This window comes from Schistocerca gregaria, chromosome 8 (genome assembly GCF_023897955.1).
Source record: "Schistocerca gregaria isolate iqSchGreg1 chromosome 8, iqSchGreg1.2, whole genome shotgun sequence".
NCBI lineage: Eukaryota > Metazoa > Arthropoda > Insecta > Orthoptera > Acrididae > Schistocerca > Schistocerca gregaria.
In genome coordinates this window covers 384,609,450-384,681,538 of record NC_064927.1, presented here as the reverse complement: position 1 = coordinate 384,681,538, position 72,089 = coordinate 384,609,450, and the positions used below count along the sequence as shown (strand labels likewise).

The 72,089-nt window shown below is 43.0% G+C and overlaps 1 protein-coding gene across 1 annotated transcript; it reads left to right on the top strand.

The window, feature by feature from the left end:
* Positions 1-23,851: 23,851 nt before the first annotated feature.
* LOC126284675 (basic proline-rich protein-like) lies at positions 23,852-70,266 on the top strand. The gene is made up of 3 exons (XM_049983794.1): positions 23,852-23,896; positions 50,904-53,449; positions 69,962-70,266. The coding sequence occupies exons 1-3, from the start codon at positions 23,888-23,890 to the stop codon at positions 69,966-69,968; spliced, it is 2,562 nt and encodes an 853-aa protein (XP_049839751.1). The 5' UTR covers positions 23,852-23,887; the 3' UTR covers positions 69,969-70,266.
* Positions 70,267-72,089: the final 1,823 nt, after the last annotated feature.

Sequence of the window (72,089 nt, the reverse complement as noted above, 5' to 3'; positions counted from 1 at the left end):
CATCGGGGAGAGGCTACAACCCTGTCTCACTCCTTTCCCAACCACTGCTTCCCTTTCATGCCCCTCGACTCTTATGACTGCCATCTGGTTTCTGTACAAATTATAAATAGCCTTTCGCTCCCTGTATTTTACCCCTGCCACCTTTAGAATTTGAAAAAGAGTATTCCAGTCAACATTGTCAAAAGCTTTCTCTAAGTCTACAAATGCTAGAAACGTAGGTTTGCCTTTTCTTAATCTTTCTTCTAAGATAAGTCGTAAGGTCAGTATTGCCTCACGTGTTCCAACATTTCGACGGAATCCAAACTGATCCTCCCCGAGGTCTGCATCTACCAGTTTTTCCATTCGTCTGTAAAGAATTCGCGTTAGTATTTTGCAGCCGTGGCTTATTAAACTGATAGTTCGGTAATTTTCACATCTGTCAGCACCTGCTTTCTTTGGGATTGGAATTATTATATTCTTCTTGAAGTCTGAGGGTATTTCGCCTGTCTCATACATCTTGCTCACCAGATGGTAGAGTTTTGTCAGGACTGCATTTTTATATTTTCTCCTTTCATCAATTAAATTCAATATTTCTTCTGTTACCCAAGGATTTCTAGCAGCCCTCGTCTTTGTACCTACTTTATCCTCTGCTGCCTTCACTACTACATCCCTCAGAGCTACCCATTCTTCTTCTACTGTATTTCTTTCCCCTATTCCTGTCAATTGTTCCCTTATGCTCTCCCTGAAACTCTGTACAACCTCTGGTTCTTTCAGTTTATCCAGGTCCCATCTCCTTCATTTCTCACATTTTTGCAGTTTCTTCAGTTTTAATCTACAGGTCATAACCAATAGATTGTGGTCAGAGTCCACATCTGCCTCTGGAAATGTCTTACAACTTAAAACCTGGTTCCTAAATCTCTGTCTTACCATTATATAATCTACCTGATACCTTTTAGTATCTCCAGGGTTCTTCCACCTATACAACCTTCTTTCATGATTCTTAAACCAAGTGTTAGCTATGATTAAGTTGTGCTCTGTGCAAAATTCTACTAGGCGGCTTCCTCTTTCATTTCTTAGCCCCAATCCATATTCACCTACTATGTTTCCTTCTCTCCCTTTTCCTACACTCGAATTCCAGTCACCCATTACTATTAAATTTTCGTCTCCCTTCACTATCTGAATAATTTCTTTTATTTCATTGTACATTTCTTCAATTTCTTCGTCATCTGCAGAGCTAGTTGGCATATAAACTTGTACTGCTGTAGTAGGTGTGGGCTTCGTATCTATCTTGGCCACAATAATGCGTTCACTATGCTGTTTGTAGTAGCTTACCGCATTCCTATTTTCCTATTCATTATTAAACCTACTCGTGCATTACCCCTATTTGATTTTGTGTTTATAACCCTGTAGTCACCTGACCAGAAGTCTTGTTCCTCCTGCCACCGAACTTCACTAATTCCCACTATATCTAACTTTAACCTATCCATTTCCCTTTTTAAATTTTCTAACCTACCTGCCCGATTAAGGGATCTGACATTCCACGCTCCGATCCGTAGAACGCCAGTTTTCTTCCTCCTGATAACATTCTCTTACAGAAAGGAAAAAAATAGATTTGAAACACTGAATGCCAACATGCATTTGACAACTGGAAACAAAATTTTGTAGACGTCAAATGTCAAAATATTAGCATCAGAATATGGAAATGCCGCTATCTTTTCACGTAGCAGTATGGTTTAAAAAGGCCGATTGTGTTCTCGTCCGAAACAGTGACTATTTCCTAAAGAAATTACAGTCAAATTGAAAAGAAAGTTTTCTTTATTGCCTTTGCTGCCAAACATTTTCGTGAAAACATTTACTGTCGATGATTCGTTCTCCTTACGAGTCGCAAATGACTGTTGGATACATTTGTGTCAAATAACATTGTTTCTCCCAGAAAAGCACATCGTTTGTTGTAATGGGAACTGCTTTTGACAAACTATGATTATGAAATTGTTTTCTGGTCTACAGCTTAACACGCGAACGCAGACTTTGCTATCACGACAGCCAAAAGTCAGGATACAGATTTTTATTTTTCAGCTGATGTTTGTTTTGCTTTAGGTATCATTAGTCTTTGAGAACAACCTGATTGCAAAACTTGTGCGAAAAATTCAAGTCAAAATGGCTTTTAGATAAAAAGTTAATCAACTGGAAATTAAATAATAATAGCCCATAACACAGGATATAACTGTCTACAAAGGTGTCGTTCTCACACGTTCAGAACCGGAAAAGACAAGAATGGTGAATCCCAAAGTGGTCAAAATAAAGTGCTTCTGATATGGCATCAATGCCACAGGGATTCTTTAATATCAATTTGTAGTACTCTAATTCTTTGAGGATACAAAAGAGAACAGAACATTCAAAGGCGCTCAGAGTGGTGACGATGGACAATGATTCACTGAGCCACTCGTTTGATCTTTGGATCCATTGTTGCCTGCTGAAGTGAATTACATACAAGCACAAAAAGTTCCTGCATGTTGTCTGCGGTTATTAGCATTTCGCAGTAGACAACGTCTTTTATTCACCGCCAAAAGTCAGGAGATCGAGGTGACCAGTGCACTGTTCTTGCACAACCAGTCCTTCTGGCAGGATAATCTTGTTTCAAAACACGGCGTGCACATCGTATGCTCGATATCCACCGCGTTGATACCACACGAGTATCCTGTTCCTTAGCAGCACTTCATTAAGAAGAAGATGAAGAATTCGTGTGGTAGAGTTGGCATATGCCCTACCGTTCGGTTGCCACTTATGAAGTAAGAGTCAATAATTGTAGTACTAATCCTTTCACTCTAGACATTAGTTCTCGACTGATGGTGACGGTCCACCTGGCTAAGCAAATGTAGATTATCAACGGACCAATAACTCATATTGTTTGCATTTGTCTGTCGTTTGTTTGAGAAGAAACATTCGTCGGCGAAAGTAACGAGGAAGAAGTTTTAATTAGCGACGATTTACTGCTATGCGTACTGGCAGAACTATACACGGTTATGAAAACAATACCCGAGGAACTCTTTAGCGTAAGTGTACATGGTAACGATGGAACTGATGACATGTTAGAATACGACGTACACTGCCTTTGAAATGCCAATATCGTGTTCAGTCATGCGCTCACTTTCGAACGCGCACAAGAGAGACCAGTATGTAGGCTGGACTGATATTTGCGACTCCTACGACAATTGGATTGCCTGGGGTTGAAACTTCCAGTTTCCTGAAGCTTGACATCAAGTCGAGAAAACATGCGCCAGGTAGGTGATTTCTGCTCATAGGTTCTCTGCTTGTGCAGCACTATGCCTATCTTCAGTCGCCGTGAAATGAAAGTAATGATGATGCAGTTTTTAACCAAAGATTGCACGACATATCATTTAAAAGTGTTACACTGCTGTGTTAGATGTACCTGTTGTGTTTACCAAATACCTTGGCGACCAATACGATGGCGGCAGCAAGAGAACGCCCTGCCCCCGAAAGTAGTTGCTGTACTCAGGTGGGTTCAAATGGCTCTGAGCACTATGGGACTTCTCAGGTCATCAGTCCCCTAGAACTTGAAACGACTTAAACCTAACTAACGTAAGGACATTACACACATCCATGCCCAAGGCAGGATTCGAACCTGCGACCGTAGCGGAAGCGCGGTTCCAGACTGTAGCCCCTAGAACCGCTCGGTCACCGCGACAGGCGGCTCAGGTGGGTTTGCTAAGGATTAATCAGCACCGTCATGGGGAAAACCAGATACACAGAGAATGGCGATACAGATTGAGGTAAATAAAAATAATTTATTGAAAGATTATGTACACTACTCCCCTTTAAACTTCCTACACCAAAAAGAAATGCAGATGATAAACGGGTATTCATTGGATAAATATATTATACTAGAACTGACATGTGAATACATTTTCACGCAATTTGGGTGCATAGATCCCGAGAAATCAGTACCCAGAAAAACCACCTCTGGCCGTAATAACAGCCTTGATACGAATGGGCATTGAGTCAAACAGAGCTTCAATGGCGTGTACAGGTACAACTGCCCGTGCAGATTCAACACGATACCACAGTTCATCAAGAGTAGAGACTGGCGTATTGTGAAGAGCCATTTGCTCGGCCACCATTGACCAGACGTTTTCAATTGGTGAAAGATCTGGAGAATATGCTGGCCAGGGCAGCAGTCGGACATTTTCTGTATCCAGAAAGGTCCGTACATGACCTTCAACATGCGGTCGTGCATTATCCTCTGAAATGTAGGGTTTCCCAGGGATCGAACGAAGGGTAGAGCCACGGCTCGTAACACATCTGAAATATAACGTCCACTGTTCAAAGTGCCGTCAATGCGAACAAGAGGAGACCGAGACGTGTAAACAATGGCACCCCATACCATCACGCCGGGTGATACGCCAGTATGGCGATGACGAATCACGCTTCCAATGTGCGTTCACCGCGATGTCGCCAAACATGGATGCGACCATCATGATGCTGTAAACAGGACTTGGATTCATCCGAAAAAATGAGGGTTTGCCATTCGTGCACCCATGTTCGTCGTTGAGTACACCATTGCAGGCGCTCCTGTCTGTGATGCAGCGTCAAGGGTAACCGCAGCCACGGTCTCCGAGCTGATAGTCCATGCTGCTGCAAACGTCGTCGAACTGTTCGCGCAGATGGTTGTTGTCTTGCAAACGTCCCCATCTGTCGACTCAGGGATCGAGACGTGGCTGCACGATCCGTTACAGCCGTGCGGATAAGATGCCTGTCATCTCGACTGCTAGTAATACGAGACCGTTGGGATCCAGCACGGCGTTCCGTATTACCCTCCTGAACCTAACGATTCCATATTCTGCTAACAGTCATTGGATCTCGACCAACGCGAGCAGCAATGTCGGAATACGATAAACGGCAATCTCGATAGGCTACAATCCGACCTTTATCAAAATCGGAAACGTGATGGTACGCATTTCTCCTTCTTACACGAGGCATCACAACAACGTTTCACCAGGCAACGCCGGTCAACTGCTGTTTGTGTATGAGAAATCGGTTGGAAACTTTCCTCATGTCAGCACGTTGTAGGTGTCGCCATCATCGCCAACCTTGTGTGAATGCACTGAAAAGTTAATCATCTGCATATCGCAGCATCTTCTTTCTGTCGGTTAAATTTCGCGTCTGTAGCACGTCATCTTCGTGGTGTAGCAATTTTAATGGCCAGTAGTGTAGCTTCTGGTGTACCGAAACTTAAGCCAGGACAGCGAGCCACAAACCCAACGACCCAATCTTCTCCAGCCATTTCCATTTCGTTGTTGTATGGATGCGGGCATCCGTTTCGTTCTGCGAACTGATACGCTAATCTGCACAGTTCTTTTATAGTCGCTTTTACAAATCTATAAGATATTTAACAAAAACATATGCGTGGTGTCTGTTCTTTTGGACATGGTTCAAACTTCCGAAAAAGCAGAGACAACATATATAACTAAGGCGGGGTTGATTCCTTCAGTGCAGATGCACACCACGATCGAACTCTTATGGGGATCGGCGAAACGCCGCGAGTAATGAGGCTAACGGGCAGGGACTCTACACTTGTAGTGGGTGGATAAGTTGAGAATTTGGGTCTGACGGTAGGCGTGCTCGCGTAGGCCGTCCAGCGGTGATAACCAGCGTGTCCGGGTGGCTTTGTGGTCGGAGTATCTGCCTGGTGGGCAAGAGACCCGGGTTCGAATCCTAGTCCGGCAGAAATTTTCAAGTTCCACCATTGATGAAAATCAGTGGCCACTACGCAGCTAAATGTAGGTCATGCCTCTGTGTGTTTTATTTAACAAGTTCTTCACTCTTGCTCCTTACCGGAAAAAAAACATTGATATTTTCCGCTGATTTTATTCAGTTGTTGAAAGGGATTGTAATTTTTCTATTTTACATATGGCTTTAAAGTTGTCAAAGGTATTATCCATTTTCGTGGGTCAACGTTTTATTAATTACCGATTCAACAGCTTGTTGTGTCTCTTTGTTTCCCGTATATAACGACGTACCAACCGCAAACTTGAAAGACAAAACATGCTCTAGAATTCGTCAAATGAAGAATAAAAGGCGACTGGGGCGGAAATGTCCATACCAGTAGACCACTGCGCCTCTTGTACCTATCTACTGAGACAATATTCAGTAACAACCGTGAACAAATCTTCTAGAAATAGCTACGAATATGCTGATTTAGTGGACTAAACGTTGACTGTGAAGAAAAGAACTATGACAGACTGCCTTATTTGGAAGCAAATGCGAATTCGCTCGCTTTTATAGGAAGACCACGTAAGAGGCCAGCGACAGATGTTGCATCCTTACTAAACCGTAACAGACATTTGTTTGATCAAAACTTGTCAGGCTTAAGCGCACTCTAGAACCTCTAGACGAAATAGACCACCGAGACCGTTCTGCCCCTGTAGCTCATTCCGTCCAGCCCCTCTTCAACAACAGTCACAGCAGTTAATTTAATTAATATCGTGTTTTAAATTTGCTTGCAGTATAAGAAACACAATTAAATAATATTTACAAAAAACTTCAACTTAATATAGAATCGTAACGACTGTAAACTACAATTTACTAGAATGAGATTGTCACTCTGCCGCGGAGTGTGCGCTGATATGAAACTTCCTGGCACATTAAAACTGTGTGCCGGACCGAGCCTCGAACTCGGGACCTTTGCCTTTCGCAGGCAAATGTTCTATAATATTTTTTTCGTGGCATTTTTTCAGTGCGGATGTACGAGGACACCCGTTCAAGTCCAGTGTTCAGCCATTGACTCAGTTTTTAATTACAGAGGGCAGCCAACCCTCCTTTTTTTCTAGTTCGCGACTCAGTTTTTTTATTACAGAGAGCACGCAGCCCTCTGACCGAACACGCTGAGCGACCGTTCCGGCTGTTATTAAACAATGTCTGACCGAACACACTGAGCTACCTTGCCGGCATCATCTGAGCTACCCAAGCATGACTCAAGCCCTGTCCTCACAGCTTTACTTCTGTCAATACCACGTCTCCAACCTTCCGAACTTCACAGAAGCTCTCCTGCGAACCCGGCAGAAGTAAAGCGTGAGGACGGGGCGTGAGTCGTGCTTGGGTAGCTCAGATGGTGCCGGCAAGGTAGCTCAGCTTGTTCGGTCAGAGGGTCAGCTGCCCTCTGTAATAAAAAAACTGAATGAGCGGATGAACGATGAACTAGAATAGCTGACATGGAACGTTCGCACAGAACATACCCAACGAACAATTACGAACAAAATACTTAGATCGAAAGTTGCAAAAAAGAAAAATCTCATCTCTAGAAAGCTTCAAGGATCAAACCTCTAACACAACATACCCGTCTCTCCCCCCAAAAAAGCTGTCAACTGAAGATGCAGGAAAGACACTGGATTCACATCTTTGACCCACGCACACAGTCAATCCCCCCCCCCCTTTCCCTAACCTTATAAACACTAGAGAGCGTTGGACACATGGACTCATGTGTCCATTGTGAATTTGGACCCCTTGAGTAAGTGGAGACTGAACCCTCCATATTATAGTTTAAGTAGAGTAAGGAATAACGATGTGAAATTGGCAGGGACAGTGGAGTTACTTTTTCAGATGGGAACAAAACCATTCACAGAGAGTTCTGCGCAACGTGGGGTTAGATTTCTTAACTAAACGTCAGGAAATACTGATCTTCTGCAGAGCACTGTGAAACTCTGTCGAACGTTGTTCTGGATGTGGGATCCGGCCGCTAGTGACGCACGGTGGCAAGGTACTCCTGTCATGAGGCAGGAACCAACTAAAATGGGTACAACGTCATTAAACCTCGATTCGCGTGATGTGCCACAGGACACGAGGAACTGGCTTTGGGTGAGCTACCGACTAATATCTTTTGTATGTTAGACTCATTAGTAATAATGATGTATTAGATGCACCGCGTTGTCTTATAAGGAGGAGTATTGTACGCGTACAGGATATGGATGGCGGCAAATGCTTTCTATCTGTGTGGGTAATTTCGGCGCCAATGATGTGACTTTGGCAGAAGGGTTGTTAGTTGCCAGATTGGACTTCTGTATGTGAACTATTAAGACCGGTCAAGTGTGTACCTTAGCCATAAGCAAACCTTTGATACAGTTGCATCAGTGCAAAAGCGACGAGCCCGTATCGCAGCTCTCACTCATATCTGTTTTGTACTACCTCGAACAGTGTGACAACAGTGGCGTCAAAAATGATTCAAATGGCTCTGAGCACTATAGGACTTAACATCTGAGGTCATCAGTCCCCTAGAACTTAGAATTACTTAAACCTAACTAACCTAAGGACATCACACACATCCATGCCCGAGGCAGGATTCGGACCTGCGACCGTAACGGTAGCTTGGTTCCAGACTCAAGCGCCTAGGACCGCTCGGCCACAGCGTCAGGCAGGTTTTTCGTTATTTCTCTAAATCATTGCAGGCACATGCATCAGTATTTTATTTGGATAAGTCATATTCGGCTTCCTTCTCTGACCTTATGCGATTGAGTTAATCTTCCGCTTCTAATGACATACACGTGAACGAAATGAGAAGTTATATCTCCTAAACAATTCATAGACTGAAGTTCCCCACCGTCTACCTCAGTCTGTATTTGAAGCATCAACTCAGGGCCTACTGTACGCATTTTGATACGCGTTTCACTAATACGAGCAGAGGGAAGTTAGTGTATAATTCACCAGCGGAAAAAATGTTCGTATCGGTATACAAAAAAGGCTAATATGCTTCTGTTTTAAAAGACTGACTGAAAAGTAGAGCACCAGCTGTCTCACTTCATCTTCCTCAGGACCTATAAAAACTTTCCCCTGTCCCACACTGACAGTCCCTTCTTTCCGTTCTATGACTGTCTCTTCTCACTGTCATTGTCTCCCTCTTACTTCTCTCACTGCTGCTATCTCATTCATTGCTTCCAACTTCCTTTGTCTCCTCCTACTATCTCTCTCTCTCTCTCTCTCTCTCTCTCTCTCTCTCTCTCTCTCTCTCTCTCTCTCTCTCCCTCTTACTCTGTCTCTCATTATCACTGTCTCTCACTTTTACTTTTTCTTCGTCTCTCACTGGTACTGTCTCATTTAATCTCTCTTTATCACTGGCTCTCCCCTACTTCTACTTTCTCTTTCTTCTTCTCTCACTGGCATTGTCTCATTTATTCTTTTTCTACCACTGTTCTGCCACTGTCAACTATGTTCCACTGCCACTGTGTCCCCCTCTTTCTCTCACATTGCCATTGCCTCCTTCGTTCTTTCTATATCACAACCACTGTCTACTGACTTCCTCTCTCAGTATGAAAAAGGCACATATATTCGCACGCCATAATTGTTAAAGATTTCGAGGAAGGTAGAATAAGGCAGATGGTACCGCACATTTTAGTCGGAGTCTTTCAAAAGAGGAATCTATTAGCTTTCCTGTGCTCCGCTAGCAGCATTTTTGCGCTGGTTCTCTCCTTTTCCCTGCTACCGTGGGGCATATCACTCATGTGAAACCGGCCGGCATGGCCGTGCTGTTCTAGGGTCTTCAGTCTGGAACCGCGTGACCGCTACGGTCGCAGGTTCGAATCCTGCCTCGGGCATGGATGTGTGTGACATCCTTAGGTTAGTTAGGTTTAAGTAGTTCTAAGTTCTAGGGGACTGATAACCACAGATGTTAAGTCCCATAGTGCTCAGAGCCATTTGAACCATTTTGAACTCATGTAAAAGAATTTTATGGGCCAGTAAAATTTTGATAGTTTACTTATGTGAAGCAGAAATAACATAGAATTAATTTTAGACTTTAGGTACACAAAAATTTTGCCTTTGCTTCTGTAATACGTGGAGTCCCCAAAATACTAATTTTAACGTACATTATTACAGCATATTCCTCCACTCTTGGACACATTGTACAGTACGTTTTCGCCTCACACCGGATATTACGCGCATATTTTACGTGTGCAAATAGAGTCACTTTGAACATCCATATCATGAAACTGGATAAAGCCATTACGAAAATTTCCAAGATTCTTTGAGATGGGGATTTTAGAAGCATATCGAAAAAATTTCAACCATTTGCTGTGCACACCCGTATTGAAATCCGAGGCTCGTTTTTAGTACCCGAAAATCATGTTTTTCGGGTTTTCACAGGAACCACCCATGAACTAAATTGTGCCTCCATGAGCCCCTAAAGGTGCACTATACACCATATATAATACAAAAGAGCCAACTGATTTGCTGCATTTGCCTAAGCTGGAGGAATTGTGTATATTCAAATTTTGACCATGCATTGGGGGATAGTTACAATAAGACGATACTTCTGTTGGGTATAAAAATGGTCCGTAGCCCAATGACTATACAAAACACTTAATCATATCTTTCTATCACCAATAGAATGCGAGTTATGAGCCGCTGAAAATTCCCGTTTTTATGAGCGGCGTTTTGGAACACATCGGTATTGCTTCCAGCCGCATGCGCCAGACAAGCGGTTCGGCCCTAGATGCTTAGCGCTCCCCGTGGATCAAATGATTCAAATGGCTCTGAGCACTAAGGGACTTAACTGCTGAGGTCATCAGTCCGCTAGAACTTAGAACTACGTAAACCTAACTAACCTAAGGACATCACACACATCCATGACCGAGGCAGTATTGGAACCTGCGACCGTAGCGGTAGCGCGGTTCCAGACTGTAGCGCCTAGAACCGCACGGCCACCCGTGCTGGCCCCGTGGGTCACTAACTGTTAATAGCTACAGCCTTCTTCCTCAGTTGCTATTTCCAGTGTTGTTTATCTTGTAGATAAGAATAGGTATTACTCGTATTTTTCAAGCGAATTGTTATTGTTTTTACCATACAGGTTTAACCTAATTTCTTATGTGAAAGGAATCGCTTGAATCCGATGACACAATGACATGGACGTAATTTAATGAGACACTGATAGCGTTGTCAGTAGAGAAAAGAGCTTTGTGTATGTTCTTGGTAAAAATATCTTTTCATAACTGCGTAAAAGTGATATGTCCAAAAATATAACCCATTTTCTAAACGATTATGTAATAGAGGTGTCGCTTATAAAAAGCAAGACACTGCACAATATGCTTGACATGATCATATTTCTATGCCCTGAAAGTGAGTGAACTTTCCTCGTTTTGTAACACCTTCTGTGTTACCTTTCAAAAGATCCCTTCTATATTATTAAGCGGGACATTACAGAAAAGAAGCCCTTTAAGCCTGTATTCAAGAGAAAATATCGTTGCGGTATTATGGTATGTTGCTAATTATTACTTTGGGACCGTCTAATAGTAACTGAATGTAACAGAGTTTTTGTGCCGTACGCGATTCGCCTCCATTCTTTGCAAAGTATCTTCAATGTATGAAAAAAGTACATATTTTTGTTTCTACTATTTAGTTTACGTTTAGGACATTCTATATATGCGTTATACACAGTTATGTCCCTTTTATATGATGAAGTAATATATTATTTACGTATATATACTCGTATTTACTTTTATAGTAATTACTATATAAACTTAATTCCCAGTGCATAGTAAAATATTAACAACTGTAATCAATATTTGGCAGCCAGGAGAAGCCGTATACCACTATATTAATTCCCTCTTTTACCTGTGGAAGTTCTGCAAGTAATTTCCTCTGTGGCTCAGTAGAGAGCATGGTGAGCCAAGCTGGACCATCCAGGCCACTGACCCTGTATTAGGGATGGCTCCCCCCTCCCCCCCCCCCCCCCCAACGGTGAGCTGCAGGTCTCAAAGCAATAATAATCAAAATACCGTTATATTATACGCAAATGAGCACAACAGGACTACAAAAGTTGAAGATGTTATCTTTGTGGTTTGTGATGTCATGCCTAAGAAACAGGCAAGTAAATTAAATTTACTAAGACAGTGGATAAAAGGAAGCACAGCTTCAACAGCGACAAAGTTAAAGCTCTATATGAAAGAAGCGTGGCCATCCTTTTCTCTCCTGCTTGCCTCCGTTTGCATTTCGTGGTTGGCTCAAGTGAGGTGATACTTCCGATCATATTGGGCCATCTCGCTACGTACTATCATAGGGCGTGTTGTCTACTTTCTACATCCACATTTATATACACACTCTGCAAATCACTGTAAAGCTACGATTTTATTGTGTTTCTAAAGCGTGAGGAGCGCAGTAAGAGTGAAAGCTTTAATACCTCAGTGCGTGTCAAATTAGTTGTCTCTTCTTCAGGCCCTACGGGAGATGCACTTTTCGAGGCCAGAATGGAGAAAAAAAAATTTAGCATGTGGAATTTTTATGCGTTGAGGATTAAGATGAGCTGATGATTATTATATCACATAACAAAAAGCAGATTTTTTTTTTTTACTTTAACAATTCCGGATCACACTTACTGCGTAGCGACGTGAAGTTTAGTTCTTCGCGTGTAGTTGCTTTCTGTTTACCTGCAGATGACTGAAACACTCATGTAAGGATAACGTACAGCTGAGTCACTGCTGTTTCGTTTGATTGGTTACTGTTGAAACCTGCTGCATACTTATTCTCGTTCGTTTACTTCCTTTTAGAATAACATTACAGCTAACAAAGAAATAAAAGAAGATAAAAAAGCATAAAAGATACAAATATAACCAAAACATTACAGTCTATTTTAATCCTCAGTATTCTACAGCTGTTTCTATGCTAGATTAAGCAATTTCAAACGCAAACACCAGGTGCAATATGTGTATCAGCGTTTTTTACATATTTTTGAAACGTTTCCGTTCATTTTTAGTTTCTGGAAATTCTGAACGTCCTGTTTGAAGCTACTGCTAGACTCAGCAATACGTGAGGAGTAGAGCTCGCTTCTTTAATAGAAATGGCTAAATACACTGTGGCAGTCAACATCAGAGCAGCTCCGCGATGGGAGCGATATTGTGGGCGCCTGTTGGTTGGACATGTTTTCCCTGTACAGAGCTTTAGGATACAGTATCTCTGCTTTGCCAGACTTCGAACAGATTAATAAATATATAAATCAACTGGTAATTTTTGCATTTGGTAGTGAAATATTTGGTGATCGGTTTCGGTCATATCATATGACCATCATCAGACCCATAGCACCCTTCGAAGATGGTAGGTGGATGTGACATCACAGCAGCTGAGAAGAGTGCTCCACCTACCATCTTCGAAGGGTGCTATGAGTCTGATGATAGTTATGTGATACGATCGAAACCAGTCACCTATGTTCTTGTAACATTCGTGGTGTGATTAAGACTGAATTTCAAAAACAATTTCTTTTTCAATTTAATCACTGTTCCAAAAATGTTTATTAAAATAGAAATATTTGGCATTTCCGGTTTTCATTAACAGCAGCTTCCACCTCAATTACAGACAGCTTGGAAAAAATCGTTGCAGATTACACAGAGTTGCATGATAAAAACGTTGTATGATTTTCCAGTCGCCTGGTAACTTTACAAGTAAGATATGTACTGGAAGGAAGAATGAAGTTTAGTGTTTAACGTCTTGTCGACAACGAGATCATCAGGGACGGAAGGATGGCAAAGGAAATTGGCCGCTCCCTTGTAAAGGAACCGTACTGGCATTTGCTTTAAGCGATTTAGGAAAGTTCAAATGGTTCAAATGGCTCTGAGCACTATGCGACTAAACTTCTGAGGTCATCAGTCGCCTAGAACTTAGAATTAATTAAACCTAACTAACCTAAGGACATCACACACATCCATGCCCGAGGCAGGATGCGAACCTGCGACCGTAGCAGTCGCTCGGTTCCAGACTGTAGCTCCTAGAACCGCACGGCCACTCCGGCCGGCTTTAGGAAAGTCACGGGAAGTACAAATCCGGATGGCCGGATGCGGGTTTGAACCGTCGTCCTCCCGAATGAGAGTCGAGAGCGTTGAATACCGGAAGTGCTGCAGGAAACGGTAGTCAGGGCATTACAACGTACCACAGTGGCGTAGGGAACGTCCAAACAAACAGTTTGATAGAAGGCATATTTTTGGTCTGTCAAGCCTGGAAATATTCTCAAAGTGGCCAGCAGAAGTTACAGTGTGATGTCTTGAATATCCTCTCGCCCTTTTACACCGTCGGCTTTCGTTAACGTTAGTAAGTTAACCTTTCCTGCGAGGATAATAAAAGATAACAAACTTTTAGATAAGTTATACAAAAACTAATTACTTTTCCAATTCGATCTAAATTTAAGCCTTACAAGCACACTTGTCCCGTATATATCCGACCCCGCGGATGGCGTGGATCAGCTAAGTGTCAGGAGGCTGTGTGGCCGAAGAGTGAGACTTTGAAAAGCGAGTTACACATGTCCATAGTGCGATAGGAGTGGCTCATTGTCAGAACAGATTCCCAGCAGCCACAGATTTGGTGCGTTACAGATAACAGGTGAACCGTAGTGTGTGACTGAAATGACGCGATAATTGGAAATGTACTCCAAAGTACGCGAGACAGTATGATTCTTATGATCAAAACGTCTAAACAGTACAAAGATTTACCGTGAAACTCTGGCTGCATATGGGTCAAATGAAAGCGCACGTCCAGTCGCAGTGAATTTATGCCAACAGTTTGAGCAAGACCGCACAGACGTTTGTGATGCTGACTGGGAAGGTAATCGGGGAACTAATTTGCAGCAATCTCAGCTTTTCCGAAGATTAGGACCTCCATCCATCTGTCCTAGAATAGTGAATTTTTATCGTCGAGAGATTGAACGATTGGTAGAAGGTTCTGTCCATTGTTTACAGACATTTGGTGACTGTTGAAAAATAGTTCAAATGGTTCAGATGGCTCTGAACACTATGGAACTTAACTTCTAAGGTCATCAGTCCCCTAGAACTTAGAACTAATTAAACCTAACTAACCTAAGGACATCACACACATCCATGCCAGAGGCAGGATACGAACCGGCGACCGTAGAGGTCGCGCGGTTCCAGAGTGTAGCGCCTAGAACCGCCCGTCCATACCGGTCGACTGAAAAATGCTATCATATATCTGTGTCACTATGAAGTGTAGCATAGTATTGAATAAGAGTGACTTGTTGTGCTGTAATAGCTTGTAATTTATTTTCTGAAGTTCCGTCATACACTGATAAGCCAAAACATGACCTCTGCCCACCGCGACATTGAACGTCGTCTTGTGGCGTTGCGAGCACGTGACCCTGTGACAAAAGTATGTGAGCGAAGCAGACACGGTCGGAGGATCACCCTAACGAAGATGTGGGCTGCAAATGGGGAAATCCATAGAGATAAGCGACTTTGACAAAGGACAGATTATTATTATGCAGAGCCTGTAAAAATCTCGAAAACGGCGAAGCTGGTCGAATGTTCACGTGCTACTGTCGTGAGCATCTACGGAATGAGGTAGAAGGACAGTGAAACTACCAGTAGGCGCTAATTGGTTGATCTTCCACGACTGTTCACAGATCGTGGTGTTCGGAGGCTTGTCTGCTCTGTAGAGTAGGACAGATTGTGATTTGTGGCATCTCGGAGACCATGGCTGCAGCTACCCTCGACGCTGCATCACAGACAGGAGCGCCTGCGATGGTGTACTCAACGACGAACCTGGGTGCACTAATGGCAAAACGTCATTTTTTCGGATGAATCCAGGTTCTGTGTACAGCATCATGATGGTGGCATCCGTGTTTGGCGACATCGCGGTGAACGCACAGTGGAAGCGTGTATTCGTCATCGCCACACTGGCGTATCACCCTGCGTGACGGTAGGGGGTGCCATTGGTTACACGTGTCAGTCACCTCTTGTTAGCATTGACGGCACTTTGAACAGTGGACTTTACATTTCAGATGTGTTACGACCCGTGGCTCTACTCTTCATTCGATCCCTGCGAAACACTACATTTCAGCAGGGTATTGCACGACCGCTTGTTGTAGGTCCTGTACGGGCCTTTCTGGATACAGAAAATGATCGACTGCTGCCCTGGCCAGCACATTCTCCAGATCTCTCACCAATTTAAAACGTCTGGTCAATGGTGGCCGAGCAACTGGCTCGTCACAATACGCCAGTCACTGCTCTTGATGAACTGTGGTATCGTGTTGAAGCTGCATGAGCAGCTGTACCTGTACACTCCATCCAAGCTCTGTTTGACTCAATGCCCAGGCGTATCAAGGCCGTTATTACGGCCAGAGGTGGTTGTTCTGGATACTGATTTCTCAGGATCCATGCTCCCAAATTGCGTGAAAATGTAATCACATGTCAGTTCTAGTATAATATATTTGTCCAATGAATACCAATTTATCATCTGCATTTCTTCTTGGTGTAGCAGTGTACTCAGAGACATTCTCCTGCTCTTGCATGAGACCAGTAGTAGCAATCTAAGACATGCTGACAGTTGCGAACCACCCGCATTTCTTCGTGCTTCATGTCTTCCCCGACGGCGTAGTCATCTTATTGCAGTGTGATTGTCATTGTTTCACAGAGGAAGACTGCACTGTGCTTCCTTCTCTAGATTGTCGCACAGTTGACAAAATGGTAGATATCGAAGTAGACGACAGAGGGATAGAGAAACAATTAAAATCGCTCAAAAGAGGAAAGGCCGCTGGTCCTGATGGAATACCAGTTCGATTTTACACAGAGTACGCGAAGGAACTTGCCCCCCTTCTTGCAGCGGTGTACCGTAGGTCTCTAGAAGAGCGAAGCGTTCCAAAGGATTGGAAAAGGGCACAGGTCATCCCCGTTTTCAAGAAGGGACGTTGAACAGATGTGCAGAACTATAGACCTATATCTCTAACGTCGATCAGTTGTAGAATTTTGGAACACGTATTATGTTCGAGTATAATGTCTTTTCTGGAGACTAGAAATCTACTCTGTAGGAATCGCCATGGGTTTCGAAAAAGACGGTCGTGTGAAACCCAGCTCGCGCTATTCGTCCACGAGACTCAGAGGGCCTTAGACACGGGTTCACAGGTAGATGCCGTGTTTCTTGACTTCCGCAAGGCGTTTGACACAGTTCCCCACAGTCGTTTAATGAATAAAGTAAGAGCATACGGACTATCAGATAAATTGTGTGATTGGATTGAGGAGTTCCTAGATAACAGAACGCAGCATGTCATTCTCAATGGAGAGAAGTCTTCCGAAGTAAGAGTGATTTCAGGTGTGCCGCAGGGGAGTGTCATAGGACCGTTGCTATTCACAATATACATAAATGACCTGGTGGATGACATCGGAAGTTCACTGAGGCTTTTTGCAGATGATGCTGTGGTGTATCGAGAGGTTGCAACAATGGAAAATTGTACTGAAATGCAGGAGGATCTGCAGCGAATTGACGCATGGTGCACGGAATGGCAATTGAATCTCAATGTAGACAAGTGTAATGTGATGCGAATACATAGAAAGATAGGTCCCTTATCATTTAGCTACAAAATAGCAAGTCAGCAACTGGAAGCAGTTAATTTCATAAATTATCTGGGAGTACTCATTAGGAGTGATTTAAAATGGAATGATCATATAAAGTTGATCGTCGGTAGAGCAGATGCCAGACTGAGATTCATTGGAAGAATCCTAAGGAAATGCAATCCGACAACAAAGGAAGTAGGTTACAGTACGCTTGTTCGCCCAATGCTTGAATACTGCTCAGCAGTGTGGGATCCGCACCAGGTAGGGTTGATAGAAGAGATAGAGAAGATCCAACGGAGAGCAGCGCGCTTCGTTACAGGATCATTTAGTGATTGCGAAAGCGTTACGGAGATGATAGATAAAATCCAGTGGAAGACTCTGCAGGAGAGACGCTCAGTAGCTCGGTACGGGCTTTTGTTAAAGTTTCGAGAACATACCTTCACCGAAGAGTCAAGCAGTATATTGCTCCCTCCTACGTATATCTCGCGAAGAGACCATGAGGATAAAATCAGAGAGATTAGAGCCCACACAGAAGCATACCGACAATCCTTCTTTCCACGTACAATACGAGACTGGAATAGAAGGGAGAACCGATAGAGTTACTCAGGATTCCTTCCGCCACACACCGTCAGGTGGCTTGCGAAGTATGGATATAGATGTAGATGTAGATTGTCTCGGAGCCAGAACTGTGATACAATGGTTTAAAGAGCATTATAGTGAATTCACGTGGATGTCTCGGACACCAAATTCGACTTACGTAAATCCTATGGAACCTACCTGGGGCCATCACCACGTACGAAATTCAGTGGTTCGTTATTTATGCGAATTACATAACCTGTGCGTAGATATCTAATGCCACAAACCTACCAACAGCTGTCGGATCCCTGATTCGCAGAATCAGTGATGTATTTCGTTCCAAAGGTACACAAACAAACTATTACGTAGGTCATCATAATGTTTTGGCTCATCGGTATATATTGCGATTATAAGTACACCGATACTATTGTGGTATTCAACACTTATTGTTATGACAGCGGATAGAGGTAATGTAAGGGTAATCTGCGTAACAAAGTAAAGGGCTTATTTTGTAGCAGAGAGCTGTTAAATGAATGTCCGTACGGCTTAATATGAGAAATAATTTTCCCTAGGAAGACCAAGAACATTTTGCAGTTTATCTGTATTGGGGATGATTTTAAGTGTGGGTCTGTGCAATTCCAGATTGATGTGCCCTCCTGACATTTTTTGTTGTTTCGATTTGTATTAATTAATGATGTGCACAAATGTTGTATGCGGCGTACTAGCCATGTTGCACTCACAATTTCAAATCGTCATAGCCACATTGTTTGTTGATTTTAACTGCCTTAAGCGTTTCGATTACACGTTATTTTCAGAGGAACATAAAAAGCCTTCACATTAAAAACATTGCATATACTGAAGATATGGGTACGTAGTTCTTAGTCATCTATTGTGAGCAACAGGCAAGTGTAAACTTAAAAATCATGTATAATCGAAACGGTTAAGGAAATTCCAATCAGTCAACATTGTGGCTAGGACACTTTAAAATTCTGAATTTGTAAGAAACTGAAGCTTTTAATTGAAAGTCATCATTTATAACTAAAACTTTCCCTTTCCATTATTTAAAAATATTAACGAGCAAACTGTGATAATGTACGTGATTAGATCTGGGAAAGGAGCTCTCTTTAAAACATAAGAAATCTTTTTTTACTACTATAGTTTACGAAAAGAAATACAAAGTATTATGCTGATGAAATAAGTGCTGATGAAGTGCGTGTGCTGTGAAGTTAAGAATGGTTAGTGTTCGTCTCTCTATGGTTCCTTTCTACGCGGAATAGCGTCGTATTTTGCATATAAAAAGTAAAATATTTGGTGTTAGATAGGTAGTACTTGAAATTTTTAGAACAGTTTCACTTGATTGCAGCTACCATTTGATTTAGCTTTGGATTTTTTAGGATCGTCTGTTACATAGACGAAAGGTTACAATGTTACAGTTTTACAATTTTTTACTGTGTATGTGTGGCACTTGGCTAAAATTTTTGCTGAGACTTACAAAGCTCGAGCTACTACAGATAATTGTTTCTTTTTTCGTTATTGTGATGTGTTTGATCTTTGTGTCCAGGTTTATATGCGAACTTCAGAACATCATGACCAAATTGTAGAGGAAACGTACAATGTAATAGAGAGAATAATGGACGAAAATAAAAAATGCTGCAAAATAGTAATGGGAGACTGGAACGCCATTGTGGGAGAAGGGAAAGAGGTAAACACAGTAGGCAGTCATGGTCTTGGAAATAGAAATGACAGAGGTGAATGGTTAATTGACTTCTGAAGGGAAAGCCAGCTGATAGCGGCAAACACATGGTTCAAGAACCACAAGAGGAGGCTCTACACTTGGAAATCACCAGGGGATAAATACAGAAACCAAATCGATTTTATACTGGTAGAAGAAAGATACAGGAATGGAATCAAGAAGGTGCACACATTACCAGGTGCAGATATTAATAGTGACGACAACTTACTTATGGCAGAAATAGAAATAAGAACGAAAAAACTGAGGAAGGCGACCATGGTGAAGAAGTGGGATCTAGAGAAGATAAGATCCAACAAAGAACAAATTACAGAAATGCTGTCTCGGGAGTTTCTAAATACATTACGAGATAAAGAAACACATGATAATGCCAACGAGTACTGGAATATGCTGAAAGAAGGAATCATTAAAGCACAACAGCAAAATATAGGATATGTAAAAGGGAAAAGGTCAAAAAAACATGAGTCACACAAGAAATGATTTCCAAGATGAAGGAGAGAAGAAAATTGAAAAACAAGAACACTGAAGATACAAGAAAGTTATACCGAAGGTTAAAGAATGAACTGCGAAGAAAAACAGAGCAGACTATGAAAAAATGGCTAAAAGAGGAATGTGATGAAATTGACGAACTGGACAGGAAGGGAAGATACGACTTACTATACAACAGAGTAAAGACTATGACATGGTCGAGGAAAACAAAGCAGGAAGTGCTCCTATGGAAATTTTGAGTAAAGACGAAGAGGTAGTGTACAAAGATCGTGACGATGTCCTCCAGAGATGGGAAGAATATCTAAAAGAGCTATATGACACAAATAGGAAAGCAGAAACTCTGAAATTTGAATCACACAACAGTGTAAGTGATGACGAGAAAAGACCAACCATCATAATGGAAGAAGTAAAGTCTGCCATAGCTGCAATGAAAAATGGCAAAGCGGTAGGTACAGATACAATACCGGGAGAAATACAAAAATGCTTGAACCAAGCTGGAATAAGAGAAATATTGAGATTAGATTAGATTAATACTTGTTCCATAGATCATGAATACGACACTTCGTAATGATGTGGAACGTGTCAGGTTAATAAAAGATGTCTGTACAAGAAATTACATTACACAAAATATTGCATGACACTAATGACTAAGTTTTTCTTTTTACTTAGTTTATAACTAAAAATTCAGCCAATGAGTAGAAGGAGTTGTCATCTAGAAATTCTTTTAATTTATTTTTAAATGTTAGTTGGCTATCTGTCTGGCTTTTGATGCTGTTTGGTAGGTGCCCAAAGACTTTTGTGGCAGCATAATTTACCCCTTTCTGTGCCAAAGTCAGATTTAACCCTGCATAGTGAAGATCATCCTTTCTCCTGGTGTTATAGGTATGCACACTGCTATTACTTTTGAATTGGGTTGGATTATTATCAACAAATTTCATAAGGGAATATATATACTGTGAGGTTACTGTGAGGATACCTAGATCCTTAAATAGATGTCTGCAGGATGACCGTGGGTGGGCTCCAGCTATTATTCTGATTACACGTTTTTGTGCAATGAATACTTTTCTACTCAACGATGAATTACCCCAGAATATGATGCCATACGAAAGCAGTGAATGAAAGTAGGCATAGTAAGCTAATTTACTGAGATTCTTATCACCAAAATTTGCAATAACCCTAATAGCATACGTAGCTGAACTCAGACGTTTCAGCAGACCATCAATGTGTTGCTTCCAGTTTAACCTCTCATCAATGGACACACCTAAAAATTTTGAAAATTCTACCTTAGCTACAGACTTCTGTTCAAATTCTATATTTATTACTGGAGTTGTGCCATTTACTGTACGGAACTGTATATACTGTGTTTTATCAAAATTTAAAGAGAGTCCGTTTGCTGAGAACCACTTAATAATTTTGTGAAAAACATCATTAACAATTACATCACTTAGTTCTTGGTTTTTGGATGTTATTACTATATTTGTATCATCAGCAAAAAGAATTAACTTTGCATCTTCATCAATGTGGAATGTTAAGTCATTAATGTATATCAAGAACAGTAAAGGGCCTATGACCGAACCCTGTGGGACCCTGTGCTTGATAGCACCCCAGTTTGAGGAATCAGCTGTTGTTTTAACATTACACGAACCACTTATTTCAACTTTCTGCATTCTTCCAGTTAAGTATGAATTAAACAATTTGTGCACTGCCCCACTCAAACCATAATGATTTAGCTTATCTAAAAGAATTCCATGATTTACACAATCAAAGGCCTTTGAGAGATCACAAAAAATACCAATGGGTGATGTCCGGTTATTCAGAGCATTTAATATTTGATCAGTGAAAGCATATATAGCATTTTCTGTTGAAAAGCCTTTCTGAAAACCAAACTGACATTTTGTTAGTACTTTATTTTTACAAATATGGGAGGCTACTCTTGAATACATTACTTTCTCAAAAATTTTTGATAGAGCTGTTATGTAATAAAATATATGACAGTGGTGAATGGCCTGAGGACTTTCTGACAACAGTAATGATTCCATTACCGAAAAAAACAAGGAACCAAGAAATGCAGCGAGCACAGGACAATCAGCCTCATTTCACATGCAGCCAAAGTGATGTTAAGAATAATTAATAAAAGACTTGAAAAAGTAATGTAGGAGAATCTTGGCGAGGATCAGTTTGGCTTTAGACGGAATACGGGCACCAGAGATGCAATAGGGCTCCTATGAATCTTGGGAGAAAGGTTTATTGAAAAAGGAAGAGACCTATATATGTGCTTCATCGATGTAGAAAAGGCATTTGACAATGTGGTTTTGGAGAAGCTGGCGACTATAATGAGGGGAAAGAGATTGGACTGGAAAACCAGAAGACTTATAAACTCATTATATCTTAATCAAAAGTTTCAGTTAAAGTGAGATGAGAAAGTACAAACTGGATCAGACAAGGAAAAGAAGTCAGACAAGCATGCTGTCTATCACCTACTCTTTTCAATCTCTACTTGGAAAATAGAGTAGGGTGTTTGAGGTTTGTTGATGACATGGTATTTCTAGCCACAGGGGAAAAAGAATTACAGGATTTGGTGGACACCATTGCAACTAACGGAAAAAATATGGAATGAAAATTAACGCAAATAAAACAAAAGTATTGACACCAGGAGGAAATAAGGAAATAAAAATTATGCTGAATGGAGAAATACTAGAACAGGTGCAAAACTGTAAGTATCTTGGAAGCAGGATAGACAGGATAGACACCGACTGGAAGTGCACCATAGAAATTAAAACAAGGATAGCAATGGCAAAAGAGGCGTTTTATAAGAAAAGGAGAATTTTCTGCAGCGGTCTGGACAGAGAACTCAGGAAGAGACTAATAAAATGTCTTGTATGGAGTGTTCTTCTATATGGCGCTGAAACATGGACAATGAGGAAAAAAGACAGAGAAAGGCTGAAGGTGTCTGAGATCTGGACATGGCGGAGGATGGACAGAGTAAAAAATGAGGAGGTACTGAGAAGAGTGGGGGAAAAAAGACAGTTACTAGATGTAATAAAGAGAAGAAAAATTGGGTTGGGCATATATTAAGAAAGAATGACGGACTGATAAAAACAGTTTCAGAAGGTTATGTAGTAGGGAAAAGGAAGCGAGGAAGAAAGAGATTCCAGATACTGGATGACATGATGGACGGTACAACATACAGCAGCCTTAAGAAGGAAGTAATGGATTGCAGAAAATGGAGAGGCAAAGGACCTGCTAATATAGCAGATAACTGATGATGATGATGTGTGGCATTTGGCTAAAATTTTTGCTGAGACTCACAAAGCTCGAGCTACTACAGATAATTGTTTCTTTTTTCGTTATTGTGGTGTGTTTGATGTTTGTGTATGTGAGTGCAAGGCTTTAACTAACAAATTACTACTGCTGTAAAGCTGATTCCGACATTCCTGCATTTTCGTATACAAATCATCAATTAAGAAGCACCTACGATAAGTTATCAATCTGGCAAGCATCTCGTTCTTTACCTAATAATTCAGGGTTTTTTAAGGTGAAGAGCGAGTACGTGCTCGAAGAGAAGCTCCGTGGAGGTGGGTGGACCTCTCTCCGTAGCGTGTCGGTGCGCCGCCTGGGTGTTTGTCCGGTGTTATTTCGTGGCTGCTCAATCGGTAACCCAAAGGGTGGTATGTGTCGCAACGGCCGCCGCTGATGGACTGCGTGTGCCTTTATAAGCACGGTGGCCTCAGGCTCCCGCACTCACACGTCACTGCGCTCAGCCGACATGCGGCTGGTAAGTACATGGGACTCGCTACTTCTCTCACAGTAGTTCAGTTCGTTCTTGTTTCCTCACATAGCTACGTGCATGTTGTCTAGCGATGTGAATACATAGTTACAGTTACAAGTACACTACAACACCAGCTGAAGCTCAACTTTTGGGGAAAAAAATCACAGCACCAGTGGGCCCCGCTTGTTACTGCTGAAAGATTATTACGGATACAACTGCGCTCTATCTTTCCTCGCTTTAATCCCTTTTTTCGGACCTGCGTATGACAGAATGTCGACAGTTTGGATTTGCCAATTACTGTGTCTCCGTACCTGGCTGCTGTTTCTCTTAACAGAGTGTCATTTATTGTAAGATCACAAGGGAACTCTTGTACGCAACCTAACAATAGCGTACATTCAGCTGTAAGGGAAAACTTTAGTAATCGTAGCGTAAGTTTCATTTAGAATTGTTGCGGTGTACTAGCTGTGGGTGGCTGTGCGTTTGTGTTTGTATGTATATGTGTTTGTCTGTTTGTATGTCAGTGGGGATTTGGAAGAATCATGACCTGTCCCAGCAAAGCTATTACTATTATTGAAAAAGTAGGGCCATTACTACACCTTATTGTTTTTGTTTCATGTTTCTTTCTTTGTGACTAGTTTGGGGTCGTTACCCCACGCTCAAACGCACATTCGTGTAATCACGCAAACGTTCAAGTAAACTTGGCATCATCATCTACATTTATACTCCGCCAGCCACCTAATGGTGTGTGGCGGAGGGCACTTTACGTGGCACTGTCATTACATCCCTTTCCTGTTCCAGTTGCGTATGCTTCGCGGGAAGAACGACTGCCGGAAAGCCTCCGTGCGCGCTCGAATCTCTCTAATTTTACATTCGTGATCTCCTCGGGAGGTATAAGTAGGGGGAAGCAATATATTCGATACCTCATTCAGAAACACACCCTCTCGAAACCTCGACAGCAAGCTACACCGCGATGCAGAGCGCCTCTCTTGCAGAATCTGCCACTTGAGTTTGCTAAACATCTCCGTAACGCCATCACGTTTTCCAAATAACGCTGTAACGAAACACGCCGCTCTTCTTTGGATCTTCTCTACCTCCTCCGTCAACCTGACGTACGGATTCCACACTGACGAGCAAAACTCAAGTATAGGTCGAACGAGTGTTTTGTAAGCCACCTCCTTTGTTGATGGACTACATTTTCTAAGGACTCTCCCAATGAATCTCAACCTGGCACCCGCCTTACCAATAATTAATTTTACATGATCATTCCACTTCAAATCTTTCCGTACGCATACTCCCAGATATTTTACAGAAGTAACTGCTGCCAGTGTTTGTTCCGCTATCATATAATCATACAGTAAAAGATCCTTCTTTCCATGTATTCGCAATACATTACATTTGTCTATGTTAAGGGTCACTTGCCACTCCCTGCACCAAGTGCCCATACGCTGCAGATCTTCCTGCATTTCCCTGCAATACACAGTGTTAGCTATGGACCGATAGTGTGAGCAGCAATTTGCGACTGTTTTCCGATGTCGTGTCGTCGTTGAGTGATTGTATGAGGATACAGGGTGGCTTAGACAGAATTTCTATTTTGTGTGATATATGGCAGCTTGCTCTAAATGTAGAGAAATGTAAGCTACTGCAGATGAGTGGCAAAACAACCCTGTAATGTTCGAGTACAGTATTGGTGGTGTACTCTGTGACATACCGTGATTAAATACCTGGCTGTATCGTCGCAAAGCGATATGAAATGGAACGAGCACGTAAGGTCGGTAATAGAGAAGGTGGATGGTCGACTCCGGTGTATTGGGAAAATTCTGTGAAAGTGGAGCTCATCTATAAAGCACACCGCGTATGAAACACCAATACGTCCCCTTCCTCAGCACTGCTGGAATGTTTTCGACCATCCGCCAGGATGTATTATTAGATTTGTTATCAGTGGTTCTGATCAACAGGCATGTGTTTCTGAAATACTCTGTGAACTCAAATGAGAATAACTGGAAGGAAGACGATCTTCTTTTCACAAAATATTTCAGACAAAATTTAGTAAACCGGTGTTTACGACTGACTGCGGAACGATTCTACGGCTGCTAATGCACATTTCGCATAAGGACCGCGAGGACATGATAAAAGAAATTAGGGCTCGTACAGAGGCATATAGACAGCCGTTTTTCCCTCACTCCTTTTGCGAGTGGGACCGGAAAGGGCGTGACTAGTAACGGTAGAACGTACGCTCCGCCCTAAACCTTGTAGTGGCTTTCGGAGTATGTGTGTAGGTGTACATGTCGACCCCACAATAAAAAATACCCTTTCTAAAACTATGGAGAAGACTATGACTGTTAAGCTGCAATTGTGGAAGTTGCCATCTTCTCATGCATGGGAAATCACTAAAGATTCACCACAGTGGGAGATGTTGTTGTTGTTGTATTCAGTCCTGAGACTGGTTTGATGCAGCTCTCCATGCTACTCTATCCTGCGCAAGCTGCTTCATCTCCCAGTACCTACTGCAACATACATCCTTCTGAATCTGCTTAGTGTACTCATCTCTCGGTCTCCCTCTACGATTTTTACCCTCCACGCTGCCCTCCAATGCTAAATTTGTGATCCCTTGATGCCTCAAAACATGTCCTACCAACCGATCCCTTCTTCTAGTCAAGTTGTGCCACAAACTTCTCTTCTCCCCAATCCTATTCAATACCTCCTCATTAGATACGTGATCTATCCACCTTATCTTCAGTATTCTTCTGTAGCACCACATTTCGAAAGCTTCTATTCTCTTCTTGTCCAAACTAGTTATCGTCCATGTTTCACTTCCATACATGGCTACACTCCAAACAAATACTTTCAGAAACGACTTCCTGATACATAAATCTATATTCGATGTTAACAAATTTCTTTTCTTCAGAAACGCTTTCCTTGCCATTGCCAGTCTACATTTTATATCCTCTCTACTTCGACCATCATCAGTTATTTTACTTCCTAAATAGCAAAACTCCTTTACTACTTTAAGTGTCTCATTTCCTAATCTAATTCCCTCAGCATCACCCGATTTAATTTGACTACATTCCATTATCCTCGTTTTGCTTTTGTTAATGTTCATCTTATATCCTCCTTTCAAGACACTATCCATTCCGTTCAACTGCTCTTCCAAGTCCTTTGCCATCTCTGACAGAATTACAATGTCATCGGCGAACCTCAAAGTTTTTACTTCGTCTCCATGAATTTTAATACCTACTCCAAATTTTTCTTTTGTTTCCTTTACTGCTTGCTCAATATACAGATTGAATAACATCGGGGAGAGGCTACAACCCTGTCTCACTCCTTTCCCAACCACTGCTTCCCTTTCATGCCCCTCGACTCTTATTACTGCCATCTGGTTTCTGTACAAATTATAAATAGCCTTTCGCTCCCTGTATTTTACCCCTGCCACCTTTAGAATTTGAAAAAGAGTATTCCAGTCAACATTGTCAAAAGCTTTCTCTAAGTCTACAAATGCTAGAAACGTAGGTTTGCCTTTTCTTAATCTTTCTTCTAAGATAAGTCGTAAGGTCAGTATTGCCTCACGTGTTCCAACATTTCGACGGAATCCAAACTGATCCTCCCCGAGGTCTGCATCTACCAGTTTTTCCATTCGTCTGTAAAGAATTCGCGTTAGTATTTTGCAGCCGTGGCTTATTAAACTGATAGTTCGGTAATTTTCACATCTGTCAGCACCTGCTTTCTTTGGGATTGGAATTATTATATTCTTCTTGAAGTCTGAGGGTATTTCGCCTGTCTGATACATCTTGCTCACCAGCTGGTAGAGTTTTGTCATGACTGGCTCTCCCAAGGCCGTCAGTAGTTCTAATGGAATGTTGTCTACTCCGGGGGCCTTGTTTCGACTCAGGTCTTTCAGTGCTCTGTCAAACTCTTCACGCAGTATCATATCTCCCATTTCGTCTTCATCTACATCCTCTTCTATTTCCATAATATTGTCCTCAAGTACATCGCCCTTGTATAAGCCTTCTATATACTCCTTCCACCTTTCTGCCTTCCCTTCTTTGCTTAGAACTGGGCTGCCATCTGAGCTCTTGATATTCATACACGTGGTTCTCTTCTCTCCAAAGGTCTCTTTAATTTTCCTGTAGGCAGTATCTATCTTACCCCTAGTGACATAAGCCTCTACATCCTTACATTTGTCCTCCAGCCATCCCTGCTTAGCCATTTTGCACTTCCTGTCGATCTCATTTTTGAGACGTTTGTATTCCTTTTTGCCTGCTTCATTTACTGCATTTTTATATTTTCTCCTTTCATCAATTAAATTCAATATTTCTTCTGTTACCCAAGGATTTCTAGCAGCCCTCGTCTTTGTACCTACTTTATCCTCTGCTGCCTTCACTACTACATCCCTCAGAGCTACCCATTCTTCTTCTACTGTACTTCTTTCCCCTATTCCTGTCAATTGTTCCCTTATGCTCTCTCTGAAACTCTGTACAACCTCTGGTTCTTTCAGTTTATCCAGGTCCCATCTCCTTAATTTCCCACATTTTTGCAGTTTCTTCAGTTTTAATCTACAGGTCATAACCAATAGATTGTGGTCAGAGTCCACATCTGCCCCTGGAAATGTCTTACAACTTAAAACCTGGTTCCTAAATCTCTGTCTTACCATTATATAATCTATCTGATACCTTTTAGTATCTCCAGGGTTCTTCCACGTATACAACCTTCTTTCATCATTCTTAAACCAAGTGTTAGCTATGATTAAGTTGTGCTCCGTGCAAAATTCTACTAGGCGGCTTCCTCTTTCATTTCTTAGCCCCAATCCATATTCACCTACTATGTTTCCTTCTCTCCCTTTTCCTACACTCGAATTCCAGTCACCCATTACTATTAAATTTTCGTCTCCCTTCACTATCTGAATAATTTCTTTTATTTCATCGTACATTTCTTCAATTTCTTCATCATCTGCAGAGCTAGTTGGCATATAAACTTGTACTACTGTAGTAGGTGTGGGCTTCGTATCTATCTTGGCCACAATAATGCGTTCACTATGCTGTTTGTAGTAGCTTACCCGCATTCCTATTTTCCTATTCATTATTAAACCTACTCCTGCATTACCCCTATTTGATTTTGTGTTTATAACCCTGTAGTCACCTGACCAGAAGTCTTGTTCCTCCTGCCACCGAACTTCACTAATTCCCACTATATCTAACTTTAACCTATCCATTTCCCTTTTTAAATTTTCTAACCTACCTGCCCGATTAAGGGATCTGACATTCCACGCTCCGATCCGTAGAACGCCAGTTTTCTTTCTCCTGATAACGACATCCTCCTGAGTAGTCCCCGCCCGGAGATCCGAATGGGGGACTATTTTACCTCCGGAATATTTTACCCAAGAGGATGCCATCATCATTTAATCATACAGTAAAGCTGCATTATTTTTTGTCATTCTGTCAGAGTTGCACTGACAATTCGGGTTTTTGGTGACTAGTTCGATCGTCAGTGCCTACACTACGCTTTCCCATCCTCTACTAAAGTACTGCTGTAGAGTATGGGGCCCTTACCAGATTGGATTGACAGAAGCATCGAAAAAGTTCAACGGAGTGCAGCTCGTTTTGTATTATCGCGAAGTAGGGAAGACAGTGTCACGGATATGATACGCGAGTTGGGGTGGCAATCATTAAAACCAAGGCGTTTTTCGTTGCTGAGAGATCTTTTCTCGAAATTTCCATATCCAACGTTCTCCTCAGAACGAAAATATTTTTTTGGAACCACCTACACAGGGAGAAATAATCATTCCAATGAAATAAATCGCTGCTCACACGGCGAAGTTCAAAAGTTTGTTTTTCCCGAGCGCTACTAGAGAGTGGAACGGTAGAGAAACAATCTCAAAGTGGTTCGATGAATCCTCCGCTAAGCAGTTAATTGTGAATTACAGAAGAGTCATGTGGATGCAAGAGTAGATGTGTCAGTTCATTATCGATCGAACCATTTTCTGATTGGTTCTAAAATCATTAATGAAATAATACCTTTACATTTTAAGCTATTCACAACTGTTCATCTTCGAGCATTTTCTGTCCTCAATGTAAGAGTCTACTATACATACTACTTCATTAACTATTTCAGAATCACTCAGATAATGGTTCGATAACTAACATACATGTTCGAAACTTGTTACCAGTATGCCAAACTGTCAGTGGGCCTGAGACAGACAAAATAAAGAATTAATAAGCTTGAACACATTTGCGGATCATTTTGCCGATGCAATGTTGAAATTCCACAAAAACAGTAGCTGATGAAATGCGGACGTAAGTTTCGATAAGAGAAAAGGAGATGATAGAACTCAGCGTTCCGTCAACGTCTAGCTTGCTCTGTGTTATGAACCATTCCGGCACTGCCAGAATTACAGAAATAACAGAAAAGTTAAATCAGGGTAGAGATACTAAGAATCGAGTCCTGCTCCTTACAAATAACCACCGCATATCAATGAGTGGAGTATTTTTAATTAGTAAAAGTAGCACAGTTACTGAGTTTGCAGTGGTAGATAACCGTGTGGATTGATTTGCCTGCATTAAAGTCCTCGCACATTGACTTGAGTTGAAACTCAGAAGGATTATGGAGGTAACAGTTTACTGCTTTCATTTAAATGGCTTCCTGGTAGTGACCGTGAACATTTTATTACTCATTAAGGATGGAAAAGTGACGGAACGAACAGAGTTTAGCGTCATACTGATGTCGAGCTCATTAGAGAAGGATAGGAGGATGTGGCAACAAAACGACTATTCACGTTGGTGTGTAGAATATATAAGTCTGGCGACATACCATCTGACTTTCGGAAAAGCATCATCCACACAATTCCGAAGACGGCAAGAGCTGACAAGTGCGAGAATTATCGCACAATCAGCTTAACAGCTCATGCATCGAAGCTGCTTACAAGAATAATATACAGAAGAATGGAAAAGAAAATTGAGAATTCGCTAGGTGACGATCAGTTTGGCTTTAGGAAAAGTAAAGGCACGAGAGAGGCAATTCTGACGTTACGGCAAATAATGGAAGCAAGGATCAAGAAAAATCAAGACACGTTCATAGGGTTTGTCGACCTGGAAAAAGTGTTCGACAATATAAATTGGTGCAAGCTGTTCGAGATTCTGAAAAAAAATAGGGGTAAGCTATAGGGAGAGACGGGTCATACACAATATGTACAACAACCAAGACGGAATAATAAGAGTGGACGATCAAGAACGAAGTGCTCGTATTAAGAAGAGTGTAAGACAAGGCTGTAGCCTTTCGCCCCTACTCTTCAATCTGTACATCGAGGAAGCAATGATGGAAATAAAAGAAAGGTTCAGGAGTGGAATTAAAATACAAGGTGAAAGGATATCAATGATACGATTCGCTGATGACATTGCTATCCTGAGTGAAAGTGAAGAAGAATTAAATGCTCTGTTGAACGGAATGAACAGTATGGTTTGAGAGTAAATCGGAGAAAGACGAAAGTAATGAGAAGTAGTAGAAATGAGAACAGCGAGAAGCTTAACATCAAGATTGATGGTCACCAAGTCAATGAAGTTAAGGAATTCTGCTACCTAGGCAGTAAAATAACCATTGACGGACGGAGCAAGAAGGACATCAAAAGCAGACTCGCTATGGCAAGAAAGCCATTTCTGGCCAAGAGAAGTCTACTAATATCAAATACCGGCCTTAATTTGAGGAAGAAATTTCTGAGGATGTACGTCTGGAGTACAGCATTGTATGGTAGTGAAACATGGACTGTGGGAAAACCGGAACACAAGAAAATAGAAGCATTTGAGATGTGGTGCTATAGACGAATGTTGATAATTAGGTGGACTGATAAGATAAGGAATGAGGAGGTTCTACGCAGAATCGGAGAGGAAAGGAATATGTGGAAAACACTGATAAGGAGAAGGGACAGGATGATAGGACATCTGCTAAGACATGAGGGAATGACTTCCATGGTACTAGAGGGAGCTGAGAGGGCAAAAACTGTAGAGGAACACAAAGATTGGAATACATCCAGCAAATAATTGAGGACGTAGGTTGCAAGTGCTACTCTGAGATGAAGAGGTTAGCACAGGAAAGGAATTCGTGGCGGGCCGCATCAAACCAGTCAGTAGACTGATGATCAATAAAAAAGGAGGAAGAAAGCGGCCGCAGCGGCATTGGCTCAAAGTGGTTTAGGAAGACCATGGAAAATACAAATCTGAATAACTTCTAGTCGAACACATGCCCAGTGCCTTGACGACTGTTTCATCTCGTCATACAAATAGTTTGGTGTAAAACGTACTACAAAGACGCAGCAGACAAAACGAACACATTATAAAGTAGCTTTTCTTTCTGGAAGATAAAAGTAAGTGATTTACTTAAATCTTGCCAAAATTATGCAATGCATGAATAAAGTTTTGTTTCGGAAAAAGACATGCCACAAATGCGGTGGCACACTGTGATTTCAATACGACACACATCAAGATACAAACAAATTTTCTACTGTATTGAATCACTGTCATTAAATAGTATACCATCGCTCATCATGATCTTTCCGTGTATCAGGCGCTAGTAGCTATTGAACATCATCGTTGTTTGATGGTTCGTTGATTGTGAAAATATTATATGGAGCCGGCCGCGGTGGTCTCGCGGTTCTAGGCGCGCAGTCCGGAGCCGTGCGACTACTACGGTCGCAGGTTCGAATCCTGCCTCGGGCATGGATGTGTGTGATGTCGTTAGGTTTAAGTAGTTCTAAGTTCTAGGGGACTATTGACTACAGCAGTTGAGTCCCATAGTGCTCAGAGCCATTTATTATATGGACTTGAATGTAAAAAGTGGTAATGATTATTAATTCAGAATTCGTAAAAATAAATCTACAGGTTGAGATTACAATCTTTAAACAGCGCGTTGCGATATGCAGACGGTCGTTCTGCCTTCAAACGTTGTGCACAATTTCCTGATACATCTCCAACAACACATAAAATCGTAATAATAAAATTAATAAAATAATGACAGAGCTCAAAAATTATGGATAAAACGATTATTATCCAATAAATCAGATATTACTTGCAGAAAACAACACGTACCTCCTAATACCTCGGAATCTGAAACAAGATTAAGTAGCCAGAAGAGGGAATCCTCCCTTCTTAAACCGTTGTTTGTTTTACAGAAAAATGAATGCAACGCAAAGGCTGTTTATTATGTCTTATGCATGCTGTCTGTGAGCTATAACCGACATCGGTTATTCAATCTTTGATAGAAAATACACATGTTCTGACATAAAAGTTCTTACAGGATGGTGATTTCTTCGTAAAAATATTAAAGAATAATACATCTTTTATAGAATAAGTTTCAACGTCACACTTGATAGTAGGAATGGCGAGTCAAAAATTTGTTGAAAAATTATGTGAAAGGATGTTAAGGATGTCGTGTATTAGATTCTTCTACATTCTACATTACTCCTCCAGTGTTTGTGATTTTATCGAGTAGGCCTGACAAAAGAAGTTGAAGATATTCAAAGACGCGCTATTAGGGCCGAAGCAGTTCGATTCAGCATAATTACACGAACATTTGAAAACGATGATCAACGAACTTTAATAAAAATCTTTGATATAAGAGCAACGTTGTGCTTTCGACACTGTCAGCTAATTTAAAAGAACAGTAATCGTGGAAGACTGTACGACCATTAGACTGCCACCATAGGAACATTGTCCGCCTCTGGTAGCTGAGTGGTCAGCGAGACGGAATATAATAACTAGCGGCCCGGGTTCGATTCCCGGCTGGGTCGGAGATTTTCTCCGCTCGGGATCTGGGTATTGTGTTATGCTTATCATCATATCATCACCATCGACACGCAAGTCGCCGAAGTAGCGTCAACTCGAAAGACTTGCACCAGGCGAACGGTCTACCCGACTTGAGGCCCCAGCCACATGGCATTTCCATTTTCATTGCTTTGAAGACCGGTTAAGGTACTTTGTTTGTAACTCTTGTTCCCTATATTTTCAGAGAACATTCACCGAACTTTTCAGGCGCATCTTGTATAAACATGGCTATGAGTGATATTTATCCCAATCTGAGCTTGTGCTCATCGTCGACGGCAAGTTGGTCCTTAAATTTCTATTCCTCTTTCAAAGATTTGAGCAACGACGAAGTTCACTCGGCCAACTGGCCGCTTAAAGGTTCTCTGTGGGGAACACACTTTGAAGATGACGAGAGTGTCACTCGTGCAGTGAAAACATGGCTGCCCCTACAGGACAAAAGCTTTTACCAGCAGGGAATACATGCCCTTCCACAACATCGGCGTACGGCCATAGAACATCATGGAGACTATGTAGAAAAATAGGACATGGACAAGACATGTTGATGTATATTGTGACCAAATTCTGACTCTTAACAATAAATATGTTCTGAGAGAAAAATGTGGGGCATTACTTATTGAACGACCCTCGTAAGTCATTAAGTAAAAAGTACTCTTTGAAAAACTTCTAGTGTAAAACTATTTGTATTTTATGACCTTAGTTCGATAGTGTCCGACATACGTATTTCATCTATCTCTCCGTCTCTTCCGGAATAAGAATTCTTTCCAGAAGGCGTCTAGCACACTTCTCTTTTTTCTCTTGAGCACATAAAAATCCACGCGTCAGAGTAGTTAATAGCCCCCTTCCAACCAATCTTCCAGAACGACGCATTAAAGGTTTAAGCGGTTCACCGGTGGCCTTATTTTTTTATCTGTACTCTTCGCAAGAGAAACCGGAACACGCATAATGGCTGTCAAACGGTAGCTAAAACCAGTTTTGTTGCATAGTTCCTGCAAGTTATAGTCTGATAACTTATCTCATTCAGTATACGTTTCAAATATTTCACTTACTGGTACAAAATAGCCGGATGTTCATTCATTACTCATTTTGCTGCGGTGACTGTTAGAGTCTTGTTTCTAGGCTTTTCATGGTTTTCGGCTTCAGTTAAACTTGCTCTGCTTTAACTCCTTCGGTATTCTTTCTAGGTATTATCTACAGTTCCTGTTACTTGTCTGTGTGCTCCGTATGTCATTGAGCAATGGGTTTACGTCAACAGTTGTGGAAGTGGCAGCATGCCATTTATTATCCATGATTAATTTCCTCCGCCTTTACGACGCAAATATGGGAACAGCATAGTTCCGAAATTCACGTACAGTGGAATTTTATAAAATTGTGTAAAGGTTTCTGAATTCATCACGCCATTGAGCATAGATTAAATAGACCAGCATGATGGAAGCAAGATTAGGATTACACGCCGTCGACGTTGAGGTGATTAGAGAAGAGGCACGATTTCGACCGATGTGGAATAAAATTGGCTTTATCCTTTCCAATCATCACGACATCCGCCTCAGCCACTTTAAGGAAAAGAACAGAAAATCTTAATCAATATTGCCGAACGGCGATTTGAACTCGCTCCTTTTGAATGGGAGTCAAATAGCTTTACTCTGGAACACATCGCCCCGTAGTAAACGAGCCATGTTTCGATTGATTTGCCCAACTTCAGTCAACATTATTTCGGAGTGCATAATGGGATAACCCACAGCAAGATTTGTTCTCAGGTAAAGTTTCTTAACGCACAAAACATGTTGCCCATCGAAATTCACTGTTGTGTACGGGCCGAAGCTAATGAGCAAACAAATGGTGAGTCGCTGGTGAAGTCAATTTTCCGAAGGTCGTCGAAGTGTCCACGTTGAAAGAGGGGCCGTGGGCGACCGCCTCTCATCAATGACGACCTTGTGGAGCTGCTGTAGCAGCACATTCTGAAGGAACGCAGCTCCGCGATTACGTATCGCAACAGTCGTTTTCCGCAGACATTGCGATCTTTGTTGCACGAAACTGTCACAAAGCACCTGCTGTTCGAGAATACGTGTGCCAGATGGGGGATGAAAAACCCGACATCCGACCACAAAATGGGTCGCTTGCTCCCAGCATTTACATTTCTGAAGCGGAATCGCGGTGACGGCGACGAGTTTCTCGACAGGTTCGTCATGGGCCACGAGACGTGGATTGCCCACTTTACCACAGAAACCAAGCACCACTCAATACACTGGCGTCACAGTGGATCTTTGATCAAGATGAGGGAAAGTAATGGGCATGATGCTGTGGGACAGGAACAGCATTCTGCTTATTGACTTCCTGCCCAGAGGTTAAGCAGTGACCGCTGACCTTTATTAGAATTATGTTAATACCTGCAGCTGCTAATGGGCGTTGATGTTGTTGTTGTTGTCTTCAGTCCTGAGACTGGTTTGATGCAGCTCTCCATGCTACTCTATCCTGTGCAAGCTTCTTCATCTCCCAGTACCTACTGCAACCTACATCCTTCTGAATCTGCTTAGTGTATTCATCTCTTGGTCTCCCTCTACGACTTTTACCCTCCACGCTGCCCTCCAATGCTAAATTTGTGATCCCTTGATGCCTCAAAACATGTCCTACCAACAGATCCCTTCTTCTAGTCAAGTTGTGCCACAAACTTCTTTTCTCCCCAATCCTATTCCATACCTCCTCATTAGTTACGTGATCTATCCACCTTATCTTCAGCATTCTTCTGTAGCACCACATTTCGAAAGCTTCTATTCTCTTCTTGTCCAAACTAGTTATCGTCCATGTTTCACTTTCATACATGGCTACACTCCATACAAATACTTTCAGAAACGACTTCCTGATACATAAATCTATATTCGATGTTAACAAATTTCTCTTCTTCAGAAACGCTTTCCTTGCTATTGGCAGTCTACATTTTATATCCTCTCTACTTCGACCATCATCAGTTATTTTACTTCCTAAATAGCAGAACTCTTTTACTACTTTTAGTGTCTCGTTTCCTAATCTAATTCCCTCAGCATCACCCGATTTAATTTAACTACATTCCATTATCCTCGTTTTGCTTTTGTTGACGTTCATCTTATATCCTCCTTTCAAGACACTGTCCATTCCGTATATCTGAAAATGTCCGAAAGAACGGACACCATATCTATATAAGTATATAGTTCTGGCAACACCGGCCATGACCTTCTTCTTCTGTGCGGATGCATACATATTCCCCGAACTCTTACGGGACTTGGTAAGAATGTCTTCCACGAGTATTGAGTGTGTTGGGATGGGACAGTACGAATGTAGTGTATGGACATACAGGGTGAGAATGTGGATCTCACGGGAGGCGTGCACGAGATAGTCCCTGCAGTCGCGTTTTCCTCTATGTCCTCGGTGGCTCAGATGGATAGAGCGTCTGCCATGTACGCAAGAGACCCCGAGTTCGAGTCCTGGTCCGGGCACACATTTTCGCCTGTCCCCGTTGATATATATATATATATATATACGCCCATTAGCAGCTGAAAGTATAAATATAATTCTAATTTCGGACATGTCCGAAAGAACAGACATCATATCCATATAAGTATACTGACCGTTCTTGTGAAAAACTGCGGAAACTGCGACGGGTCATTCAAAGCAATGGGTGTGCAATGCTTAGTGCAGGTGTTGTGGTAATTCATGATAATGATCGCCCGCATGCTGCTCGGCGCACAAGTGTTCTGAATAAGTTCGGCGAGGAGCTGTTTGAACATACACTAGGATTTCCTTTCTTCCTTGTACCCAGCGCCATTTCGAGAACATTTTTTCACACAAGCGACAGCACTTGGTACCCCATCCCCCACCTGCCCCTCCGCGACTCCTCCTTCTTGCGCTCTTGGTAAGCTCTTTAAAATATCTGCATTTGGACGTCTCTGGCACCCCAAGCGGCCGCTTGTGTGTTAAACTGGCCTTGCTTGCACCTCCAGAACTTCCTATCCTCTAGTCAGCACTTCCACAATGACGAAGAGCTGAAGACGATTGCACTGGTGGATTCTGTTCCCAGATGAAAGCGTTCTACGCCACAGAACTGTGCTTGTGACCGTTTTGCGACACGACTGGTTGCTAATTTCACTCCATGACACCCGAGCGAAAGTACCTTCTCTCGCGATTTCTTATTAAGCGCAGTTTATAGTCGCTCCCAAATGTAACATCCACAGGATTATGTTGAAGTTCACGTTTCTTGATTCAGTAACCTTCACAGCATGGCTGACTGTACCTCGGCGAGGCGACTCACTAATATGGAAGGTACACTTATACATAATAATTTATAAACAGTTCTAGTCAAGAAGCATTGATACGAGAAATGAACAAATACTATTGTTGAATTTCTACCAGTTTTTGGAAACACAGCTATTGGTGTTCTGGTAGTGCTACAACACCCGTCCCATCCACGACGAAAAACCACGCATCACTCTAACAACCACTCTGCCCGCTCTCGAAAGAAACAACTGTCGATTCTTGGGCCGTCCGAACACGGAACGATTGAAAAAGAACGCAATGGGCAGCCGATCTAGACGGGCAATTAGTTGCCATCTGGTTGGCAACATAGTTCCGATTACGGTGCAACTCTGAAATGAGAAACTGTAGCTACGGTTCGCGATCGTGAAGGAGAGGGAGTTTTCTTTGTGGCACCGAAGCATGTTTTGGTTACACTCGGCATTTCGACGACAGAGTCAAGCTCAGAGGAAGATGTGGTTCTCGATTATTATTATACACAAATGAGAGAGCTAGGAAAACTCTGTATTCATCGGTACCTTCAAAGAAACGTAAACTGAAGGCTGTATAGCGTATCCAAGCAGCGGTGTCGAAATTCACTAGCGTTTTTTAGAGCGACTAAACACTGCTTTGAAATTACAATTAAATCCAGACCTTGAGCTGTTCACAGGCGTTGATAAATATCGACGGGAGCAGTTGAAAATGTGTGCCCAGACCGGGACTCGAACGCGGGATCTCCTGCTTACATGGCATCGATTTGTCCATGGCACGCTCCCCATAAGACCCACATTTCCAACTTAATGTCCACACACTACATTCTTAGTGCTCCCGCCAACTACTTCAGTGCGGATGCACTCACATTGCCTGAACTCTTAAGGGAATCAGTGGATTGACTGCCGCGAGTAATGAGTACAGTGGACAGGGGAACTACAAATGTTTTAGTGTGTGGTCAGAAAGTTGGAAAGTGTGGGACTCATGGGGAGCGTGCCAGAGATAATTCCGTGCACACGCACTATCCTCTGTGTCCTCGGTGGCTCAGATGGATAGAGTGTCTGCGCTGTATTCAGGAGATCCTGGGTTCGACTCCCACGCCGGCACGATAGCTCAGATTGTTCCGTCAGAGGGTTAGCTGCCCTCTATAATAGAAAACTGAGCCAACGGCTCAACACTGAACTTGAACATGGTACATCCGCACCGAACAAATGCAACAAACAATATGGAACAAAATGAGAACAAAAAAAGTCCCAGTTGGGGAACACATTTTCAACTGTCACCGTTGATATTTATAAACGCCTTTAAGCAGCTAAAGGTCTGAATTTCAGTGTAATTTCATTCTTCATAGATTCAGACATTACTTTAGTGATTCGGTACAGTTAATTTCTTTCGCCATAACACAAAGTTACTGTTTTTTTCGAAAGTCAAAACTTCTTGTTATTTACATATACGGAAATGTGGTGACGGTAGTTTGCACGTCAAATCATCTGTATGTGAACGCTATTTGCGTTTACACGTATCGGAAATTTGTGGCCTTGTTTGTCAAATCCCTTCTGTACTAGAGTGGGAGCTAGTTGTTGTGAGAAATGCGATGTTACCGTACAAAGCTAATGTTTACAACCTGCTCGTCCATGCTGGAGTTAAACCAATACAGAGCTCCATTCTAGGACAACATGGACCTGAGATCGCTTGGCAACGCGGACGCCGAGTCGCTGGCAACTGGTTGGTAACGCCTTGCGAGGGATTTAGCTGTGAGTCACTGAAGTCGCATCATCTGCGGAGCCCTATTTAACCACACCGAAAGTCAATCGCGAACGACCGGTTACCAACTCACGTCACCAAAGGGTTTCATTTGAGTCGCTTCGTATGCGAAGGGCCTTGGATGGGCAGCTATATTACATCTACGCTTACAACCCATACTATAAGGTGTGAAAGGAAGTGAGCCACTCTGCCTTACGTGTGTGCAACAGTAAAGTAATGAGAGAAGAATGATGAAGTAATCGGTAGACTGCTGTATTCGCGTTGTTTTCATTTCTCACAACAGTTTGGTGACAGAAAGCAAGACTTACAAGAATCTTTCCGACTAATTATACACTTTTCACTCGATGAGAAGGCCACTGATCGGTTTTGTATCGCTGTCTGATCAGACAGTCGTTTCAATTGCACTGCTATACAGGAATGTGAAATCTGGACGATTTGAACAAACAGAGTCCACTTAGACGTCCAGTATTCTAAATGGAGAGAAGCAAGTTGGCGGAGACTTTTGAGATTCCATATATGCTTTCTATATCCAAACGTAGTACGTGGAATTTGAGAAATAACTTTGTTGATTGGAGTTAGCTTAGTCCACTGCCTGTTATCGTCTGAAGTCTGGTGGTGCTATGTTAGACAACTTATCAAGCCAGAGAGCTAGTGCTGATTTTGTCATGGTTGGAAGAAAGCTCATTGCCTCATTACGCTCGGCTTCGATCTTGATGACATGACTGCTTCTAGCCCACACAGGAGGTTTTAGACAAGATAATATACAATCGTTTGTGTGCTGTGTGTAAGGTGTCTGGTTGCGCTTGTCTGCGACGTGTAGAAACTACTAAGACGTTACATTCCATTCAAAGTCCTGCTGAAACAGAGCACAAATGGTGACCTAACTGGATACCAAGTCTCTTTCAGCTAGAGAAAACTGCAGAAACAGAAGACAGGAAGTTAATCGAAGAGTTAGAGAACATGTTTTATGCTCACATTTTGTAGAACTCATTTGAAACGGAGTCTCTAGGACTCAGCATGGATCCCACAAACAGCTGTCTCTGCCCGTTCATTTTGTGCAGGAGATCGAAAGGTCAATACGCAGATACTGGTGGCCAAGGCCGATTCCGTATTCCTTGACTTAGACAACTCGGTCGATGTAGTTCTGTACTATGACCTATTGAACAAAATACTACCTTACGGTACATCCAGGAAACTTTGCGATTGGATTAAAGATTTCCCATCTAATAAAGCTAAGAACGACGTCCTTAACTGGCAGAAGATACACGTGAAAGTAGATCGAGAGTACTCCATGATCGTTATAATACCGTGTGTCGGAGGGGTAGTTTTAAAAGTTTGAATTGTTCCCTTAAGAAAGTCAGGTTATAAGCATGAAAGTTGGTGTCAGACCTTCTCCGTATATTGACCTTTCAATGTGACATATTGTTCCAAAGCTGGATGACTTGAACGAGGCCTTTGTTGTAAAACTATACATATTGGCTGTTCAACAATATCTGCACCTTGAAAATCGCCTTATCGTCATACTAGAAGCGCATGCCAGGCAATGTATCTTCATCGGAGGTGCCACGTCACGAGGATACGGGATAGAGAGAAAATTTGATTGCCAAAAGAAGCTGCACGTATGACTTGCGTCCCGTGCAGAATGAGCTGCGGCGTCGTCATCGAGGAACGACAACGCCTTGGACAATTTCCCGCGACGCATCGTCATGGACTTCCAAAACCTTGTGAGTAGATTTCCGTAGCGTGCTGGTGACGAACATAATCTGTTAGTACCACATCACGACAGCCACCAAAAGAGCTCTCAGCATCACATTGCCAGATGATGGTTGAGCCTTCGCCTTTTTCTACGGCGGAGAATTCACATGATTCCACTGCTTGCTTTGCTTCATTGTCTTTGGGTCCAATTGATACTTTCAGAACTCGTCCTCGGCGATTAGGCGGCTAAAGAACTCATCTGGATTGGCGTGACACAGCTGTAACATTTCTTTACCTATTATTTATGTTAGGGTTTAAAAACCAAGGAAATATCGCACATGAAATCTTCCTCATTTAAGTGGATCACTAGTTTCGGCTAACAATCTATCCATCTTCAAATTTTAGACAAAAACAGATTTTTTGTCATGTTAGCAATATACAACAGCCTAGAGAACTGCACATAACACTGCAGCTGGGTTCAAGAGTATACATGGTGGTCCATTGATAATGACCGGCCAAATATCTCACGAAATAAGCATCAAACGAAAAAACTACAAAGAACGAAACTTGTCTAACTTGAAGGGGTAAACGAGATGGCGCTCTGGGTGGCCCGCTAGATGGCGCTGCCATACGTCAAACGGATATCAACTGCGTTTTTTAAAATAGGATTCCCCATTTTTTATTACATATTCGTGTAGTACGTCAAGAAATATGAATGTTTTAGTTGTACCCCTTTTTTCGCTTTGTGATAGATGGCGATGTAATAGTCACAAACGTATAAGTACGTGGTATCACGTAACATTTGAACGTCGTGTACAGTTATTGTATGGCTATTGTGATCAAAATGCCCAACGGGCGTGTGCTATGTATGCTGCTCGGTATCCTGGACGACATCATCCAAGTGTCTGGACCGTTCACCGGATAGTTCTGTTATTTAACGAAACTGGAAGTGTTCAGCCACATGTGAAACTTCAACCACGATCTGCAACAAATGATGATGCCCAAGTAGGTGTTTTAGCTGCTGTCGCGGCTAATCCGCACATCAGTAGCAGACAAATTGCGCGAGAATCGGGAATCTCAAAAACGTCGGTGTTGAGAATGCCACATCAACATAGATTGCACCAGTACCATATTTCTATGCACCAGGAATTGCATGGCGACGACTTTGCCCGTCGTGTTCAGTTCTGCACTGGGCACAAGAGAAATTACGGGACGATGACAGAATTTTTGCTCGCGTTCTATTTAGCGACGAAGCGTCATTCACCAACAGCGGTAACGTAAACCGGCATAATATGCACTCCTGGGCAATGGAAAATCCACGATGGGTGCGCCAAATGGAACATCAACGACCTTGGCGGGTTAATGTATGGTGCGGCATTATGGGAGGAAGGATAATTGGCCCCTTTTTTATCGATGGCAATCTAAATGGTGCAATGTATGCTCATTTCCTACTTAATGTTCTACCGATGTTACTACAAGATGTTTCACTGCATGACAGAATGGCGATGTACTTCCAATATGATGGATGTCCGGCACATAGCTCGCGTGCTGTTGAAGCGGTACTCAATAGCATATTTCATGACAGGTGGATTGGTCGTCGAAGCACCATACCAAGGCCCGCACGTTCACCGGATCTGAAGTCCCCGGATTTCTTTCTGTTGGGAAAGTTGAAGGATATTTGCTATCGTGATCCACCGAAAACACCTGACAACATGCGTCAGCGCATTGTCAATGCATGAGCGAACATTACGGAAGGCGAACTACTCGCTGTTGAGAGGAATGTCATTACACGTATTGCCAAATGCGTTGAGGTTGACGGACATCATTTTGAGCATTTATTGCATTGATGTTGTATTTACAGGTAATCACGCTGTAACAGCATGCGTTCTCAGAAGTGATAAGTTCACAAAGGTACATGTATCACATTGGAACAACCGAAATAATATGTTCAAACGTATCTACGTTCTGTATTTTAATTTTAAAAACTTGCTTGTTACCAACTGTTCGCCTAAAATTGTGAGCCATATGTTTGTGACTATTACAGCGCCATCTATCACAAAGCGAAAAAAGTGGTCCAACTGAAACGTTCATATTTCCTTACGTATTACACGAATATGTAACAAAAATGGAGGTTCCTATTTTAAAAAAACGCAGCTGATATCCGTTTGACCTATGGCAGCGCCATCTAGCGGGCCAACCATAGCGCCATCTGGTTTCTCCCTTCAAGCTAGACAAGTTTCGTTCTTTGTAGTTTTTCCGTTTGATGCTTATTTCGTGAGATGTTTGGCCCGGTCACGATCAATGGACCATCCTGTATACACGAATTAATTACAGAATACTTACCATAAAACATTCGTGATTAGTGTTGATGCCATTACGGTTTCATCCATCGTTAAAATCCTTCTTAAAATGACAAAATTGAAACACGACATAGTTAAAAACAGCCTTTCATCTTTCGTGGACAGCGCAATTGAAGGATGCTCAGAAAATTGAAAATATACATTAATATAGAGAAGAGGTATTGAAAATAAAAGAATGAAACGCACCCAAAAGGTGTTCCGTCGGGTTCAAGTCAGAGCACTGGGCGTGGCTGGAATCTTATTGTCCACGAAAGATGGCCTCATAGACACTGCTTTATGAGAGGCTACATTGTCATGAGTATACAAGCAATAATCGTCTCTGAACTTTTTCTTTACTGTAAGCAGTACACAATGCTGTGAAGTGTGTTTGTATCCATTGGCATTTAGTATTTTCTGAAGCGCAGTGTGGGGACCTTGTGCCAGCCACGAAAAACCCGCCCATACCGTAACACCACCTCTTCTGTACCTCACTGCTGGCGCTACGTTTGATGGCAGGTAACGTTCTCCGGGAATTTCACAAAGCCAAATCCACTGCCATTGGTACAGACTGATTTATTACTCCAAATCACTCGTTTTCAGTCGACTAAAGTGCAGTGGCGTCGCTCTTTACATTACCTCAAGCTTCGCTAACCACTGACAACAGAAATGTTAGGTGTATGAGATTGTACTACCTGGACTACTGCTAGCACTTCGAAACTCAAGAGTGATTCCTTCCGCTAACTGCATGTGATTTTTTCTACAATCACTCTGGGCAGTGCTCAACTGGCAGTACATTTGGTCTGCCTCGCCTTGCTTTAACTCCGGTTGTTCCTTCGTGGTTCCATTTCACAGTCACATCACCAACAGTCGACTTCAGCTGTCCCTGATGAATTTGTTACTCCGATGACATTCAATCACCAGCCTACTTACAAACTCCCTGCGCGCTTCTAACCCATTCTGCTGTTACTGTTCCTCTACAGAAAACACGATACCCTTTCCTTCTATTACATAGGCGGGTCTCCCTCTCGTGACAGCTAGTAGTCAGTTCCACATTACATAAGAGTGTCCAGAAACTCGCGACTGGGGAAGACCTAGAACGACGAGGACACCTGCAATGGACGAGGCAATTCTTCGCGCAGTTGACGATAACCCTAATGTCAGCGTCAGAGAAGTGGCTGCTGTTCAAGGTAACGTTGACCACGTCACTGTATGGAGAGTGCTACGGGGAACCAGTTGTGTCCGTACCATATACAGCGTGTGCAGGCACTATCAGCAGCTGATTGGCTCCGCGGGTACACTTCTGCGAATGGTTCATTCAACAGTGTTTCAATCCTCATTTCAGTGCAAATGTTCTCTTTAAGGATGAGGCTTCATTCCAACGTGATCAAATTGTAAATGTGTGGGCTAACGAGAATCCGCACGCAATTGCGCAATCACGTCATCAACACAGATTTTCTGTGAACGTTTGGGCAAGCATTGTTGGTGATGTCTTGATTGGGCCCCATGTTCTTCCACCTACGCTCAATGGAGCACGTTATCATGATTTCATACGGGATACTCTACCTGTGCTGATAGAACATGCGCCTTTACAAGTACGACACAACATGTGGTCCTTGCACGATGGAGCTCCTGCACATTTCAGTCGAAGTGTTCGTACGCTTCTCAACAACAGATGCGGTGACCGATGGATTGGTAGAGTCGGACCAATTCCATGGCCTCCACGCTCTCCTGACCTCAGCCCTCTTGACTTTCATTTATGGGGGCATTTGGAAGCTCTTGTCTACGCAACCCCGGTACCAAATGTAGAGATTCTTCGTGCTCGTATTGTGGCTGTGATACAATACGCCATTCTCCAGGGCTGCATCAGCGCATCAGGAATTCCATGCGACAGAGGGTGGATGCATGTATCCTCGCTAACGAAGGCCATTTTGAACATTTCCTGTAACAAACTGTTTGACGTCACGCTGGTACGTTCTGTTGCTGTTTCCATTCCATGATTAATGTGATTTGAAGAGAAGTAATAAAATGGGCTCTAACATGGAAAGTAAGCGTTTCCGGACGCATGTCCACCTAACATATTTTCTTTCTTTGTGTGTGAGGAATGTTTATATAAGCGCGAGATAAGACAATGCGTATGTGAAATACCGGTATAGTAATAATAAGTGTAACCGCCAGGATGTTGAATATAAGCACGCAATCGTGCTTGCAATGTGCTGTACAGCTGCCGGATTTCAGATTGTGGGTGGAGTTCCGTGCCTGTTGCACTTGGTCCGTAAAAAAAAGGGACGCTTAATGCTTTTTGTGAATGACGCTGAAGTTGTCGTCCAATGATGTCACATGGGTGCTCGATTTGAAGACAGATCTGGTGATCATGGTGGGTTAAGCAGCGGTATGTGGGCGAGCGTTATGGTTCTAAGCACTATGGGACTTAACATCTGAGGTGATCAGTCCCCTAGAACTTACAATTACTTAAACCTAACCTAAGGACATCACACATATCCATGCCCTAGGCAGGATTCGAACCTGCGACCGTAGCGGTCGCGTGGTTTCAGACTGAAGCACCTAGAACCGCTCGGCCACACCGGCCGGCCACTGTCTTTGGTCATTTGGTCCTTAATTTTTATGTATTTCAACGCATATATTTTGTCATGGTCGGCCATGAACTGGACAATGACCACCTTCAACTGCCCATTGCATCCATTCTTGCTTCCCTCATAGATACTGACATCAGTATGACAACTCAGCTTTTTATATTCAACAGATATGGCATTTATATATGGAAAGGCTTGTGTTCGGCGAAATCCTGGAGAAAGTTACCTGGTCTCGTGTGTGGTGGCAACAGCGAACTACTGAGGAGCTGGTGTTACGATATGGAGATGGTTTCAGTGGTAAGCTTGTGCCCCCCTTATTTTGTTAAGAAAACGCTTAATGCGGAAGATTGTAGACACATTTTGCAGTATTGTGTACTGCGTAGAGTAGCTGAACAGTTCGGAGATGACAGCTACTTGTAGCGGCATGAGAAGTCATCCAGACATAATGCAGTCTCTGTGCCGGCAATAAGATTACTTAACTGGACTGGTCGGCCTACATTAACGGCGTGTACGCAACAGAACTCCTTCGGCACGAGTTGGAACGTAGAATTTTCTCCAGAGCCCGGCATCCAACTTCACTACCATTTCTCATTTCAGCTCATAAGGAAGACATTCCGGCAACTCACTGAATGTGTCCCCAGCAGAGTTCGAACTCCATAAAGGTGATGCGTCGACACATCCCACTAGTAGGTGTTCCGATACTTTTGACCTTATAGTATATTTACATATTGATGTGTAATGTGGTTGTGAAATAATTAATTCCATGTCGTCGCGATTAAATGCATAAATGATTCATGGAACATGACACAAGCTATCGAAGAAAATCGTCTCGAAACATAAACAAATATATAATTTTAAATATCTCGAAAACCTGAGTGATGCCACTATTGTAAAGGCACATTGTCGTTCTACAATCAAAAATATACAGGAACTAGCATTACACTGAAAATGGTTATCGGAAAGTGTTACTTGATTTATTAACTAGTTCCATTCGTAGAAAAGAGCATGTTCAGATATTCACAACACTGGTGGCAGCAGGACAGAGCAGCACTTCTTAAATATTATTCTGCCGAAACCTTGGCTTCCGTCGAGATCATCAGAGGGTTTCGCGAAACTTACACCCCTTTTTCACAATAGTCTAGATACGAACTTTAAAAAAAAGAGAAAAAAATGTAAATTAAGGTATTTAAGTAAAGGTCTGAATGAAGATTTTTAAACAGCATTTTCTAAACTAGCTCTAGTTCAAATATCAAAATGAAATGTGGATCAGAGACCAATTTATTGTCAATGCACGACCTTCGACCATGTCATAAGAAGAATGAAGAACATTTAGTGCAATGTCATCTTATTCGTCATTAGAAGAGAATTAGTGCCGTTACAGGTATTGGCAGTACAAACGATACGATTTTATTATCTTAGAAATGTGACGTGACGGAGAAAATAATTTAGTATCTCCGTAATCAGCATCCCAAAATTGGGTACATCGAACCAAACAGAAACCAGATGCAGAATAAAACCCAATTTGATGACGAATGTAAAAAGTGTCACGAGGTTGTTTCATCTGTATATTAAGTTTGCTCCCTCTTTAAACTTTTCGCGAAATGAACTTGACAGTTAAATTCACAATATACACTCCTGGAAATTGAAATAAGAACACCGTGAATTACTTGTCCCAGGAAGGGAAACTTTATTGACACATTCCTGGGGTCAGATACATCACATGATCACACTGACAGAACCACAGGCACATAGACACAGGCAACAGAGCATGCACAATGTCGGCACTAGTACAGTGTATATCCACATTTCGCAGCAATGCAGGCTGCTATTCTCCCATGGAGACGATCGTAGAGATGCTGGATGTAGTCCTGTGGAACGGCTTGCCATGCCATTTCCACCTGGCGCCTCAGTTGGACCAGCGTTCGTGCTGGACGTGCAGACCGCGTGAGACGACGCTTCATCCAGTCCCAAACATGCTCAATGGAGGACAGATCCGGAGATCTTGCTGGCCAGGGTAGTTGACTTACACCTTCTAGAGCACGTTGGGTGGCACGGGATACATGCGGACGTGCATTGTCCTGTTGGAACAGCAAGTTCCCTTGCCGGTCGAGGAATGGTAGAACGATGGGTTCGATGACGGTTTGGATGTACCGTGCACTATTCAGTGTCCCCTCGACGATCACCAGAGGTGTACGGCCAGTGTAGGAGATCGCTCCCCACACCATGATGCCTGGTGTTGGCCCTGTGTGCCTCGGTCGTATGCAGTCCTGATTGTGGCGCTCACCTGCACGGCGCGAAACACGCATACGACCATCATTGGCACCAAGGCAGAAGCGACTCTCATCGCTGAAGACGACACGTCTCCATTCGTCCCTCCATTCACGCTTGTCGCGACACCACTGGAGGCGGGCTGCACGATGTTGGGGCGAGAGCGGAAGACGGCCTAACGGTGTGCGGGACCGTAGCCCAGCTTCATGGAGACGGTTGTGAATGGTCCTCGCCGATACCCCAGGCGCAACAGTGTCCCTAATTTGCTGGGAAGTGGCGGTGCGGTCCCCTGCGGCATTTCGTAGGATCCTACGGTCTTGGCGTGCATCCGTGCGTCGCTGGGGTCCGGCCCCAGGTCGACGGGCACGTGCACCTTCCGCCGACCACTGGCGACAACATCGATGTACTGTGGAGACCTCACGCCCCACGTGTTGAGCAATTCGGCGGTAAGTCCACCCGGCCTCCCGTATGCCCACTATACGCGCTCGCTCAAAGTCCGTCAACTGCACATACGGTTTACGTCAACGCTGTCACGGCATGCTACCAGTGTTAAAGACTGCGATGGAGCTCCGTATGCCACGGCAAACTGGCTGACACTGACGGCGGCGGTGCACAAATGCTGCGCAGCTAGCGCCATTCGACGGCCAACACCGCGGTTCCTGGTGTGTCCGCTGTGCCGTGCGTTTGATCATTGCTTGTACAGCCCTCTCGCAGTGTCCGGAGCAAGTATGGTGGGTCTGACACACCGGTGTCAATGTGTTCTTTTTTCCATTTCCAGGAGTGTACACTACTGGCCATTAAAATTGCTACCCCACGAAGAGGACGTGCTACAGACGCGAAATGTAACCAACAGGTAGAAGATGCTGTCATATACAAATGATTAGCTTTTCAGAGCATTCACACAAGGTCGGCGCCGGGGCGACACCTACAACGTGCTGGCATGAGGAAAGTTTCCAACAGATTTCTCATACAAAAACAGCAATTGACAGGCGTTGCCTGGTGAAACGTTGTTGTCATACCTTGTGTAAAGATGAGAAATGCGTACCATCAAGTTTCCGACTTTGATAAAGGTCGGATTGTAGCCTACCGCGTTTGCGGTTTATCGTATCGCCACATTGCTGCTCGCGGTGGTCGAGATCCAATGACTGTTAGCAGTATATGGAATCGGTGGGTTCAGGAGGGTAATACAGATCGCCGTGCTGGATTCCAACGGCCTCGTATCACTAACAGTCGAGATGACAGGTTTCTTATCCACATGGCTGTAACGGATCGAGCAGCCACGTCTTGATCCCTGAGTCAACAGATGGGGACGTTTACAAGACAACAACCATCTGCACGAACAGTTCGACGACGTTTGCAGCAGTATGGACTATCAGCTCTGTGACCGTGGCTGCCGGTTACCCTTGACGCTGCATAACAGACAAGAGCGCCTACGATGGTGTACTCAACGACGAACCTGGGTGCACGAATGCAAAACGTCATTTTTTCTGATAAATTCCCGTTCTGTTTACAGCATCATGATGGTCGCATCCATGTTTGGCGACATCGCGGTGAACGCACATTGGAACAGTATTCGCCATCGCCATAATGGCGTATCACCCGGTGTGATGGTATGAGGTGCCATTGGTTACACGTCTTGGCACCTCTTGTTCGTATTGACGGCACTTTGAACAGTGGACATTTCAGATTTGTTACAATTCGTGGCTATACCATTCATTCGATCCCTGCGAAACCCTACATTTCAGCAGGACAATGCACGACCGCATGTTGCAGGTCCTGTACGGGCCTTTCTGGCTACAGAAAATGTTCGACTGCTGCCTTGGCCAGCACAGTCTCCAGATCTCTCACCAACTAAAAACGTCTGGTCGATGGTGGCCGAGCAACTGGCTCATCACAATACGCCAGTCATTACTCTTGATGAACTGTGGTATCGTGTTGAAACTGCATGGGCAGCTGTACCTGTATACGGCATCCAAACTCTGTTTGACTCAATGCCCAGGCGTATCAAGGCCGTTATTACGGGCAGAGGTGGTTGTTCTGGGTACTGATTTCTCAGGATCTATGCACCCAAATTGCGTGAAAATGTAATCCCATGTCAGTTCTAGTATAATATATTTCTCCAATGAACACCCGTTTATCATCTGCATTTTTTCTTGGTGTAGCAATTTTAATGGCTAGTAGAGTATCTAACTACGCAGAACTGTACTCACTGTATAATTTTTATCATTGCTCCAGTGTGGACGTTTTAAGACTGAGACAGCTCAGCTGCCAGCGCGCTGACGGGACGTGTGTTCGTATCCAGTTGCAGACGTCGCTGCCGGTGCTGTGGCTGGCGCTGCTGGCGGCCGCCAAGCCGCCCCGGCCCAACGCGCCGCTGCCGCCGCCGCCGCCCCCGCCGCCCCCGCGGATCTCGTTCGGCTTCCCTGGCGCTCACGCGCTGCCCGAACCACCTCTCCAGGACGTGCTCAAGTTGATCCACGCACCACTGCCCAAGGTGCCGCCTCTACCAGCGCTTCCGCCTCTGCCGAATTTCCCAGAGTTGACGAAATTGCAATCGCCGCCTGCAGGCAAAGTGGTCATTCCACATGCGGTTTACGGACCGCCGCCTTCAGCACCTCCACCCCCACCGCCATCACCACCACCGCCACCACCTCTTCCAGCTCCACCGAAGCTCGCCTATGGACCTCCACCTCCAGCTCCCAAATTACCTTCACCACCAAAGGTTGTCCTTCCACCACCAGCAAAAGTAACTCCTTCACCACCACCGCCGCCGCCACCACCGCCACCTCCGCCACCATTGCCGCTGCCAGCCCCACCTAAGCTAGCATATGGTCCACCACCTGCAGCACCCCCTCCACAGCGATCACCACCTCCACCTCCACCACCACCACCACCACCATTACCACTGACACTTCCACCCCCATCTCGTCCTTCTCTACCACCAAAAACGGTATATGGCCCTCCACCACCACTACCTGCACCACCTCCCCCACCACCTCCCCCTGCTCTCCCTCCTCCATCTCCTAAGCCAGTATACGGCCCCCCACCTCCTCTTCCAGCACCACCACCACCTCCTCCACCACCACCACCACCACCCCCTCCACCTCCCCCATCTCCCAAACCTGTTTATGGACCTCCACCTCCTCTTCCAGCACCTCCACCACCTCCTCCGCCACCACCACCACCTCCTCCACCTCCCCCATCTCCAAAACCTGTTTATGGACCTCCACCACCTCTCCCAGCACCACCGCCACCTCCACCACCACCTCCTCCACCACCTCCACCACCGCCACCTCCCCCATCTCCAAAACCTGTTTATGGACCTCCACCTCCTCTCCCAGCACCACCACCACCACCTCCTCCGCCTCCCCCACCACCTCCTCCACCGCCACCTCCCCCATCTCCAAAACCTGTTTACGGACCTCCACCTCCTCTCCCAGCACCACCACCACCTCCTCCACCTCCCCCGCCACCTCCACCACCGCCTCCTCCCCCATCTCCAAAACCTGTTTACGGACCTCCACCTCCTCTCCCAAAACCACCACCACCTCCTCCACCTCCCCCACCACCTCCACCACCTCCACCTCCACCATCTCCAAAACCTGCTTACGGACCTCCACCTCCTCTCCCAGCACCACCACCACCTCCTCCACCACCACCTCCGCCACCTCCACCTCCACCATCTCCTAAACCTGTTTATGGACCTCCACCACCTCTCCCAGCACCACCACCACCTCCACCACCACCACCTCCGCCACCTCCACCTCCCCCATCTCCTAAACCTGTTTATGGACCTCCACCACCTCTCCCAGCACCACCACCACCTCCACCACCACCTCCCCCACCACCTCCACTTCCAGCACCACCAAAACTAGAATATGGTCCTCCCCCTTCTGCACCACCAGCACCACCTCCTCCACCTCCACCTCCACCTCCACCACCCCCGTCTCCAAAACCTGTTTATGGGCCTGCACCTCCTCTCCCAGCGCCACCACCTCCTCCTCCTCCTCCTCCTCCTCCTCCTCCTCCTCCTCCTCCTCCAGCACCTCCTAAATCAGCATATGGCCCTCCACCTCCTCTTCCAGCACCGCCACCACCAGCACCACCACCATCACTTCCAACTCCCCCTAAACTACCTTATGCTCCTCCACCACCACTGTCCTCACCAGTTCCTCCTCCTCCTCCACCACCACCACCACCACCACCACCACCGCCACCACTTCCCACTCCCCCTAAACTACCCTATGCTCCTCCACCGCCACTGCCCTCACCTCCTCCTCCTTCTCCTCCTCCTCCACCACCACCACCACCACCACCACCACCACCACCACCACCTACCCCTAAACCTTCTTATGGTCCTCCACCAACTCTTCCAGCACCACCACCACCTCCACCACCACCACCACCACTTCCCACTCCCCCTAAACTACCATATGCTCCTCCACCCCCATTGCCCTCACCACCTCCTCCACCACCACCACCACCACCACCCCCACCACCACCTACTCCACCACCAGTTCGTCCTCACCTTGTTTATGGCCCCCCACCACCAGCTCCACCATCCCCACAGCCCCCACTACCAGCGCCAGCTCCTAAACCAGCACCTCTGCCAAAACTACCATCACTACCACCATTGCCAGCGGTTCCCAAACTCACCTTCGGCCCACCAGCCTCAGTACTGTCGAAACTTATCCCGTCAGTGCCTGCTCTTCCTGCACTTCCTCCTCTTCCGCCCGTCGCTCCCGTGACATTCAGCAAATTTTTGTCATTAGAGCTCCCAAGAGTGGAATCGAAGATTGCAGGTCCATCTAAAATTGACATCAGTGCTGAGGGAGGCTTCTCTATCAGGTAATGCATTATTTTTACTCGATATGTTAAAACGTATAACTCATTTCTCACTCTATATGATTTGTTTAAATTTTCGTTGTTAATAATATCATAAAATTATACACAGGAAGAACTGCTGCAATTTTTATAGCACCACTGAGCTATGAAATAATATGCACGGTCTTTTCGACAAGATAGTACATGGAGTAAATTACATGCTGTTATACGGTCTATCACACTTTTTTCTAAACCCTAATCTGCATATACGCATTGGCCACTGGAGGGAGATCTGCTAGCAGAAAGACTTCCTGCGGGAACTCACTATTACACTTCGAAGTGTAATATAAATATTGTTTACGTACGATATGACCCACATATTACTAAATATGATTTTCAGTGAAGTTAATAAGCTATATAAATTCTAACATTAGTATGTGGGTCACAGCCCTCTTCGAGACAAAATAATTTAGAACCTGAGATGTAGTAAGCATGATGATACAGTAGTTGTAACACTCAATTCTTATTTGTAAGGAACGGCGTTCAAAATTACGATCCACCATCACGAGTTAGAATTATCATGATTTCTCTTAACAGTGTCAGTTGTATGTTGCGATGATTCTTGTGAATGGTCCACAGTCCTTAGACAGTATTTTCCAACTGGTGATATTTTTTCTCAATGTTTGTCTTCCACAGGATGATAAATTCTGATAGTGCTTCCTTCATGAGGTGCACAATATTTAACTGCTGGGACCTGATGATAGAAAACTGCAGAAATTAATAGAAGAGATCTATTTGTAGAACAAGTTAACTCTGCTGAAGTCACAGATATATACCTATACGTACATATTTTATGCAGACTGTGGCCCACATCTTTCAAGCATTTGAAAAAAAGCAGTTTTCAGATCCAAACATTGCTGATAATTAAATCATTATTGAAAATGTGGTTGTAGTTCCGTCATAAGTTGCATTAAGGCGGAGCCACAACCATTTATTTCAATTATAAAACAAGTTACGGACCTGTTTTTCACCTGCAGTATGCTGAAAGTCCGTAAATCATTATTAACCACCGCTCTGTATCATATGATCGCCTTTAGGTGTCTTAAAATTTTTTACAACAACCTGTATGACAACATATTTGCTATGATGTCAAAGGAAATAAAAGCTACCGTGTGCCTTCAATAGCGAAGTGTATTATGTAGTCAACAGTAAAATGCATTGACGTAGTTTAAGCCAGTGTACGAAGATTAACGAGCTGTATCATTTTATGCCTATACTGGAACAAGGTTTTTAATGGAACGATTTTGAAAGTCATTAGAATGTTTTTGAAAACGATATTTTTCGCAAAAGTTTCAGAGAAATGATCTAAAATTGAAAGACAAGGCGGCCGGAATCGGCTTTGGTTGTGTGAATAGTGAAAACATCGGTTTGCTACAGAATTATTAAGTATTTTCCAAGTTCTCCTCCCGAACAGGCCATGAAAGCCCAACGCTACCGACCGACCGCCGTGTCATCCTCAGCTCATAGGCGTCACTGGATGCGGATACGGAGTGGCATGTGATCAGCACACCGCTCTCCCGGACGTATGTCAGTTTCCGAGACTTTTCAATCAAGTAGCTCCTCAGTTTGCCTCACAAGGGCTGAGTGCAACCCGCTTGCCAACAGCGCTCGGCAGACCGGATGGTCACCCATCCAAGTGCTAGCCCAGCCCGACACCACTTACCTTCGGTGACCTGACGGAAACCGGCAAGGCCGTTGGCATATTCCAAGTTCGGATATAACAAATTTCCTTGACACAGAAAAGTTTCTGTCCCCAAGTCAGCACGGATTTAGAAACCGTCGTTCGTGCGAAACTCAGAGTGCCCTTTTCTCACGTTGTGCCACACTGCATACTGTTAACGAAAGCACTAGGATACGGAGTATGTTCCCAGATATGTGAGTGGCTCGAAGACTTATTAAAAAACCAGAACGCAATACATTGTCCTTGTCGGCGAGAATTCATCAGAGACGAGAATTTCTTTAGCAATGCCCCAGGGAACTGTGATAAGACCTCTCTGGTTCTCTGTATACATTGAAGTACAGGATAAGCAGCGATCTGCGGCCGTTGGCTGATGACGCTGCAGTGTCGGCTTTGAGTGACTGTACGAGGATATAAAATGACTTGGAAAAAAATGTCTACTTGGTATTAAGAGAGACACCTTTCCCTAAACACAGAAAAATATAAGTCAGTGCAGATTTGTATGAAAAACAGTCCTTTAATATTGGAATACAGCATTAGTGGTTTCTTACTTGAGACAATCACGCCGGTTAAATTTCTAGAAGAGGCGTTGCAAAGCGATATGAAATGTAACGTTCACGAAATATCGCTAGTGGAGAAAGCGAGAAGTCGACTTCGATTTATTGGGAGAATTATAGGACAGTTTACAGCGTACAGAAAACTGCATTGTCGGGGTAGCACTTTAGTGTTTGCAATCACTACCAGATCGGATCAAAGAAAGACATCGAAGCAATTCAGAGGCGAGTTGCTATATTTGATACTGGCAGCATCGATTAAGACGCGAGTATTGCGGAAATGCTCCGTGAACTCAAATGAGAATACCTGGAGCGAAGACAACGCTCCTTCCACACAATATTATAGAGGCAATTTAGAGAACAGGTATTTGCGGCTGACTGCCGACCGATTCTACTGTCGTCAACGTGGTCGTACATTTTGCGTGGTGACTGCGAAGACAAGATAACAGAAATTAGGGCTCGTGCAGGGGCATATAGAAAGTCGTTCTACCATCGCTCCGTTTGCGAGTGGAACGGTAAAGAACCCTCCGCCACTCTCCGTGTGGTGGCTTGCCGACTACGTAGACGTGAGGCTATCGGACAAAGCTCCATCGTTTTATCAAGACTATCAACTGTTTATTTTTTCAGGTAAACGTTGTTCACTTAGACATTTAAAATAGTTTTCCTAAACACTTTTGGTGTGCCAGAAGTTACCATATAGTTCCAGTTACAGATTCGTACCTTGCCTTGTATCTTCGGTCTGTATAGTCGTCCCAAGAGGAGTTACGTTTAATCTTTGTAGTACAGGGCTACCATCTTGCTGCATATAAGGACGAAATCTGGCACGAGAGTTGCAATCGGTGGTTTTTACACAGCACTCGGCGATCCCGCCCGCTTTGTCTTTCACTTCCAACTCATTTCTCGGATACCTTTGCGAAAACTTTCAACGCCAACACTTAAAAAGCGTACATGTGTTTTCAGGAGGTTTCGAATGCCATTAATTAAAACATATCTTCCTATTTTATTTTTATTTTTTTCGAAAAAAGAAACATCGTCACTCATTTCAGTATCTCGGCTGATACAACAGTTCAGTGGATTAACCGTTGAACACTAAAGGGGGAAATGTTACCTTGGTTTAAACTCTCTTGAAATTTACTACTCCAGATTTAATTCTAAGGAAGTCATAAGCAATAGGTTAAACATTACTTAATTACAAGCGACTTCTAATTAAATTCGTCTCATTTGTGTGGCAGAATTAATGATTTCCTGTCGAAAAGTTCACAGTTCGTAACAACTGGGGGAAGGCCATCGAATAAAACAAAAGTAATATCTGGATTTCCCCAAGGAAATGTTGTGAGCCCTGTGTTGTCCCTGGCCCACATAAACCATTTAGGACACAAACTGAGCTGTCCTATAAGGCTGTTTGCAGATGATGCTGTCATTTACGGTCTTGTAATGTCATTAGACGATCAAAACGAATTTCATAATGATTTAGACAAGATATCTCTATGGTGCAAAAAGTGGAAATTTAAATCATGAGAAGTATGAAGTCATCCACACGATCGCTAAAAAGAATCAGCTAAATTTTAGTTGTAGAATAAATCACACAAATCTAAAGATTGCAAGCTCAACTAAATAGTTAGGGATTGTAATTACGAATGACTTAAATTGGAATGATCACATATATAATGTTGTGGGGAAAGCAAATCAAAGAATGTGATTTTATTGGCAGAACATTTAGAAAATGTAATAGGTTTACTAAAGAGACAGCTTTCACTATTCCTGTTCGGGGACCGAATCGTATTGGATTGACGGAGGACGTCAAAAAAGTTCAAAGAAGAGGAGCTAGTTTTGGGGAGGGTGCGCCACGGATACAATACGGGAACCGAAATGACAGTCGTTCAAACAAAGGCGTCTTTCGTTGCCGCAGGATCTTCTCATGAACTTTCAAGAGTGTAAAAATACTTCTTGGCGCCCATCTACAGAGGGAGAAATGATCATCATACTAAAATAAGAGAAATCAGAGCTTAAGTGTTCGTTTTTCCCTCGCGGTCTTTGGTAGAGGAATGCTAGAAAGTAACTTAAAGGTGATTCAATGAACATTCCGCCAGGCACTATGTGAATTCCAAAGTAATCAAATAGCTGTAGATGTAGATATTAGATATCCAATAATGCGGTACGTATCAAATTAAGTCAAAAGCTCTGTTTTATACCTTACTGCAATCGTAAATTTTACGATGGTTTAGTAATCTTGGTTAAACGTGTAACAAAATCATGAGGCCTGCTGCCGAAAACTTCGTTTCGTTACCTGGAACGGTTCACGGAGTAAGAGGAGTACTACGTTCTACGTCTTACATCTGTGCTCCGAAAGACAGCTTGCAGTGTGTGGCGGAGGGTACTATTTGTACCACTGCCACGTCATACTTTTCCTGTTCCAGTGGCGAATGGTTCGCTGGAAGAACGATTGTTGGTGAGCCTCAGTGTGAGCTTGGATATCTGATTTTACCTGCATGGTCTTTTAGAGAGGTACAAAGGAACCAATATATTAGTTGACTCTTCTAGGAACGTAAGATCTCACTGTGATGCAAACCGCCTCTCTTGCAGAGTCTGCCACTGAAATTGGCTGAGCATCTCCGTGACGCTATCGCGAGTACTAAATGAAACTGTGTTGAACCGCGCTACTCTTCCTTGGATCCTCTCTATCAAAAAATCCGTTTTTCCAATGAGTCTCTGGCATCTGCCTTAAATGTCATTATTTTTATTTGCTCGTTCCACTTTAAGCTGCTATGTACGCACACTCCTAGGTATTTTATGAATGTGAGTGCTTCCCGTGATAGTTCTGCAGTCGTGCAATCATATAATAATCTATCTTTTCCAGCTATTTATGCGTAATACGTTACTTTTGTTTATGCTGAGCATCCATTGCCTGTCTCTGCACCAAGTGCCGATCCTTTGTAGGTCTTCCTGGATTTCGCTACAATTTTGTTGTGCTGCTACTTCTCTGTACCCGGCCGCGGTGGTCTCGCGGTCTAGGCGCGCAGTCCGGAACCGTGCGACTGTTACGGTCGCAGGTTCGAATCCTGCCTCGGGCATGGATGTGTGTGATGTCCTCAGGTTAGTTAGGTTTAAGTAGTTCTAAGTTCTAGGGGACTTATGACCACAGAAGTTGAGTCCCATAGTGCTCAGAGCCGTTTTTGAACTTCTCTGTAGTGAACAGCATCATCCGCGGAAAGCATATGGATTTTCCCCCTTTATCATCTACAAGCTGCGACAATAAAGAAATGGAACCGATGTGAGAAAAAAAAATTGCTTGCTGTTTTACTCAAATTTAGTGTTGTCTCCTTCAAATTAGTTCCCTTCTGATTGCACAGACTTTTTCCAGCGCTTCTGCCATAGACGGTAACATTTCTGGAACTCATCTTCTCTAATATCTTCAAAGACCCTCGTCACAGCTTTTTGGAGATCTTGTGTTGTTTGAAAATGATGTCCCTTGACCGCCGCTTTGACTCTTGGAAATAGAAAAAAGTGTCACGGAGCGATATTCGGTGAATAAGGTGGCTGTGGCAGTACTGAAATTTGTTTTAAGGTTAAAAATTGCTGTACTGACATAGTATTATCGTGATGCAGAATCCAATTACCACCACTGTTGGATCGGACACGAAGAACTCTTTTACGAAGTCTCAAGTCTCGATTGATGTTCAGTTCTTCTGCAATCATTTTCACGGATAATCTTCGATCAGATCGTACGGGTTCACACACCCTGCCCAAGTTGACATCCGTCCCTGAGGTTGATGGTCGTCCACTGCGATCTTCATCTTCAGCATTCGTTCTGCCTTCAATAAACATTTTATGCCAACGAAAAACTTGAGCTCTTGACATCACCTCCTCTCCAAAAGCCTTCTTAAGCTTACTGTAATTTGTCGTCGCGTTTTCACTCAGTTTAACGCAAAAAGAAATGGCATACCGTTGCGCAATGTTATGAGGTTCCCTTTACGTGACGAGAGACACAAACACGTTTTGATTTATTACAGCACAACTCACGACTGAGCAGTTGTATCGATGTGCCATTTGGACTAGAAGCAGCTTCTAGACGAAGGTCAAAGATATTGTGCCTACGCAACCCTTCAGGTTTGCCACATCTTGCAAAGAAAATCAGTCTCATTACTTTATTGTCGCACCTCGTAGGTCATTTATACACACTGTGAAAAGTAATGGCGCTACAACACTCCTCCCGAGTTCAAACTAAGTTACTTTTACGTCTGAATATTGCTCTCGGTTGAGAATAACATGCTGTTTTCTGTTTGCTGAAAACTCTCCAGTCCAGTTCTACAGTTCGTTTGTCTTTGTAAGCTTATATTTCGTTCATTAGACGGCAGTGCGAAACTGTATCGAAGCCCTCCGGAAGTTAAGTGTTTAGAGATTTCATCCTGTACAGTCACAGTAAAATGCAATGACATAATTCATAAATCTTCGTACACTGACTTAAACTACAACAAGAAATTTAACTGTTGGCTATAAAGTGCCTTTTATTACTCACAGCATTGAATCAGGATGATTTTTTCAATTTATTTGAGGCCACAGTAAGAGCGTTGACGTACAGACAGGTGTAAAAAAAAAAAACAAGTGATGGTACGTGAAGATGATCACCCGATGGAAATCGGACGTTAATACAGATTTATTTACCAGCAGTTTTTGGCGGTTTTGAAATATCTTTATATTCACTACCATCTCTCTCCTTTCTATCTCTCTCTATCCGGTCACCCCTACTAAATGGAGAATTGTCCACTAGATGCCACGAGAGGCGGACCATCCAGTATGAAAGGAGGCGGAGAGGGTTGTGTCGCCAGTACTGAAGCAGTAACAGCGCTTTGGGTCGGTCGGGAGACGTCAGTGGTTTCGAGCGTTGGTTGGTCATTGGATGCCATGAGAGGTAACAGGTCCATGAGAGACATTTCAGTCCTTCTAAAACAACTCACGTCGACGCTTTGCGAAGTGACTGTGAAGTGAAACAGCGACAGTTAAATAAAGATCAGGCAGATCTTAAATACTGACGAAAAAGGACCGTCGAGTATTGTTGAGGGTGCTAGTAATGAAATCGCATGAAATCAGCGGAAGAAATCAGTCGTGAGTCCGGCTACCACCATGACTGGGTGTAGGGAGTAAATGGGGTAAAACGGTCCAACAACTCCTTATGAGTCACACATTTATGTAGTCAATGCTAGGCGACGATTGAGGCGGTGTGAAGAGCGACTTCAATGGGCAGTGGATGACTGGAAACGAGTGATCTGGAGTCACGAATGGCGCTATGCCCTGTGGCAATCCGATGGAAGTGTTTGGGTTTGGCGTACGCCTGGAGCACGTAACCTGCAATCATGTGTAGCCCCAACAGTGAAGTGTCGAGAAGGTGGTGTTACAATATCGGATTTCATCTCGTGGTTAGAGAGCGGTCCCATTATTGCGCAAGAAAATGCTTAACGCAGAAGGATCTAAACACATTTTACAATATTGTGTACTGCATACAACAGTTGGGAGACGATGGTAGTATCAGCATCAGACTGCATCCAGTGATAAAGCAGTATGTGTGAGGCAATGGTTTGTGCAGAATGACATTCCTGAAATGAACTGGTCTACCCAGAGACCAGATATGGAACGAACGGAACACCTCTGGGATGAGTTAGAGCGTCTACTTCGCTCCAGATCCCAGCATCCAAACAATCGATGTAGCGCAGTGGTCAGCACACTGGACTCGCATTCGGGAGGACGACGGTTCAAACCCGAGTCCGGTCATCCTGATTTAGGTTTTCCGTGATTTCCCTAACTCGCTCCAGGCAAATGCCGGAATGGTTCCTCTGAAAGGGCACGGCCGACTTCCTTCCCCATCCTTCCCTAATCCAATGGGACCATTGACCTCGCAGCTTGGTCCCCTCTACCAAATCAACCAACCAACACCGTCCAACCTCACTACCTTCTCTGGTTTCGGTCATCCTGATTTAGGTTTTCCGTAATTTCCCTAAATCGCTTCAGGCAAATGCAGGGATAGTTCCTTTGAAATGGCACAGCCAACTTCCTTACTCATCCTTCCGTAATCCGATGGGACCATTGACCAAGCTGCTTGGTCTCCTCTCCCGAATCATCCAACTAACAGCGTCCAACCTCACTACCTTCTCTGGTTTCGGTTCTTGAGGAAAAATGGGCTGCTGTTCCTCCACAACCATTCAGACACCTCACTGAAATTGTCCCCACCAGAGTTAAAGCCGTTATAAAGCTGATAGGTGGACACACCCTGTATCAGTGTCCAGTAATAAAGGTCCGGATGGTTGTGATCAAACAGTATGCCTCTTCTGTTGTTCTCAATAAAAACCACTGCATACCCTAGCCGACCCTATGCCATAAAGGAATGAAACTGTTGAAATGCCATTATTTTCCGTAAGACAAAGTACTCTCCAGAAACTGGCAGTCAGTCCGCTCTTTCTGATGGCAACGGTTATGTAGAACAAAAACTGTCATCTTTGCTACTCTTACAATTGCAATGAATCGGTCTTTACCCTTGTTTAAGACCTCAGCAGAGAGTAATGCTCTCAATGTACCCGACGTTGTCTTGGCTGCCTTTCAACATGACGTAAATAATGTTGTTCAATACAGATAAAAAAAACACCTTCTGTATCGCTGCATCTATGTACTGATTGCTGTTTACGATCTCACAAATAGATCATTTTCAAATCTAGCGCTGCAAAATGCTGTTCGCCCAAACAGCTATAAAGTGTGGTGATATTCATCACATTGGAGCCAGTAATCGAAAAATGCATGTAGTAATCAAGACGATATTTAATTCGTTATATCAATAGCAGTTTTCCCAAGGCATCACGTCTTCAGTTATGAAGTTGCCGAACGGTATTACAGTAAGACAGAGTTCCACATTTGCCCCTAGATGGAACGGTCTGACCCGACCGACGGCCTTTCATCCTCTCCCAATGGCGTCATTGTATGTGGTATGTAGGGCCATGTAGTCAGCACAATACTCTCCCGGTCGTTGTTGGGTTTCTTGACACTGTAACCGCCGATAATCTTCCGAGTAGCTCCTCACTTTGCCTCACGAGACCGAATACACTCCACACCAGTCCTTTCGCCAAGGAAAACTCATTGGTAGTACCGGGAATGGATCTTGTGTCCTCTGTGGGTCAGACATTTGCACTGACCACACAGCTACGGAGGTGGACGTATACCAATACCTCGACGAATAAGTTTCATTCAGAATAGAGGTTTCCAGTTGTCGCGGAGGAAAATGTACAGTAAGTGCATGGAGTTACCTACAAAATGCCACGTAAAAGCAAATGTGAGGTGATACGGATGCAAGATGAACGTGTTGATGGAATACGTTACGGGGATCACTGGATTAGTGATAACTAGGTTAAAGCCCCGTTTTAAATTAGCAACATTACAGTATCTGGATATGTTCGTATTTTGGGTACTTGAGCGTTACTTGTGTTTTCTACTTGGACATTGCAGCTTAGTGAATAACAACTGAAATATAAAGAATGGAGTTCAACAACTCGCACGTTTACAAGGTCATGCTTCCCACAAATGGAAGGATTGAGAAAAACTGCAGATCGTTACTTTTCAGCTCATTTATCAGCTTTTTTGTAGTTTCTTTCTTTACTTCTTTCTTGTCTTCTTCTCTCTTCCACACCATATCGATGAATTCTTCTGGCGCTGCTTGGTGGAATAACTGCAAATTATAAACGAAAACATAAACGCTGGATGCTCTGTAATATGTATTTATCTTACAAGCCCATTATCGGACTATCATTATCATCAGAATGGAAAAGTAGTTAAGATATTTAGATCAAATTTAGGAAAATTGCTAAGCTGATTTCGAGCATTTAGGACATTCTGTCAGATATTCATTGATCTCAAGGGCTTCCAACATGTTCTCCGTTCATACAGTAACAAATTTTGCGCTGTGGCTAAGCTATTGCCTGCCATATCCTTTTCTCCCGTGACTAGCTCCGTGGAGATTCCTTACGTTGGATTGATGTATATGCATGCTGAAGCATTGGGTCGATCCGTGATGCATACGTACACTGGTTTCTAGAGTGCTAATGGCGAAGGAGGGATGCTGGCTTCAGTTAGGCCCAACAACAAATTCTAATTTGTTTAGGGGATTCGCTGTAGTTTGACAGTGAAAGACAACTCCTTTAGTCACACTTCGAACCAATTGTACGTGGATGTCATAGAAGTTCTGAAGAGTATGAGCACGTAAAGTTTACATCGTAAATGCACGAAGGAGACGTTTCATTTTTCAGGGCGCGCTCTAATGGTATCTGTGTTTCCTCAAACACTTTCATTTTAAGAAGAGCTCCACAGAACGTATAAGCTATCGTTTTTCCAATGGTCAATGTATGGAAGGTATGAGAAGAAATGGTGGCACTCTATACTGGGTCTCGAAACGGGATTTCCCATTTATTCCGAGCGGTCGCCTCAACTACTTCGGCTATCTGTGCACGCCTCCCAGACCGACGCAAACTTTCATTTCTTAATTCACTAAACTTCAGTGTATACACGGAAAATGTAGATGTAGATACAGTGTTTAGTATTTCATTCTACTCTAAGTTTTATCTCGAGAGCGATTCGCAAACTGCGCATTCGGCTTGACGTCAGCAGCACATTTCATGTGACGCATGAAAATTTGTACCGGACTGGGAGCCAAACTTGGATTTCCCGCTTATCGTAAGCGGTCGCCTTACGCAATGCGGCTATACCTGCAAGCCTCGTGGACCGACCCAAACTTCTATATGTCCACGTCCCCTTTCCTTGCACCTTGTGATTCCCACCGAGAAAGAGAGACAAATTTTTGCTATCGGTGTTTTAGCTCCTCGAGACATACAGGGTGTTTCAAAAATGACCGGTATATTTGAAACGGCAATACAAACTAAACGAGCAGCGATAGAAATACACCGTTTGTTGCATTATGCTTGGGACAACAGTACATTTTCAGGCAGATTTACACAATGCCTGTGTTCATACAGAGTCTGTATGTTACATTACAATGCGTGCATGCATCACTGAATGACATTGTAATGAACCATACAGACACTGTATAAACACGGGCGTTACGAAGTTCTATCGACGATGCCATAACGAAGTCGACGTGCAGTTCATCCATTTCACCGATCAGTCTAAATATAGAGCTTGAGGCCCCTCAAAGCAAAACATGGCCAATTCCTTTAGCACTCAGGACGTACTCACCCGTCACAGAGATTCTGCCTTTCTCTTTGTGTGCCGCACAAATGTCAACAGAAACATCAGTCACATGTTCCAGCTTGTATTTCGTACGCAGTTACATCCCATATAATAACAATATCATAAAACAAAAGTAGTAAAACACAGGAGCATACATTAGTAATTTAATTTTTGTGTTAAAACTTCCAGCACTCCCCAGACAATAAATTTGCCATTAGCGTCGCAGTGCCGGAGGAGTGTGCGTTTGGGTGTCTGTTTGGTTACGTGTGTGAAGGTGTGTACTTTTCGTTACAGAAAGAGCAAGAGTTCTAAAGCGAATGGGAATACTGTTTTCTGTTACGTTTGTCAATGGATCACACAGGTCCGCTATAGATGAGAGGTTGCCTTTATTTTACATACGTGCCTTTATAGGCGGAGATCTACAAAGTCAGTCCTAAATAAACCCAACGCCAACTGAGAGGCTCACTTCCACACCTTAGGACTTTACAAAGTATGACCCTACAGGAGGTGGCATGCCATAACCTCCTTCCGACCTTAGACACGGTTCATGGAGCCGCGATATCAGAACCACCACACTTCACAATTGTAACTGAGCAATGTAGCTCAGTGCTTACGACACACGATTGGCGATAGGAAAGAGATGCGTTCAGTTTCCCATCTTGCCTTCGACATTAGAGTTTTATTTAGTTTCCCTAAATCTCTTAAACCGTGGAAAGGACACGGTCGGTTTTCTTCCCCAACTTTGACCAATTCCAGGTGATGCTTCGTCTCGTTGATGGAATTATAAACTTACTTCCTTTAATGGTCATCTGTGTTACGTGCCGGAATAGTATTCAACTTCGGTAACCCTATGTAGGCTTCCAGTAGAACAACTTAACTGGCCAGACACAGGCATAAAGCTGTATGCCCCTGCCTGTATACTATAGTTGCCAATCTCATAGCCTTCAAAATTTATGCTCAACGTCGTTCATATAACGGTGTGAAAATTCGACTCAACTTATCCGTTACCAATAGTACTATGTAGTTTCCTTGTTGTCTCAAAGCGCACTTATGACTATGAATTTTGAAAATTAACACGGAGGACTAGGCAAGGATTCGGTCTTGACAACATTTAATGAAATATCCCAACGTTCGCGTGTGGAGATTGTAACAACACAGAAAACCTAATCAGAAAGGCTACACTGAGATTTCGAAATAGATCCTACAGAACACAATGTTAGTGTTTTGATATCGAAGATTCTGATATCTAGGTTGGCAAATAATTATAATTTGTTAAAAGTTAGTGGCTTGCTACAAAATGTTGAAGAAGTTTCCACTGTTGCTTTCCTGTCATACGTCTTCTTTATTAATAAATATTTTCTGTGAAAGATTACGCTTCAGATATACCAGTACCAACACGTTTTAAAAATTGATACGTTTGGTCACAGTGGGATATTATATTCCCCATGGTTAAAAGTTACAAATTAATTTATGAAGTAAACCACTATTTCTGAATGTAATAAGCAGAGCAGTGGTGTTGAGAGGAAATGAGTATGATAAATTCAGCTGCAAAAAGACATCTAAGTTTGATAACACTAACTGTGTACGCACTACATAACATGTCCTTCGATATTGTGTATGTACAGTTTATGTTCTTCAAAGAGATATTGCAATAGTTCTTAAGTGTAACATAACTAATATCTTCAGGTGTATTTAACTACATGTAGCATGCAAATGACCGCAGATCTTCCAAAACCACGATTAGTAATATTTTTTTTTAATTTTTGTTACCGTCTCCATTTGTATTTACCCTGTCATGCTGCTTATCTCTGGATATACCCTCAATCAGCTCTGTTTTTTGTCCATTCTTCTTTTTTCTCTCACTGGTTCTGACATCAAAATTCGACGGAGCTGAATGATTCTGAGTTCTTTCCACCAAAATCTTCGTTCTCCTATATATGATTTTCTGGAGACTACTTTCATCTCCGTTTTAGCAAATTTTCACCATAAGATTCATGTTTCCTAAAGTGATATAATTTTAATATGCATTGTACACATATTACTTTTTTGCTGAGTTTGAAGACCATAACCAACTTCTCATACCAATATATATCGATTGCATACTTTCCCTGTCTAGTCTGTTCTGCATGTCTTCCTAGACAAATGAATTATGTAACTATTTGTACTTCCGTTGCTTCTCGATCTTTATCTATAATGAGTTGTTATTCTTGTTTCCGCATTCATTCTTTCCTTTAGCGCTCAAGCCTGTTTTTCTCCGCTGCCGCTTGATTTCAATTAATAATCAAGTTTAATGTTTATCACTTTTAACCACAAAGGTGTCATTTTTCATTACACCTTTACCAATGCTCTAAATATCATTTTCACCTTATCCTCTCGCAGTTGTACACTGGTACTCGTCTTACATGGAGGAAAAATAGAAGCATGTTTCCCTTAATGTTCTGCTTTCATTTTTAAGCTTGTTTTTTGGAGGGATTGTAAATACTTACCTCTTTCTGAACTTCATATCCCTTATCCCTTATCTTACTCGACACTGTAAAAAAATTCTGATTTCACAATTACAACCATGTCAAATCAAATTTTCCTAATCACTCGTTATTTCACACAATATAAAATCAGAGGATTCCTTCCGTCTCTTCTGAAGTCAAACCCAATTTCGTACCAGTTCCTCTTCTGAACATCCCTCTTACTGTTTTCGTCCATAATTCATAGCATTATGTATTGCAAGCGGAAGCAATAAAAAAATCAACTGTGCATTTCGATTGCAGAAACAAGTGCTTCCAGTAATTTTGGAAACCTAAAATGTGATCTTCAGCTCTAATCAAGAAGTTTGTTTCTGTATTTTGCCCCTTCTACCCTATTACTATCATCCAGCAACTCTCAGATAGCCTGTATAGAAGGCATTTATTAAAATTTGTTGACAGATGGCAGCGAAATTTTCTTTAGTGAGCTTCTCATTGCTACAAATAGCTGGAATAGGAGTAGCGTCTGAAAAGGAAGGGCACTGTGTAATTACGTTAAAGCTGCGAAGCCATGATGATATATATTTTTCAACTCAGCTTTGAGATTACAGTGGTACTGGTGAGGACATACATTTAAAAGAAAGGTTAATTTAAGTATTCAGAGGAAGCCATTTGTGTTGTACTAGCTCATTCTAGGAATAGTGATCTTTTTTGTCACAATGGAGCATCTGACAGTTTCTCAATATCTTTCTTACTTTAAATCCAAAGAGTAATGGCGTTTGAGAAATATTTTAACGTTTTGTCTGCTATCTTTCTTTTCTTTTTTTTTTGAACAGTTTTGTTGTTACAAGAGGACAATTCGGATCAGAAATGAACAGCAAGCGTGCATGATAAGAGCGCTGGTAGAAAAGTAGCGCCAATGTCATCAAATACAAAGGTCGCCAGCTAAAATCCAGCGCGAAGTATATATTTTTTAATTTGCCTTTTTTTCTCATTTTCAAATTCGTTCACTTCTAATGAAAACTGTTTTTACTTATTGTTGTTGTTGTTGTTGTTGTGGTCTTCAGTCCTGAGACTGGTTTGATGCAGCTCTCCATGCTACTCTATCCTGTGCAGGACTCTTCATCATCTCCCAGTACCTACTGCAACCTACGTTATTCTGAATCTGCTTAGTGTATTCATCTCTTAGTCTCCCTCTACGATTTTTACCCTCCACGCTGCCTTCCAGTACTAAATTGGTGATTCCTTGATGCCTCAGAACATGTCCTACCAACCGATCCCTTCTTCTAGTCAAGTTGTGCCACAAGCTCCTCTTCTCCCCAATTCTATTCAATATCTCCTCATTAGTTATGTGGTCTACCCATCTAATCTTCAGCATTCTTCTGTAGCACCACATTTCGAAAGCTTCTACTCTCTTCTTGTCTAAACCATTTATCGTCCATGTTCCACTTCCATACATGGCTACACTCCATACAAATACTTTCAGAAACGACTTCCTGACGCTTAAATCAATACTCGATGTTAACAAATTCATCTTCTTCACAAACGCTTTCCTTGCCATTGCCAGTCTACATTTTATATCCTCTCTACTTCGAGCATCATCAGTTAGTTTGCTCCCCAAATAGCAAAACTCCTTTATTACTTTAAGTGTCTCATTTCCTAATCTAATTCCCTCAGCATCACTCGACTTAATTCGACTACATTCCATTATCCTCGTTTTGCTTTTGTTGATGTTCATCTTATACCCTCCTTTCAAGACACTGTCTATTCCGTTCAACTGGTCTTCCAAGTCCTTTGCTGTCTCTGACAGAATTACAATGTCATCGGCGAACCTTAAGGTTTTTATTTCTTCTCCATGGATTTTAATACCTACTCCGAACTTTTCTTTCGTTGCATTTACTGCTTGCTCAATATACAGATAGAATAACATCGGGGAGAGGCTACAATCCTGTCTTACTCCCTTCCCAACAACTGCTTCCCTTTCATGTCCCTAGACTCTTACAACTGCTATCTGGTTTCTCTACAAATTGTAAAAAGCCTTTCGCTTCCTGTATTTTACCCCTGCCACCTTCAGATTTTCAAAGAGATTATTCCAGTCAACATTGTCAAAAGCTTTCTCTAAGTCTACAAATGCTAGAAACGTAGGTTTGCCCTTCCTTAATCTAGCTTCTAAGATAAGTCGTAGGGTCAGTATTGCATCACGTGTTCCAACATTTGTACGGAATCCAAACTGATCTTCCCCGAGGTCGGCTTCTACCAGTTTTTCCATTCGTCTGCGCAGAATTCGCGTTAGTATTTTGCAACTGTGACTTATTACTTTTTACTTAATTTACTTAATTTCGTCGAAAATTTGAAATATTGTGTAATTAATAAACCAGAGGGGATCAGATTTGATTACAGGCTAGTTATTGTTTTTGTCATATAAAATTTTTTACGGATATATTTTATTAGACGATAAGATTAAGAAAAAGCGTGGAAACTGTCTTTGATTTGGATATTTGCAGCAGTATGCAGTTGCAGTAGTACTATGAGTGTAGAATAAATCTGGCAAGTAATTTATTTCCAGCTTGTAGCAGTCTGGCATTACGACAGACTGCGAGACAGGTCGCACTCTGGCCCGCCTGTGAACCTCACCGTGAGCAACAGCGGTTGACCCACGTCCGACGGTGAACCACGGCCTCCGAATGGAATGTGGAATGGTCTGCAAGGAGGGCGCCGCCTCGGCTACCAGCACGTGACACACCGCATCACACACACGTTCCTCTTCGCGGCCTTCCAGGCTGTATTTATTATTTCGAGCCAAGTGACAGCACTGTAATTTAGTTTGTAAGACAAAGTTATTTGTAACATTAAAGTAAGTTCATTTACAAACTGTCTTGAAATTTAATCAGATCTTGTACATACGACTCTCAACAATCCACGCAGCCTATCCCAATCCAGTATCATTGTTATAGTAGTTGTATACGTCGTAAAAGGATCTGAATGTCCTTGTAGAGAAAACTAGATAAAAACAAGAATTAGTGTGAAACTCATGTTACCACATCGAATTCCTGAAATTCTTATAGGAACGATGTCGAAAGCAAAGCTTTCTGATAAAATATGTTGGCCCCTCAGTTTAAAGGCAGCTACACTATTGGCCATTAAAATTGCTACACCACGAAGAAATGCAGATGATAAACGGGTTTTCATTGGACAAATATATTGTACTAGATCTGACATGTGATTACATTTTCTCATTTCTCATGTCTGAGAAACTGGAGACAGTTTGCACGGTAAGACATTGTAGAAACAAGTAGGGGACAATAAGATGGTCAAGAATGGACGCACACCACACGTTGAGTCAGAACCTCTGTTGATGTCTGTGTTGTTCCACAACATGAGGACCTAGGAGTGGTTGTCATGATAATCTAAGATCCCATCATGTGAAAAGCCAGTCTCATTAGTGAATAAAGTCCTACTAAAGGTGATATGGACACAGAACCTTTTCATACAGAATATTCCAGATCATCGTGCGATTAACGCCGCGCATTTCTTATTGTATTACTACGGTTGATAAAATTTCATCCCTCATTATTCCAGATCAGGCATTCGTAGACAGTGTGAACTCCTACCATCTGCAATTCATTTCAAAATGACCTTGTCTCTTGCAAGCAATGAGGAGTTGTACAAACATTCTTGCACGAGGTAAGTGTCTCCCAGGACAACGCTCCGCTAACGTTGTTATTTTGCACCTGCATACCCGTTTGCTGGACCATACATGCAGTGAATATACGCCATGTAAGACACTAAATTCATCTTTATTATGGAAATTACTCTGACACAGAACAAATGACGAAACAAAACAAATACCATGTCAAATTATAAAAAAGAAAATGAGTAAACATACACATTTGAGGTACACAACTGGCCATTAAAATTGCTACACCAAGAAAAAAATGCAGATGATAAACGGGTATTCATTGGACACATATATTATACTAGATCTGACATGTGATTACATTATCACGCAATTTGGGTGCATAGATCCTCAGAAATCAGTACCCAGAACAACCACTTCTGGCCGTAATAACGGCTTTGATGTGCCTGGACATTGCGTCAAACAGAGCTTGGATGGCGTGTACAGATACAGCTGCCCATGCAGCTTCAACACGATACCACAGTTCATCAAGATTAGTGACTGGCGTATTGTGACGAGCCAGTTGCTCGGCCACCATTGACCAGACGTTTCCAGTTGGTGAGAGATCAGGAGAATGTGCTGGCCATAGCAGCAGTCGAACATTTTCTGTATCCAGAAAGGCTGCAACATGCGATCGTGCATTGTCCTGCTGAAACGTAGGGTTTTGCAGGGATCGAATGAAGGGTAGAGTCACGGGCAGTAACACATCTGAAATGTAACGTCCACTGTTCAGAGTGCCTTCATTGCGAACAAGAGGTGACCGAGACGTGTAACCCATAGCATCACGCCGGCCGATACGCCAGTATGGCGATGACGAATACACGCTTCCAATGTGCGTTCACCGCGAAGTCGCCAAATATGGATGCGACCATCATCATGCAGTAAACAGAACCTGGATTCATCCAAAAAAATGATGTTTTGCCATTCGTGCACACAGGTTCATCGTTGAGTACACCATCGCAGTCGCTCCTGTTTGTGATGCAGCGTCAAGGGTAGCCGCAGCCATGGTTTCCGAGCT